Here is a 54,511-nt window from a genome sequence, read left to right on the forward strand (position 1 = left end):
TCCTCACGTGGGAGAGAGGAAGATGGAGAAGGGGAAGGAAAGAGAGTTTGAGAGAGAAAGAGAGAGAAAGGCTGACACAGACAGAGAGGTTGAGAGAGAAAGCTCTCTGGTGTCTCCTCTCATAAGGGCACTAATCCCATCATAAGGGCCTCGCCTCATGACCTCATCTAAACCTAATTACCTCCCAAAGGCCCCATCTCCAAATACCATCCCATTGTGAGTTAGGGCTTCAAAATGTGAGTTTTGGGGAGACACACAGTCCAGTCCATAGTACAGAGTTAATCCCAGATTCTTGCGGGTGCAGTTACCGATTAAAAGAGAGCCCTGTTTATAGTAGATTCAGCAGTGTCTGAATCTAGATGACCTTTAAGCTTTGCATTAGGTGAGTCAACAAATTCTCCTTTTTGCCAGTTTGAATGGAACTTTCTACCACTTGCAACTAAAAGATTCTTGAGTAATATGATCCCCAAACTCACAGAGCACTTGCTCTCCCCAGGCTGCACTTGCTGGTGAAGCAGTTGCTCTGGGTGCATATGTGACGACCGAGGAGGTTCTTGCACTTCAGCACCAGTGTCACCTGAGGACCTGGTAGGACCTGCATTGTTGGGTGTCACCCCCAGAGTTTCTCATTCTGTAGCTCTGAGGCACAACAGGAGAATTTGTATTTCTAAGTTCCCAAGTGATGCTGATGCTGTTGGTCTGGGAATCCCATTTTGAGAACCACTGGTGCCATGGAAGCCCCTGACTCCTGAAACGAAGACACCTGGAATCTTAGTAGTCCAAGCTTGATCAAGGGGTGGGGGGGTGGAACTTGAGTGGAAAGAACCATTCTGGAATGTCCCAGGAGTCTATGGGAAGTTTAATCCCCGCTCTTAGCTCCCAAAGGGAAGGTATTATAGTCCCAGAACAGACTTTCTTAGAAAACCTTAAAAATGTCTCTCTTGCCTCCCTGTGGGGCTTTTCTATTGCACTCAGAAAAAATCCCGGTGCCTTACAAGGTCCTGCATGATCTGGCTTTTCTGGGGAAAGGGAAGAGACAAGAATCTTTCACTTCTTTAACTCTCCTCTCATGTGCTACTTCTGTAGCTATGGGACTCACACATGCTAGAATTTCCCATCCTGTCCTGATAGCAAACTTTCTGTATGTTGTGCTCAGTTCTCTACATGTCTAGGAAATTCTTATTCTATGGCATCTAAACTAAACTATATCTCTCAGATGGCTTTGGAGCCCAAGAATAGTTCTTAGACTCCCACGTACGGTACTCAGATGTCTGGACTGGTTATTGTGACTACTAGATCATGGTGGCCACAAACAGTGACCCACAGATGGCTCTAGGAGGAGTCATAAAGCACTGTATACCAAGGGCCAAGATAGGTGCCTCAACTGCCCCTGGGAATCAGGGAGAAGCTCTTCACCATCTAGCAAGGCAATAGGTAGACTCAACTACAAGAAATGTAGCGAAAGGTGTTTTGCATATAGTGCAAAATAATTACATAATCTTGATCCCAACATCACTGTTACTAACCCTCTTTTATAGGAGGGAAAGGTGAGGCTTAGTGACATTAGATAATTTGCCTGTGGCTACACATGGTAGCTTGAATAATGGCCCCCCAAAGATATAAGGTCCTAACCCCTGGAGCTTGTAAATGTTACCTTCATTGAAATCAGGTCCTTTCCAGATGTGATTAAGGATCTTGAGATGGGGAGATTGTCCTGCATTTTCAGGGTCATCCCTAAATGCAATCGTGTGTACATGTGACGGAAGCAGAGGAAGATTTGTCTCCTCTCCCTGGCCTGCCCAGAAAAGAAGGTGATGTGATCCCGGAGCTAAGAGATTTGAAGATGCTGACCTTGAAGATTAGAGTGATGTGGCCACAAGACGAGGAATGATAACAGCCACTAAAAGCTGGAAGAGCCAAGACAGATTCTCCCCTAGAGCCTCTGGAGGGTGTACGGCCCTGCTGGCACCTTGGTTTTGCCCCAGTGATACTGATTTCACACTTCTGGCCTCCAGAACTGTGAGAGAATAAATTTCTGTTGTTTGAAGCCCCCATGTTTGTGGTAATTTTGTAGAACAGCCTCAGGAAACTAATAAACATAAATCCAGAAATATGCCCACGTCTGTCTGGCTCCAATGGCTCCTCTGTTTTCCTCTGCACTGTGGAGCCACAGCAGGAGAAAACAAGTGCTAATCCCCATGGTCTCCACTAACGGAGCTGGAATGGACATGAGAAGCCACATAGGATCACTATTTGGCTTGGGAACATGGTGCGCTTTTTTAAAATTATGATTACTGCCTTTGCTACATGTGGTAGCTTGAAACATGCTCCTTGGTTCAGAGCTTCTGAATAACCAAGCCTGGACCCAGTGGGCCCACAGTGGCTAGATACTGAGGTAGGGTAGTTGGCAGGGACAACCCAGGATGAGGGCTGTGCCAGCTCACGGGCGCCCTCTTCTGAGAAGCCCTCTTTGTTTTCTCTGCCCCCCTGACCTGTCCCAGCCACCCTCCTGCCTCTGCCCCTGGGCCTGCCTTTCTCACAGCAGTAGAGCCTCATGGTCCAGGGCTGTGGCTTTGTATTCAGGCAGTCAGGGATTCCAAGGTGGTTCTGCCTTTTACTCTGTGTCCCCCACCCCACGAAGCCTCAGTGTCATCTTCCTTAAAATGGGGTAATCATGGTACCTTTGGGTTATTGTCAGCCTAACTGAAGTGAGACATACACAGGGCCTGGCACAAAGTTAGTGCTAAAATATGGCAGCTTGTCATTCTCAGTAGTAGCTAAAGGCCTCATCTGGGTCTCGAGGGTCTCGGGTACTCAATATGGAGGGTAACTGGCCCTTAATAAAACTCCTAGTCTAGCTGAGGCAGTGGTGGCGGGGGGGGGGGGCGGGGGCGGGTAGGGGACATTCTGTTCATACCTGCTCCCCCACCCCAGATGCACCTGTTTTCACTGCCTTAGCACCTGTGCAGGAAGAACTTGAAGCTATAGGTGCCCTTTAGAAGGCTGCCACCCTGTGGCTGACTGAGAACTTGCTTTGGGAGGGAGGGACCGCAGTGACCAAGCACATATACATGTCCTTCCATCCATTAGATAAGGAGGTCTTACCTCTGTTTCACAGGTTCACTCAACTGGCTATTTGCTGAGGATCTGCTGTGTCAGGCACTGTGCCAACTGCTCAGGATACAAGAACGAAGAACACAAACATCCCAGCCCTCGTGGAGTTTACAATCGTGCAGAGGGACCGAGGAAACAAGCACGTACATGGAGAGTATATGATTTATCAGACGGAGTAGGCGAGAAGGGGCTCTGTGGGTCTTAGAGGTTTCCAGGGCTAATGGGAAGTTCCTGGGGGCTGTAGAGGGAGGGAGTGACGGGCAAAAGGAGCTCTCTGCCTGGGTGGGCCTAGGGCAGAAGCCGCGGGACTGATGAGGAGGTTCCTGCCGTCACAGGTGTGAGAGATGATGGGGGCTGGCCAGGAAGATTGCAGGGGAGGGATGACAAGGGGCACCTAGACGACTTGCTGATGGACTGGGCATGGCAGGAGGGAGGAGGCCACGGAAACAGAGAGGCACAGCCACACAGCACAGGAGCTGGCTCAGACTGGGACCCCAGTCAGATGCTACAAGTCAAGGATGTATTTTCTACTCTCTTCCCTGTCCTGGCCTGAGAAGAGAGTGTGGCCTGGAAGAAGGAGGGTAGGGGGCCCAGCCACAGACCCTAAGACACAGGAGCCAGACCCATTTTTTTTTTTTAAAGAAGGAAGATGTTTTATTTGGGCCTGGGAAGGAGTCTTGAGTCAGCAGTTCCCTCTGAAATGTGGGCGGTTGGGAGAGGAGGAGCAGCAGGGAACCCACGTTTCTGTACCAGCTGCTTCCCTTCAATGAGCTCCAAGTCTCCTTTAAGTTGGCAGGGAAGGGCATGCTTTATTCTGTTGGTGGGCATGAAAATGCACTGCCCCTCGGGAAGGCACTTTTTGGCAACACCATCCAAAACTACAAAGACGTGCCCAGCTCTTGCCCCACAAGCCTGCTTCCTCCCGTGGCCATCTGCTGAGGAAGCACCCAGATCCGCACAAGACTCTACCTACATGGATGAACGTGGTTAACAAGACCAAACAAAACTCATGTCACACAGTACAGACTAGTTTGAGTCAGGGTCTCACTCTGTTGCCCATGTTGGAGTACAGTGGCCTGATCCTAGCTCACTGCAGCCTCAAACTCCTGCCTCAGCCTCCTGAGTAGTTGAGACCACAGGGATGCACCACCATGCCTGGCTAATGTTTTTTATTTCTTGTAGAGATGGGGGTCTTGCTGTGTTGCCCAGGCTGGTATCAAACTGGGCTCTAGTGATTTCCATCCTCGACCTTCCAAAGCCTTGGGATTACAGGCATGAGCCACCACACCCGGCCCAGTAGAGACTAGTTTAAGCTGCACTTGTTAGAAAGGGCATCATGACAGTTAACTTGCCTTTTTTACTTAGATGAATTTCAGTTGTCTTTCCATCAGGATATATCCCATGCATTGACCCTGCCCATTTAATACCAGGAGGTTCACCTACTTGCCAACCAATTTTTGGGATGATGCAAAATGTCCCCGTTGAGAACAACTGCCCTGAATTCAGAAGCCCTAGAACCAGTGGCTATTGAGTATTTTTTTTTTTTCTTTTTTAACCTGTTAAAGCCTATGGAGCCAGATCAGTGTGATCCCTGGCTCTATGGCCACAGTCACAGCTGGCCCAAGGTCAGAGGGACTGTCTGCACTGTCATGGCTGCACCAATAGGACAGCAATTATAGTACCTGCCTCGCTCACTTCCCAGAGCTCCTATGGGCTCTTTGCAAACGGTTCCAGATGATGCAGGTTGTAAGTGGGTGTTTTTATTTCTTCTGGTGTGTACTAATTAGCATATACACAAACCCTGAGAATGGGGTGGGAGGGGGCCGGTGGTTGGGGATGGAGGGTGTGGGCACCGTTGTTCAGAGCATGGGTTTTGGAAACTGACAGGCAGCAGCTTACACTTCCCAGCTATGTGACCTGGGCTCCAGGTTTTGCACTGTAAAGTGGGGACATTGTAAAGCATTGAAATACTTCTGAGGGCTGCTGTTAAATTTCCTTCAAAGCAACCCAATAGAAAATGCAAAACTCCATTGTCCTCATTCTGGTTTTTAATGGTCAAGGTGACCGTAGTTTACAGTTTTTCCAGACCCGTCTACAGTTTCCACAGTAACCTGCACCTGCTGGCGGAAGCGCCGTGGCAGATGCTGTAGCCTTGGCAGGCCACTGCCAGTTTGGGATGGAAAGCACTAAGCCAAGTCCCTTTCTCAGGATGGGTCTTGGTTGAAACCACAAGCCCTTCTGCAGTGCTGGGCCCATGCAGTGTTGGTTCTTGGCTCGCTGCAGGGGCTGGAGCAGGAAAGAGAAAGTGACTGATGCCTACTTGGAAAGAGGACCCAGGCATGTTATGATTCCAAAGCAGGAGATCGAGTCAGTGTTGGTTCTAAGTCTGGTTCACTTAATAGGGAGGTGGTAAGGGTTCCATCCAAGAGCCCGTGGTTCTCCTCTCCCAAACTTGCACAGGAAGCAAACTTAGGGGCTGGAGGGTCTTTAGTAGGCTGGGCAGAGCACAACTAAGAAGCAGAACCCGCTAACCAAAGCCCTGTGCTGACATTACACCCACTCTCAAAATGCACTCAGCAGCAGCCCCTTGCGAACATTAACGGTGAAAGGTGTGTGTAGCACAGGAAACCTACCTCTTTTTCCACAGTGGACTGGCCACACTCCAGTGAACAGCTCAGAGGCATTCTGACTCTGTTTATCTTTTAGGCCAAGATACTCTAATTCTAAACTCATTTGGGTTGGCATGAGCAGCAACCTAGTGGAAAAAACACCCCACCTACCTCCTGGGTACAGACTTCTGCAGGTGAAGTGAATAAAGCCATGAGAGCAGCTGGGAACCCCAGCAGGAGAGCAGCCTGTACGGTGAGGGAGGAGAGGGCAGGGGCAGGCCAGCGTAACAGAACCTCAACTGGCGGAGCCCTCGCGAGATTGGATTTCCCAGGAGTTGAGTGAAGGGAGCACAGGGAAGTATTTCTTTTCACCTGGACGGGTTGTGTGCATCTAGGTCCGACCTCAAAATTCAGGGAACTCTGGCTTCTGCCCAGTTTTATTCCGGCAAGTGACATATTCCTGTGGGAGCATGTGACTGCAAAGCCTCTTTCTGCTGTCCCCCTCCTTCGGCATAAAGGGAGAAATCCTCCTTTGGGGCTGGCAGGTGGGACACACTAGTGGATGAGTGTTGTGTGCTGCAAGTGATTTTTATGGAGGATGGAAAGAAATTTCCTCCCACGGGCCAAGATAAATGATTTTAAAGCAACCAAAGCCTGCTTCGGTGGGAGAGTTTCCGTACAACATGCTGGTGATACTCCTTCAATTTTTTTGGTTGTTTTTATTTTTTTTCATTAAAGTCCATTGATCGTCACAAAAACCCAGGAAATGCAACTAAGGAGAAAACAAATGTCCAACCGAGATCTAAGAACCCAGAGCTACGAAGGAGACGTGGCACTGGACTGCTGGGTGTGCACAAGAGGGCAGGAGGGGCGAACTCCACGGGGCATGGCCGCTGACCGTGGGAGACACAGGAGGGAGGCCAGGCAGCCAGCCAGGTGGTTATGTTAATCGCTGCACGATGACAGCATTGAGCAGGTTAGCTTCCTTCAGGGTCTGGTTCTCGTCAGCCAGCTCTTTGTTCGGGAAGGTGGTTATGAGGACAAAGCTGGTGGCGGCCATGGCCGGCCGGGCATCCACGATGAAGAGTCGGATGTCGCTGATCCTGTGGGAGTAGGGAAGATGGGGAGCGGTCAGCAATGCCCTTCTCTGCTGTCCACAGCCCCTGTCCTGTGGAAGGCTCCACACCTTCCCCATAGAGCTGCCAAAGCTACCTGGAAGTATACAGGACCATGTCTCTCCCCTGCCGAAAGCCCTTCACTATTGCTCCTGTTTCACCTGGGATAAATGCTAACACCTCACTGTGGTCCCAAGGACTCTTTCCTCTTGTCTTCTCCCACCTTTTAGCTCATCAGTCCATACTCCCTTCCCACATTTGGGTCCTTCTCTACAGAGGCTCTGCCTGCTCCCCTTCCCGTGATCCTGATCATGCCTCGGCTCAAATGCCACCTCCTGAGGGCAGCCCTCCTCAGCTCCTGGCCTCTGTGCCCCGACCTTCCTCCCACAGTACTGATCAAGGTTGTGAGTAAACACTCCTGGGATGATCCGATTACTGTCGTCTCCTGTATCCCATGAATTCTGCAAGGGCAGAAAATGTGTCTCTTGTATGTCACAGGAGGCACTCAGACTATTTGTCAGAAAAATTAGTGAAGGTTCACAACTCCTCAGTGCCAGGAATCCCTTCTGCAGACACTGCTTGTCTCCTGAAGCAGGTGATTGCACGAAGATGAAATCACCTGGAAACAAAGCCCTCTTCCCCGCAGCACTCAAACAGAAGTTTCCTTCTGCCCCAAACCCCTAAAATCTATGCAAACCTACATCTAAGGGCCTGGATGTGCAAGGTGCAGCCTAAGACTTTAAGCAAATCCAGCCCTTTCACCCAGCCAAGCCCTCTGCATGGGCTGCCCACCCTCAGATTGGGCAGCAGTGTGCTGGGGTTAATAGCTCAGGTCAGTGGGATGGGTCTCACCTTTAAATACCAAGCACCTGAGTGTAACGAAGGGTCCTAATGAAAAAGGGTTGAACAAGCCTCCAGATGCTCCTGGCTCACACCTAGGGCTTGTTTCACACCTTTACCCCACAGGTGAACGCAGTTAGTACTCTAGGATCGTCAAACCATCCCTTGGCCCCACATGTAGGTTCTGGCTTAGTTGGCCCAGAGGAAATTTAGACACCTGTGTTCTAGAGAAAGACACTGCCAAATGTATTTACTGCCAACAGTCCTCCAGTGCCTCCCCTACTACTCTCTTCATTCTGCCGTGCCTCTGTTTCCCCATCTTTAAAATGAGGGAGGCAGCGTTTCCCTGATCCAGCCCAGATGATCTGAGACAGTAAAGCAGGCATTCCCAGAATTCTCGACAGCCAGACCTAGAAGAGACCTTGCTGGGCTGGTGGGTCTCAGAGGCCACTTGGGGGGAGGGAGGTGGAGGAAGCAGGTGAGTGGGATGCTGGCACTGCACCCCTAACCCCTCCATCAACCACGGCCGTTCTAATTTTCTCTCTTCTATACTTGGGCTTTAGCATGACACTTCCTTTGAATACAGTGGCATGGCTAAAGGGCCCCGAGGAATGTAATCGCCTGATTTTACAGATGAGGAATGAGGTCCACTGGAGGGAAGTGAGAGGCGCTGGCCACACTGGGGAAGAGTAGGGGCCAGAACCTAAGGCTTCAGACTTGCAGTCCGTCCCACCCCACCCCCTCCTTCAGGGAAAGCGTGGAGGGCCAGCTGGTGTTTAGGAGGAAGAACGGCTCCCTACTCCCCACACACCTGCAGCAGTCTGGGACACTCTAGAACGAACTCGGGCAGAAAGCATGAGGTACCTGTGGCTGTGGTTAAATTTCTGCACCAGCCTCCCTCCGTCAGCAAGCCGTATTTGGATATTTGTGGTAGGCTCTGACTCGTTGATTAAGATGGAAGAGCTGGCTTTGGCTTCATTCTCTGCCTGTTGGGCTGGAGAGCTGGTACTCAACACCTGGGGAGCAGTACTGAGGAGAGAGGATCACATTAGGACATGAGCAGATACAAGGCCCCTAAGCTGGAAGGGACACCCTTCTGGATTTATACTGAGCATGGTGCTGCTGATACAGTGATCCAGACAGAATTGCTGCCCTCATGGAACTTCCAGGTCCAGCAGAATTTACCTGAAACCTTGCCTGGTAAGTTATTGCTAGCTCCCTCACTCCTGGGGTAACCTTGGGCAAGTTACTTAACCTTCTTCCACCTCAGTGTCTTCACCTGAACAAGGCCTTGAGGGGAGAAAAGCAGGACAGCCTGGGCCAGGAGAGACAAAGTCATGAGGCTGGACGACCCAAGAGACCAGGGTGAGTTTCAGTCTCAATGGAGTGGCAGAGGGGAGCACTCCAAGTCTGCAGCTGAGGCAGTTTGGGGACAGCCGGGCAGGCGACTGGTGGGATGTAAGGGAAGCAATCCAGGTGCTTTCTCTGTGATGGGATTTTAAGGCCTGCATCCCCTAGTGCACCTCAAGTGTGTCTTGCACCCATGTGTCAACTCTGCGCAGGGGCAGGGGGCAGTGGGGCAACCAAGTGCCACACAACAAAGGGATCAATCATACAATGAACAGGACATGGTGTCTGCCCCCGTGCTTAGGGCTCAGATCTTTGAGACTCGGGTTTGAATTCACCCACTAGCTGTGTAGCCTTGGGCAAGTTACTCAAGTACCCTTAGTTTCAACAAAGGTGGTAACGAGATTTTTAACAAGGGTTAAGGCCACAGGCCTTGCTCAGTTTTTGTGATGATTAAAGGGGATAATTACATGAAGCATTCAGGGTGGCTGACAAAGGTAAAATGCATATAAACTCCCAGTTCTCCACAACTGTTTGGAGCCTCCTTCTCGCCTCTAAACCACCTGTCCACCTCACTGTTAGCTTTTCTCTGAGCAAATAACCTGGCCTAGACCTTTGCAAAGAATAGAGGCCATTAGATGGGATTTGCTCGCTTCCCCTCAAAGCCTCTAATTAAATCAGTTCCTATACCTTGCCCTTCCCTTCACAGCCCAAAGAACGGTACTCATAGCAAATCCAACTGAAAGTGTGTTCCACAGGACCCTAGTCCCTTGAGCTATCTCCAGGAAGGTTTAGGAAATGCCACGTATTCTACCAGCAGCATCAGAGGCCACTAGCGCATTAAAGGTCTTGAGAGATAGTGCAGTTATCTTATTTAACCACCGGCCAGCCCTTTTTCAATGTTACACTTGTTAACTTCCTGCAGAAAGAGTATCCCTGGAACTCAGTTTGTGAAATATTGCCCTGGAGCATATAATTAACCAAGAGTGACTGAAAAGTGAACTTACTCTTTTATGGGCATATGAAAAATATGGGCTTAGAGAATTACAAAGTAGAGCCCAGGGAAGAATGCTGGCCACACTTACTAGCTACTAGAGGAGCTGATTCTGTGCTTCAGCCTCACAGCACGTGCAGTTCACACATGGGCTGGGACACACAGATAAATGACACCACTACAGGCCTCAAGAGTTGCTTGGACATAGTGAAAAGTTAAATGTTACCCCTGTAAATGCCTAAGACCTACTATAGCTTGTTCTTAACTGGAGAGTTGATCTAATGCCTGTGAAACTAATGAACAGAACAAGGTAATAGCCAATTACTATCATTCTTCAAAGTCCTGCCCCGCTTATATTTGCCTGAATTCTGGTCCATAATCAACTGGAGATGCTACTGGCTACCCATGGGCTAGAAGTGGAAGGTCACCTGAGGCACTCCCAGCCTGTGCTGCTCTCAAGGAGGATGGGGAGCAGAGGAGGTCTCCCTCAATACTAGACCTCATGATTCTTCAAACAACAAGAGCAAGACACTCAGCGAGCGTCCAGAGTAGAGTTCCACGCTGCTCAATTCACCGCGTGGGACAGCCACGCACATCCGTTCAAAGGAGCTGGCCTCTGCCTGGTCTTCCTGCGAACTGTCAACACTTGGGCTACTGCTCTCAAGGTGTGGCTGGCCATCCGCAGCAGTGAGGGCATTTTACCCACAGGCAGGAAAGGCCAGAGCAGATGTCTGTAACAAAAGGTGTTTCTTTGGTTTCTCCCTGCAAACATCATAACGAGTTATGGGGAAACTAAGTCTCACGCCGATCCAGAACCTGAATCACCTGAACGTTCCTTGCCTTCATAGTGGGAACAAACTGGCATCTGGCACTTCCCTGCCACAATTACAAATCCATCTCCTTCACAAAAATGACCACTACACAAGGCAGCGGAGCAGCCACAGCTCACCTCCAGCGGCAGTGACCCCCACCCCCAAGTGCACTCTGGTGTCTACAACTCAAAATCAAATAAATGCAGTCTTTCCCAAACTCAGTTTAGCTCCCAACCCAGACAAACTAACGTAAAACCTAGAACAAAATAAACTTAATACAACTGAAAGAATTTTCTCAAAATCTTTGAATTGAGACAACCTATTCATTCACTTTAAAGTATTTCACCAGATAATCGAGAGAGAAAACCAAGACTAACTGATTTTTGAGGCAAACCTGAAAAAATTTTCTTAAATTTTTAGCACCTGATCATTCTGGTAGATAACAGGACAATGGAAAACACAACAACATTTATGGAAAAAACTGAAGCAGCTGTCCACCTGATTTAGACTGAGAAGCCAAAATCCCATTTCACTTAGCTATATAAAGCTGTGGGGGTTTTTTCCAGCTCAGTTTTCATAAAAAGCCAGAACTGAAATAAAATGCAAGTGAAACTGGCAATGAACATTTATTTTGTTGACAAACATTATGCCCGATTATCAAGCTCTATCTCAGCTTGTGCTCATCTTGTACTTATTCCCATCCTGCTAAAATAGACTTCCTTAAAAATATTTTCAGTTTTTGAGATGTGGGGTCTGGCACACATAATATAGTTAGACTATCCAATAGTAGCAGCATTTCCTGTTAGTATTATGAAATCAAAACCAAACTGCATGGTGTTGAGTTCTGAGCCCTCCCTTATAACTAGTGGTGAGGGTAAAAATTTTACAACATCTTAAAAATATGAAGCCCTTTCGCGTCAACAATTTTATTTCTAGCCCAGGATTAAGGAATATTCAAAGATTCAAATACAGAGATATTCACCACAATATTGTCCATAACACTGGCAGCTGCCTAGACATTTAACAGCAGGGACTGGTTAAATTACAGCACATCCATGGGCTAGAAAATTATGTAAGCATTAGAAACAAAAGTGCAGAAATACATTTGCTGATATACTTCACTGATTAGGACAAAAGCAGGTGAGAAAACAGCTTGTTTGCAAACACACACGTTATGTAAGTGAACAAGAGTAGAAAGAGATACTCCCCAGATACTAACTGGACACTTCTGGGTATTAGGTTTGGGATAGTTTTTAATTCTTTATCTGTGCTATTTTTTTTTTTTTAAAGATGAACATGTTTTACTTTAATAATAAAAGAAAAGAAATTATCAGATGTTCCTTAAAGTTTACCACAACTGACAGGGAAGCTCACTCTGAGAACAGCCATCCTGGGCTAGCTCACAGCCTCCAATGTAGTAAATGAAATGATAGCAGGGCTGACAGAACTGTTCTGGTCCTGGTAAATCTTATGTCTTGAGCTCTGACCCTTGCTCCTGATGAGGCATGATTGCTGACAGGGAGGTAGGGGATTCCAGGATAGAGCCAACCAGAAGCTCACAGGGCACAGCTGCTGGTAGACCAAGCTCTGACCCCTACAGATGGTGGTGAGGTGAGCAAAGGCAGTAGCTACCTTGAGAACTGCCGGATCTAGGTGACAGAGGGTGTCTTGCTGTGCAGGAGTATGGCAAGGAATGTCAATCAGAAGACCTGGGTTCCAGTCCTGGCTCTACCACACACTGGTCATGTGCTCAAGGACAAGCCACTAAAGTTCAGGAGCCTCAGCTTTCCCTCTGCAAAGTAAGGATTGTATTGGCAAGGAGGGTCACTATGGCCATGGCCAAAGCTAATGGGCTCTGAAAGAAGGCAGCCTACCTACAGGCTGGCCCTATGGGTCTGGTGGAAGAACTCTGCCTATCAGGGATAACAGTGACTATTAACCAATCAGATCCCACCAGAGGGTTTGAATGCGAGATCGAGAATGTCTATTGGCAAAGTATATGGAAGTGAGAAGACAAGGCAGTGGCAGAGGACGCAAGGTGGAAAAGTCATAGGAAGTGACAGAATGTCAGGAAAGGCCAAAGAAATACAGATAAGAGCAGGTGAGCTGCCATAATGGTGGAACACCAGCCTGCACAGCAGGCACAATGTCCTTGAGTGTCCCTGGATCCTGAGTTACGCTACTGTGAGGCCTGGCTGGGTAGGAGAGTACAAAATTCCTTATTCCCCCTGGAATCCCCATTTCAGCCTTAAGCTATCAAAGACATACATCTTCCCTGAACACCCTAGACTACTGAGTCAAAGCAGCAATTATGTTACACTTTTTATTTACACTGACTGCTCACTATGGAGCAGAGCTCTATGTGTATCAGCTCATTTACTCCTTGCAACATTAATCCTAGGAGGTATGAACTCTTATTAGTCCAAATTTATTTTTTGACTTGTTTTTAATTTTTTTTTTAGAGACAGAGTCTCACTCTTTCACCCAGGCTGGAGTATAGTGGCACAATCACAGCTGTGAACTCCTGGGCTCAAGTGATCCTCCTGCCTCAGCCTCTTGAGTAGCTGGGACTACGGGTGCATGCCACCATACCCGGCTATTTTTTTTTACTCTTTGTAGAGACAGGATCTCGCTATTGTGCCCAGGGTAGTTTCAAACTCCTGGACTCAAGTGATCCTCTTGCCTTGGCCTCCCAAAGTGCTGGGATTATAGGTGTGAGCCATTGTGCCTGGCCATTAGTCCCAATTTATAGTTGAGGCAAATAAGCCTATGCAGTCCAAGGTCACACAGCTAGAAAGCAAAGAATCAGAGATATAAACTCAGGCCTATTAACTCCAAAGCCCATGTTCTCCACACTCTTCCTCCCATAAAAATCAAATTTGAAGTACTTTGTAAACAGTAAAGACCTAACCAAAGTAAACTATACACAAGGTCTGCCAGGTCTGGCAGGTGTGACAGACATAGTCCGGCTCCCACCTGTGCCACTCCTTACCTGCCCAGTTTCTGACCCTCGCCAGTGAAGGCTTTGAAGGCTCCCTTGGGTTTCACAAAGTCCTCATCCCGATGGTCCTCCATGTCCAAATTCACCTGCCCACCATGAGCTAACCTCCGCAGCTCTGCTGGCACCTCCCTGCAGGAGAAAAGGCCATGCTGGGGTCCACAGGGAGAAGATGGAAGTGACAGTGATGGGGCCGAGGGGAGATGAAACCTCTCAGCCCCAGTGGTGGAAATCGATGGGCCTCTGCAGGGACCCGGCTACTCTAGTGGCTACTAATCTGCCTCCGCCTTCTCTCTTGCCTGCTCAGTCACAGCAGACACCTATTTCTTATTTGGCCACTTGGCTCTGTCCCAGGCCCAAAGGGGAAAAATGGACACACAAGGTTTTTAGAGCAGATTCATGAAAATATATACCTTAACTGTGCTAAATCTGCTTCAAAAAATTTGTTTCTCAAATAATAAACATCCTGCCTCTTCCTTTCCCATCTGCTATCTCGTTCACTGATTCGGGACCTGGAGGAGGGATTTTCTGCTCACCCTCTACGGATAGACTCCAGAAACTGGGCATTGGATGGGTCTTGGTAGCTTCTGAGTTCGCCATTGTCCAGGCTGAATCCACTCTTCCAGAGCTTTAATACTACATGAACCTGTGATGACAGGAGGTAAGCGTTTAATACATTGTCTGGAACCTGGCAAGCACACCACCTTGAACATGCAAATTATTGTGTTTTTATTATTTCACTGTGTTGGTATTATTAAAACACACAGACACATAAATATACATGTGCATTCAAAGGGAAATCAATCAACAAGCAAACCGAATAAGCATTAACCCGGAATAGGAAGGAGGTATAGCACAGGTTAAGAGCGTGTGCTTTGTTTTAAGGAAACCTGGGTTTGTGTCTTGACTTTGCCACTAGCTTGGTAGCTCCGAGTAGGTGACTCAGTCAAAGCTGTGGCTTCCTTATCTGTAGTGCTACTAGTGTGCTTGGTATGTAGCTAGTGTGCAACCAAACTGGCATGGCAAATCTACTCGCAGATTATTTTGCAGTCATTAAAAATGATATCTACAATTTCTTTTAACAACAGTTCCCCACACATATTCGTAGGTAAGGATTTAGAAGGGTAAAAACCAGTGTATTAGCAGCTGCTGCCTTAAGTAGATAGGATTTTTATTTTCTCCTTTATTTTATTTTATTTTAATTTTTTTCTCTTTTTTTCTTCCTTATCTTCCCAGCTCTTCCATGGAAGATTTTTATTTTCTCATTGCTTTTGTCTTAAAATAAAAACAATGATTTAAAATATATATTATAGAAATTGATGGTCTCAAGGCTACCAGAAAATGTTTGTGATATAATATGAAATAAAGATTCAAAATTGTCTATATAGCATTATTACACTTATAAGGGAGACCCTATGTACAGGAAAAAAAGTACTGGATGATAATTAGGGAAACAAAAAAAAGCTGCATTTCAGGCTTTCAGTGGTGGTGTGAAGACCAAGCTTTTCAGCCATCCCCACACCACCAGAGAGCACCAGGTGCACTGTTCCTCTACCTGAGATCCATGGAATGTTTAGAAAACTTCATTTGTCCACCCCTTTCTCCCACCCTTTCTCACCAGAACCCCTCACCCAGGCAGATGAGAGCTGCCTTTGATTTTCCCATAAGCACCATTTCTGTAGGCTTCCCTTTCAGAGGCTGCCAGTTCACACACAATATGTAATCATTCCCATCTAAAAAAATGGCAGAACAAACAGTCTGCAAGTTTCCCTCGTGGGATGGTAGATACACACTCACATCTTGGCTGGAATGCTGCCTCCTTTCTCCTGCCACATAGGCAGATTCTTCCTCTGGTGCTGCCCCAAGGCGGTAGCCACCTCCTGCAAATGGCTATAAAGGACAAATTCATAAACATTTGGGAGGTTTAGTCAATGGTCGGGGGGTTATTCAGATACAATGAGTATATCTTAGGTAAGCGAGAAGAAAGAGTTTGATAGAGTTCCTGATCAAGCTTGTTAACAACTAGACACACTTTCTCTGGGTGTCAAACTCTGTGCTAGGTAGTATGCTAAATGAATTAAGTGGCCAGGATTGGCGTGAAAGCTGGAAGGTGCAGGGGTGCGGGGGGTGTGGAGTGGTATGTGGCTTAAGGGAACAGCTACAACTAAGCTCCAGTTAACTTAACCATGGCCATGTAGGAATTTGGTACAGGATAATATCAAAGATTTTATGATTTTCCCAAAGAAAAGAAAAACCCAGATTTTATATAAAACAGGTGACTATTAATTCAATTACAACAAAATAAAGCAAAACACCAAGTACATCAAATTGGATAGGCCAAATAAAACATGTTTGTAGGACTTGATCCAGACCATAGGTCACAGGTTTAAAAACTTTTTCCCAAATCTTGATTTCATGTTTAAAGGGTAAGAGAAACTATACTAGTGTCCTGTACAGGAGGCCAAGCAAGCAAATGGAACAAAAAAATAAAATCAGTCACTACTGGGGTGAAGGCCTCCTTCCCAGCTCTAGAACTTGAGTCCTACAGGCACAGACAACGCCCCTTATGCTCACTCTCGGTTTACTGGTCTCTCCAGGGCTCTTGGTCACTCGCTCCACAGCTACAGCTCCATGCTCCTTGGCACCTTTAAAGAGATCATCCACCAGCTCGTTGGGACTTTTCTTCCTGGGAGGGCCAACAATCTGCTGTCCACTTCTCTCTGAGCCCCCAGCATAAAACCTGCATAGAAAATGTACCTCTAACACCAAATGCACTTCAAAAACATGAATAGAGCATGCAACAGGTTCTGGGCTAAATGCTCGGCACACAACGCCTGTCTTTAGAGAACTTACTGGCTAGTTGGGGACACATGTAAGGAGGCAGGCGGGTACAATGCAGTGTGAGCAGCAAGAGAAGTAAGGGGTTTCTGGGAACGCTGAACTGGGAATGCCGGCCAAGGCTTCCTAGAAGAGCGTCTTCGGGGCTGAGTCTTGAGGACAGGTTTAGCAGGTGAACAATTTGGGGAAGGGCATTCCAGGCATGCACAACAGCGTGTCAACTCAGGAGAGTCCCAGCTGGGAATTATCCATCTGGTGGCCAGCACCTCTCCAGGAGACAGTGACTACAGTCGTGGTCAGAAGCAGCTACAACTAGTAACTCTGGATTAATGGCGGCAGTGGTGTGGTTAGTACAAGCAGATGGGTTCCAGTCCTAGTTCTGCCACTGTGTGATCCTGGGCAAGTCAATGCACTGCTCTGTAACTCACTTTCCTTGTTGTTGAAATGGAAGGGAAGGACCACATGCCCTACCTACCTGCTCCTTAAGTCAGGGTCGTGAGGTTCAAATCAGCAGATGTATGCAAAAGAACAAGCACAGAGTAATGCACACATGTAAGATGGTGATACAGCACCAAGAGCTCCCCCAAGCCTCACCTCACCTTGCCATTCATGTGAGATACGCTGCAGGCCCTGAAGAGAGGGTACTGGACAGGGAAGCTCCAGTCTCAAACACAAGCCTCAAGACACCACGAAGGGCTTTGCAATGAGCCAGGCACAGCTTGAGATTAACTTAGTACTCTTTTTTACCTAGGTCTGAAAACCAACTGTCATGTAGCCTGGCCAACTGTCTTCTCCTCATTCCCATTCACAGTTAGGTATCAACAGCATGTCCTCGAGTGGGAAAAATTGAGAACCTATAGACATTAGTCTCAGCCCTCTATTTCCTGACATTTACCAGGGAATGTGAGGCAGAGCCACAGGCCCTGGCAAGAACGAGAATACCAGTGTCCTTTCAGGTCTGAAATGCCAAAGAGCCAAGGGAGTAATAGGGATGTGAAATACAAGAAGGTCACTGCCTGGAGGATGTGCTGGGCAGGAGAAGGAGGTAGTCATTTAGGAGCTAGGTATCCATAGACTTGATGGCACTGCCTGTCACTCAAGAACTGTAAAACCCGAAATTAACATACATTGCTGCATCTGAGTGTATCTAAAAGGCGGTTTCAGAGGGAGTGTGAAGGTCACAATACAGATGAAAACAGAGAACAGAACACATATAATTTCTCAGCTCACTTCCCAAAGACTGACCATGATGAAGTAACTGCATTCGCATAATGGTTATTCTACAGCGTTCCTCAGGAATGTTTGACAGACCAAGGCAGATCCCATGGAGAACCAAAACCCATGAAATGAGGCTGCAGCCAGCTCATTCTTGTTCATGCCAGGTAGATGAAGTTCTGCTCAATGGACTGTAAGGTCTTTATTAAGGGATCTCAAAGCCTTGGCCTAAGAACTAGGAGTTTGTGATCAAGAGCCTTAAAAATATTCATGCTCTTGACTTGGTATTTCTATTTCTAAAAACTATTCTAAGAAAATAATCTAAAATGTGGCCAAAGATTAATACACAAAGATGTTCACAGTACTGATATTTACAGTAGTAAAAAACTGGAAACAACATAAATGTTGGCTATCCCATATGATGGACTATTATTATAGCCATTGACTGAAAATGCTCATAAAGAATTTTAATGACATAAAGAAGTGTTTGAGATGCAGCATTGATCCAACAAGAGCAAGAAACAAAATTATCTGAACTTCACAATGTAAAAATATAAAACAAAGCATATTTGTATACTGAACAAGAACTGAATGGAAATATGCCAAAATATTAACCAGTTACCAAAGAGTAGATAAGTGTTATACTTATTACACTAGTCTGTATTTTCCACAATGGACATTTTTATTGTAACATTTCTAAAGGTTAAAAACAAACAGTAGATGTGAGTGTGTATTGAGGGAATATACATGTGTATTATTGTGTTTATTACATGATGTATTGTTTTTTAAATTAAAAAGAAAAAGCTGGAAAGAAATACACCAAAAAAATTGATACCTAGTCACATCCTGGTTGTGATATGATGAATGAACTTTTTCCTTCTTTTTAAATTTTTTAACTGCAAATTGGCAATTTATAAGTGTATATATGGGGAACAAAGTGATGTTATGATTTATGAATATGGTGTAGAGTAATTAAATCAAGCTACTTAGCCATCACCTCAAATACATTTTTTGTAGAGAGAACATCTGAAATTTACTCTTCACAATTGTGAAATGTACATACTCTATTATTAACTATATCCATCATGCTTTGCAATAGACCTCGCACACACACACACAAAACCACATTCCTCCTATTTGAGATTTTTGTACCCTTGACCATCCTCTCCCCATTACCTCCACCCCCTGCCTCTGTAACCACATTCTACTTCTATGAATTCCATTCTTTTAGATTCTACATGTAAGTGAGAACATAAGGTATTTTTTTTCCTATGCCTGGCTTAGGAATGACGTTCTTAGTATGACATTCTTCAAGTCTATCCACGTTGTTGCAAATCACAGAATTTCCTTCTTTTCAAAGGCTAAATAGTATTCCATTGTGTGTATATACCACATTTTCTTTATCCATTCATCTGTTGATAAGACACTTAGGTTGACTCCATAACTTAGCTATTGTGCATAGTGCTGCAATGAGCATGAAAGTGCAGACATTTCTTTGACAAACTGATTTCAAATCTTTTGGGTAAATGTCCAGAAGTGGGACTGTTAGATCCTTTTTTCCTTCTTAACAATGTGTTTCCTTCCTCTAGTATTCCTCAATAAATACACATTATTTTAATAATTAGAAAAAAAACAACAAACCCAGAATGTAACAAAAGAAAAAAAATAGTAACAGGGGACTGGGATCACTTCTAAACTCCAGGGAGTAAGAGACTGTTCCTAGGATATAACCCACCTAGACCAGCCTGCAGTAGTAACAGCTAGCAGTAACTGAGCATGTTCTAGGTGATTTACACTGCACATTACTGTGGACTTTCGTCTGGACTGTGCACGCTCCCCCCACCCACCTGCCCATCAAATACTCACCTCTGGCCTTCCTCCTCCTCCTCGTCCTCATCTTGATCATGAATGAGGTCTCTGAAGGATGTCACCCTATTATCACTGGAGACACAGAAAGGAGCAAAATGATCTCAGGGAGAGTTAAAGAAAGGTAACCCCCACCATCAGCTACCAAGGAGTTGAGGACGCTGAACTTTTTTTTTTTTTTTGGTAAAGCACGAGGAGGATATATGTGGAAAAAGGTTAACCCCCTATTTTACATGTAAAATAATGTCGCATTTATTTCTTCAAGGTTACACAGGGCTGAGAATAAATGAGAAAATGCTATTATGAGTTAAAATGAAATCCAATTTAAGCTGTCCTGACAGAGGTTTGGGGGGATACAGGGTCTGTAGTACTTTAAAAACTTACTACTGGATAGGTACTTTCATCATTTAACTTTTAAATACTGAAGGAATGCCTTTGTGCCAGGCACTGAATTGGATACTAGGTCTATAAAGATAATCAGACACAATTCTTACCCTTGAGTTACTTAATGGCTAATGGCACAGATGGGCCAGGAAACCATCCCCTAAATGCTGTGCAATAGGGACAGTGACAGAGGAAAGGATACGGGGCCACATAAGCACAGAGCCTCTTGTTCTGGTGGGGAGAGTAGGGAGGAATGGAGGAACATAGAGAAAAGCTTCCCAGAAAAATGCGATATTTGGACCATGTGCCAAAGAACTGGTGGACAGTCAGGTGGCTAAACGGTAATGGGGTTGGTAGGGAAAGGAGATTGGTACAGTATTAGAGGAAGGTAGCATACACAAACTGTGACACGTTAAAGGACAAACAGTCAACAAGCAGAAATGAAATGTATATGTGGGTGATAGCAACTGGGGAGAGAAAGCTCCTGTCTGCTTCTGCTATAGGTTAGTCAATTAAAAATATTTATTAATATTTAGAAAAAAAGCAGTGTTGTGTGGGGTGGGCACACCTAAAATGAGTGTGACATGGGTTAACTCCCTCCTCTGACATTATCTTCCACTGTCATTTTTTTCCTAGTTTAGATGTGTCCTCAAGGAACAAGCTAAGTTTTTCAAGGATCATGAGACACAAGTTTTATAAAGATAAAAAAAAAATTCTACATTTCTTAGGGGAAAAAAGTAGCTTCCCTATAATATGGGGGGAAGAGGGTAACACAGGTTTAGTGAAGCTAGCCAGAGAGGAGGAGCTGTTTACTGGGAAAAAAGCTCCAGCTCAGTCTTGAAGACTTATTTCAAGGAGACAATCAGGGAACAGAAGAGGCTTTGAGGTTCCATCAACTACAAATAAGAGGACAAAGACCAATCGACATAGCAAACATACCCCTGTGTGAGTTAGCAGCTGACGGCAGCCTCCTTGGACATTATCTGATGCTCAATATGACATGGTTCAAAATGAGCCCTGTAATGAGATCTGTACTAGTGCCCAGAGACACTTATTCCACTCACTCTCACCTTCCATAGATACATAGCCCAGTTTCTTCAAATAACTGGGCTAGGATGAGTGTTCACGGGGGGAAAAAAAAATCATCTATCTCTCCACTGTTAAGTACTTTCAAATATACACCGGTACACTTGCTTGAGCAAACTACTTCCACTGGTTATGGGTTTCTTTCTCCAAACATTCTTATACCCAGATTCTGATGGTATCTGACACAGATTCTGGCATCCATGTACCTGATTCCAACCTCAACTCTGCCTCCCACCCCTGGGATCTTGGGCATGCTATTTAAATTCTCTGAGCCTTCAATTTTTCCCATGTAAATGGAAACAATCATAGCACCAACCTTATGGGCTTTCTGCGTACAGATGGGTACTGAGGCATGTAAAGCCCTTTGTATGGTGTGGACACTTAAGTGCTACTCTTGAATAGTGGTTCTCCAAGTGTGGTCATGGACCAGGAGCATCAGCATCACAGTGAACCTGTGAGAAATGCAAATTCTTAGGCCTCACCTTAATCCTCTTGAATCAGAAACTATGGAAGGGGTACCCAGCAATCTGGTTTTAAGGAGGTGTCCACGTAATTTTGGTGCACATTCAAGTTTGAGAACCATTGCTCTGGAGTAACGTTTTGAGTCATATTATGGCATGGATGTTCTGGGGACATTACCAATATCAGAATACTTTGCCCTATGGTCTCCACAAATTGGCAAAATGTCTCAGAAAGTTCAATTGTTTGGTATTAAAACTCTTTATCTCCCAGGCTACCCTGGCACCCTGAAACAGCACAAAAGTCCTTTGTCAGATCACATTTTCTGCTTTTAATCTGGTCATCTTAGCTCTGTGACAGCAGCTCTCCATGATGATGGAAATGCTATATGTGCACTGTCCAACAGGGAAGCCTTTGCCAGGTGTGACTACTGAGTATTCGAAATGTGGTTAGTGCAAATAAATAACAACATTTGTTTTATTTAATTCTAATTAATTTAAGGTAGCTAGTGGCTACCTTATTGGATAGCGTAGTTTTAGAGAATCAGACAATGATGGTCCTTTCTATAATAAGAAAGTACAACTTTTGGCTGGGTATGGTGGCTCATGCCTGTAATCCTAGCACTCTCGGAGGCCAAGGTGGAAGGACTGGTTGAACTCAGGAGTTTAAGACCCCATCTCTACTAAAAATAGAAAAATTAGCCAGAGATCATGGTATATGCCTGTAGTCCCAACTACTTGGGAGAATGAGGCAAGAGGATCACTTGAGCCCAGGAGTTTGAGGCTGCAGTGAGCTATGATGACACCACCGCACTCTACCTGGATGACAGAGTGAGACTCTTTGTCAAAAAAAAGTAAAGAAAAAAAAGAAAAAGTGAACTTTTGTTAGGTGAAAGTGGGAACAAAAGTAAGAAACTAACTTTAACTTCCTGCTTGATCCTGTGTACAGGGGTGGGAGGTGTTGGGCAGGGAGGTAGCACGAGGCAGAAGCAACTTTGGATTTACACAGACTTGGCCTTGAATCTGCCAAACAGCAGCTGTAAGTTACTCAACCTTTCTAAGACTCAGGATCTGACCTGCGAAATGGTGAGCATTCTACCTACTTCTGAAGGTGTTGAGAGGTACAGCACAAGAATACCTGGCAGAGCTAGACAGAGAGAGCTCTTGAAATACTAGCCATCCCACTTTCAGGAACTTACAGTTTACTTAGGGAGGAAAATTAAGTTAAATACCAGGAAAAATGTTCAGAGCAACACAGGAGAAATGTCACCCAGTAGTACATGGCAAAAGAAGTGAATGAATTACACTGGAGTTGTGACTGGAGAGGAGCAGGGATGGAAGTGAACATGAAAGGATGCATGGGATTTGGACAGACAGAAAGCAAGGGAGCAGACACATCCAATCAAGTAAGAGGCTTAAACAAAAGCAGGAGAATAAAAAATAAGGCAGAATTGGGACACCAAAGAAATCAGTTTGGTTGGAACAAAGCATTTAAGAAATGAGTCAAAGAGAGTAAGATTAGGAAGGTAGGTTCAGGGAAAACTCTGGAGGACCTGGAATGTCCACAAGGAAAGGCAGTACATTCTTGTGGCTGAGAGCTAAGACGCTGAATGCAGAAACAGCCCTGCATTTAAATCCTGTTTTACTTGCTCTGTGATCTTGGAAAGATGCCAAGCTTTAGCGTTCTCATCTGTAAAATGAAGATAACAGCAACAGAACTCACCCCACAGGGTTGTTATGGGGACTAAAAAGATGCACATGTAAAGGCTTAACCCAGTGCCCAGCAGCTATTAAGTACTCAATAAACGGCAGCTGTTATTATTGAGGAGTTTTGACTTTCTCCAATAGAAATGGTTAATATATTTATGTCCCACAGCCCTTTGAGAAGCTCATAAAAAGTATGGACTTTCTTGCTAGAAAGATATCTGCCAACATATACATAAACTTTTGCCTGTAATTTCAGGTAATTTATAGACCTCCTCATGTCCATTCCACACATTCTTCCTAAGGTTCAGGGGCTCCATATTAAGAACCCTTGTTGTGGAGTCAAAGGAGGAACATACTGATTGTTGCTCTGAGGCAGCAGTGACCACATGAAAGGTATCTGAGATGATGGTGGGGGATGGGAGAGCCCAGCAGCAGGCTAAGTGTCCTGTGACAGCCAGGTCACAGAAGAAACTCCTCTGAGGTGCTAGCACAACTTTGGCTTCTCCTGAGAACGCAGTCAGCGTTTTCTTCCTGGACAAGGATGACGATGTAACAAACTATGCCCTTCCCATCCCTTGTTCTTTCTTTCTTTTTTTTTTTTTTGAGACATAGTCTTGCTCTGCTCCCCTGGCTAGAGTGCCATGGCATCAGCCTAGCTCACAGCAACCTCAAACTCCGGGCTCAAGCAATCCGCTTGCCTCAGCCTCCCCAAGAGCAGGGACTATAGGTGTATGCCACCATGCCCAGCTAATTTTTTCTATTTTTAGTTGCCCAGCTAATTTCTTTCTAATTTTTAATAGACACAGGGTCTGGTTCTTGCTAAGGCTGGTCTCAAATTCCTGACCTTAAGCAATCCTCCCGCCTCGGCCTCCCAGAGTGCTAGGATTACAGGCGTGAGCCACCATGCCTGGCCCCCACCCCTTTTTCTTGGCTTCACCTAAGCCCAGTACTCAGTCTGAGGCTTAACCAAAGCAACAAGGCAAGCCCTCTTGGCCTGAATGTATGTCCAGTCTTTTACTCACTTCGGTCTTAATGTTAAACTCTATTTCCTTGATTCTTTTACTTTTATGCCTGTTTTTAAAAATACACACTTGTAGAATAGGCAGTGTACACACAACAGGGAAATTAAGAATGGATGCTAAAAATGATAATAATGACAGCAGCTAACACATACTGTGTTCAAAATGCTTTGTAAATATTAACTCATTTAATCTTCCATGTGGTAGGCACTACTGTCCTTCCCATTAGACAGGTGAGGAAAAAGAGGGACTGAAATGTTAAGTTACCTGCCCAAGGTCATAAAGCTCTTAAGTGGGAGAACTGAAATTTGAATGTAGGCAGACAAGCTCCTGGGCCCATGTTAATAAACCACTACCTGGAAAGGACTTAGAGACTGCTGGAGAAGAGAGGAGTAAACATGTGGCTGGCATTGAAGGCTATGTTTCAACTTCTCCCATTCTGTATTTCTGACATGGCAAAACCCCAACATTACCCTGAGGTGGCTGTCAAAGACTCATACAGGAAATCAGCCATCTCTACTGGCTGCTGCAAGAACAGCCCCTACCCTAACAACCATGTTCCTGGCAGTGACATCCTAATGTGCCATTACTGACACCTCACAGGTTAGCACCTGCAAATAACTGAAAGATTATCCTACTACCTACTCCCATCTGGAGATGGGAGTTAGTGGAAGAAGTTAAAGCAGCAATGAGATGTGGGTTTAGTGTTCCTTCTTCAAAGGGATGAAAAGTACCTTAAACCTCAGATGCCCTTGGAGAGAAACATAATCTATTACTTCATAGCAAAGAAACACTATACCTACACTCTGGGGTTGAATTCAAACCCAAATAAAATTATCTGGCTAAAACATATACTAGAGAGAAGAAAACAGGCTAAAGCAGAGAGGGGAGTCACAGTTCAGACACCTTTGCAGGAAGTGCCCCTGCCTGTCTCCTGGAAGACCAGCATTGTCCCACTCTGCAGATCACACCAGTGATGTGCTGTGCTAGCCAGGGAGGCCAATGGGATCACAAAGGTTGGTCCTGTTTCACCCAATAAGATGAGGTCTCCCTAGTCAGTTTGGGAAAGGATAGGTTATATAGGTTTAATTTGTACAGGACTTCCTAATACGGCAATGGGCATCCTAAAATATCAAAAGAGCCTTTCTAAAGTCATCTGACTTACTCTTTTACATCTATAGCACCCCTGAAAGGAAGTCCTTTGACTTCTACTTAAAAACTTCAGAGAGGGAGCAATCATTCCTCACATTTCATAAATAAAAGAGCCTCAAAAATCTTAAAAGAAGGTTCTGTAGTTTCCCCCAGGATTAAACTACAAACTACATTCAGGTAAGAGTCATGCATATATCTACAGGAAATAACTAAGGCTTGCAGGGAATTGCTACCCATCACTCAGTCTAACTTTCTGACTCAACCCCCCTGGTCCACACACACCCAGGTCCAAACCCTTTGTCAAGTCAGAAAATAGCTCCTCATCACTGCTGGAAACACTCATGTAGCAGTAATTGAAGTTGGCCCTTACCTGGGGGCTGTGCCTCTGGACACTGAACTGGGGGTTGCCTGCGAAATGGTCACAATGTCTTCGTCCCCTCCGTCCTCATAAAAGCTCGCTAGCGCGATCTGAAACAGAGAGGTAGTACCTTGGGACCCTTACACAGGCCTTCACCTAACACACATCTCCTCTGAGCACAAAGGAATAAAGACATAGCTCACACTTACTTATATAACCAGGGGTCATAGAAAATCAGACCAACAGGTAAAAGCCCAACTATTAGCTTTCATATTACCTGAAACAAATTCTACTCACTAAGGGAAACAGAAGGAAGGCTGGGTTGGAAGACACTCCTCATTCTCATTTTATGAAGAAATGTGATCTAGTATAAGCAGCACACATTTGTTGAGCACGTATTTATATGCCAGGTTGTTCTGAGCATTGTACATGTGTTAATTCATTTAATCCTCACAGAATTTTATGCTATTAGTACTATTATCATTTCACTTTATAGTTGATACAGAAGCACTAAGTTAAAAAAAAAATTGTCTAAAGTTACACAGTTGGTAAGAAGTGGAACTAGGTTCGATCCCAGGCCGTCTGCTCAGGCCCTCACTCTTAAGCTCTTCCATTATAGCCAGGAGTCAGGAACTATGTCAGTCCAGGTTGCTACTTTTCCTTTCTTTCTGAAGCCATGTCCTAATCTGTGAAGTGGGGACACCCATCCCACCAACCCTGCACACTGGATGAGATGATCCACTAAGATTTATGAAAACTCAGGTCTACACCTACAGAAGGAATATGGGAGTGCTTTGGCCATCCGTCATTGTATATCTCTTACCAACTCAATGGATAGGCATTTACCAATCACTTACTTTGCACAAAGAAATGAAAAAGAGCACTGAGGTCATAAAGATGAAATAGACCTGGCTCCTGTCCTCAAGGTCACGAGCCTCACAGGAGGCAGTGAGCTGTCCTGGGACATAACCAATTGGCTGGGAGGCAGTGTGCTGCCCCAGGACATGCACTGAACTGGCATTCAGGGAGCCTACCTTCCAGTCCTGGCCATCATATGCATGAGTCTCAGTTTCCCCAGCTATACCTTGAGGAGAATGGGACAGATGACCTGTAGACCATTATAGTGTGATTTTAGGTCTTTCAAGCAGAAACTTTTCTGTTTATTTCTGCCCAGCACAGCGACATCACACTGTGTCTGCACAGGTGTGATGCTTTACAAATTCTCTTATGTCTGGGAAGCAATTTGCCTTTGGCACCAGACCCAGTTCAAATCCCAATTGAGATACTTACTGGCTATGTGACCTTGGGCACATCGCTTGCCCTCTGAGCTTCCAATTCCTCATCCATAAAATGGGCTAGTCTTTACCTCACGGTGTCACCAGGATGGTGGTAAGAGCTTGGGCTCTATTTGCTTAGAATTAGAGAGAACTGAGCTCTTAATCCTATCTCTTCTGCTTGGCAGTCAGTGACGCCTTGAGCAAGTTACTTAACCTCCCTAAATCTCGGCAGCAAAATGCTAAGGTTAAATAACATAAAACATGTAAAGCAGTTAGAACAGCACCTGGCTTATGGTAGGTACTCAATAAATATTAGTCATCATCATCATCATCGACCTAAGACGTAGGCTGGCCAAGAACATTTATGCAATTCTTTCTACAGTTAATTACTGAGTGCTTATTATGTGCCAGGTATTGTTCTAGGGCAGACAGTGGGGATTCATCAGTGTACAAAAATCCTTACGTCGTGAAGCTTATCTTGAGTCTTCTTAATTAACCAGCGAGTATTTCGTGAATATTTAGCACATGACAGTGGACTAGAAAGCAATTTCACGAGACTCCCCATTTTACAGATAAATTAACTGAGAAAGGTGAAGAGGCTCCAACCTCGCGCCACCACACCAGTGATAGTTTTCCCCAGCAATCCGATAGGAGGGGGCGTGGGCCAACTCCCGGGCCCGGCTCCTCCCTCCACTGGCCGCCGGGCTTCGGAAATGGAAAGGGTTGACCACCTGGTCCGGAGCGCAGCTTCACCCGAGGGCCGGTCACTCGGACCAGCCCGGCCTCCAGAAGACTCTCGGCGCGGCAGCCACGCCCCCAGACACCCTCTCTTCACGCCGGCTGCGGCAGTGCCCAAAGTCTGGCTGACGCCGTGGGCAAGCGAGACAGAGGGAGAAACTGAGGCACCGCAGAGCAGGCTGGGGCTAGTCCGCGTTCCCCCACTCCCCATCCGAGCCGGCGACGCGTGACAAGCGGACCCAGGACCATGAGGCCTGGGTCGGGCAGCGGCCGGGCGGGGATGACTGTGCGCTTCGGCCGCCGCGGGCTTAGTGCGCTGGACGCCCGCGCTGCGCGGTCCCCGGCCCACCCGATGCAGCCCCGCCTCGCGGTACTACCTGCAGGTCCCAGCCGGCCGACTCAAGGAAGAAGCGGGCCCGGTCCTCCTCGGCGTCTGTCACCGCCACGAACTCCCTCAGCGCCTCCTGTCGCTCCGCCGCCATCTTCGCCCTGTGCGCTGCCAAAACCGCTCCGGCTGCCGCGTTCGGCTGGCTGGTCAATCCGGCCCAGCCGGTGGGAACCCGCCCTCAGGCCCCGCCCCACGCGGTGCCTCACGCAAAGCCCTCCGTGCGGGAAACCCCGCCGCTCCGCGCCCCCTCTAGCGGCCGCAGCGCAGACCGCAGCCTAACCGCGCGGGTGGAAGCCGAGCGGAAGCCGAGCGGAAGCCGAGCGGAAGCCGAGCGGAGCCGAGCGGAGGGTGGGAGGCGGGGCGGGTCTTACACGTGGGATCAAAGATCCCTGAAGGAGCCAGAGTCACAATTATTCACTGACTCATCCCCTCATTTCATTAAGTTATTCATTCGTTCATTCACTTACTTGTTCAAACATTTACTGAGAGCTATCAATGGCCCCTCTTGGTAAAGATACGAACAACACAAAGTCCAACCTTCTCTCAACTGACACAGTAGTTGTTTGCCTGGAAAATTTGGTGTATATTAAAACCATGCAAAAAATTACTTTAAGTATATATGTCAAACGGGTTAGGGTCTAGGTTTGGGTTATCAGGAGCAAGTGGGCAGCTGTACTAGGTGTAGGCCCTGGCAGGTCGTGTGAAGGGAGAGGCTGTTCTTTGTGGTGTGAGACTCTCCCTTCCATTGGAAGGCCACCCATCACCCGCTCTGGTTCCCAGTCCCTGCCCCTTTCATTGCTGTGTCAACCTGAAATGCCCCCCAACTTTCCAGAAAGTTCAGACAGCTGGAGACTCACTCTGGACTGTGCTCACAGTTGCCAGCAAGGTCTTTCCACCCTGGAAACTGAAAATGATTTACCCCGGCTTAAAGATCTCGGGGTGATTGGCTCACCAAGATTCATCTCCTTGGCCAATATTGGAATTTTTGAACCTCATTGTCACCCCCTCTTCACTTTTGTGCCACTGGGGAAAGCCCTTTCTTAGGCTAAGGGATCTGTGGCTCCTCCTCCAGAGGCCTTGGGGGCAATCCTTCCTCATAACACTGCCTGGCAGCACTTACTATGCCCCAGACAGTCTAAAAAGAGCATGAAACACACTAACTCTTTCATCCTCATGAAAACCCTATGAAGTATTATCATTTCCATTTTACAGTGGGGAAATCTAGGCTCCTAAATGAGTCTGAACCTAAACATTGCACAGCCCCCGAGTCTGCACTCCTAACCACTGTCCCACCCTGTCTCTCCTGGGCCTGCAGGACTGTGCTGGCCAATTCCTATGTCTGGTTTCTGGAGCCAACAAACAACCACAAACTTAGTGGTTTAAACAACGCAAATTTATTCTCTTATAGTTCTGGAGGGCGGAAGTCCAACATCAAGGTGTTGGCAGGGCCACACTCCCTCTGGAGGCTCTGGGGGAAGAATCCATTCCTTGCTTCTTCCAGCTTCCGGCATTCCTTAACTTGTGTTCACAGCACTCTAGTCTCTGCGTTTGTGGTCACATTGCTTCCTCCTCTTCTTCTATATCAAATCTCCCTCTCTCTCTTACAGGGACACTTGTGATCTCTTTTAGGGCCCATCTGGATAATCCAGAAAAACCTCCCCATCTCAATATTCTTAATTTAATCACACCTGCAAAGTCTTTTTTTTTTTTTTTCATATAAGGTAACATCCACAGGTCCTAGAGATTAGGACGTGGATATCTTGGTGGTGGGGGGGAACACTTCTCAGCCTACCTTACCTACCTTCTCTAATGTCTGGTAATTCGGTGATTTATTCAATTCTCAGACTAAATTAACATACTCTTTGGCTTAGTTCAAGCTGTTTTCCTGTTTGTTGTAATGAAAAACATCAGACGAATCCACTTCCCACCATGGCAGGTGCTAATACATGTTTGCAGGGAAAGAGAAAAGGGACTTCACATGTATGGAGTGTACACAGTGCACACGGCACATAGCAGGCCCACAAGAAATGTGGGATTGGACTGGTTCTTATACAAGGCAGAGAAATCCTCAATGTTTTTGGAGGTGAAGTGACTGATTAGTCACTAAGGGCAGCCAGTAAGGAAGCGGAGGCTTCGGAGTTAGAAGTCCTGGGCATACAGACGTTCCCCTACATCAGAGCTTTTCAACGTCTGCACTGCTGACACTTTGGGTCACATAATTCTTTGTTGTGGGAACAACAACGTTTGGCAGCACCCCCGGCCTCTACCCACTAGATGGTGGTAGCATCCCCGAAATTGTGACAACCAAAAATGTCTCTAACATTGCCAAAAGTTCCATGGGGGCAAAATGACTCTTCTTGAGAACTGCTCCCCCACGTTAATGCTGCCCTGGTGGAGGTGGTGGTGGGAAGAGGCGCTGGGAATTAAACTCCATTGTTCTACACAGCAAGTAGGAGGCTGCCTTTATGCCACTGTGGCAGAGATTACTGGTTATCCCCTGATATCCACCCTCCAGTTCAGCAGGGCACATTGCTGCCAGAATAAAGACTACATTTCCCAGCCTTTTTTGCAGCTAGACGTGACCACGTGACCACATTCCAGCCAATTAAAAGTAAGTGAGGTGGGCCAATTCCTGACTGTGCCCTTAAAGGGGAGAATCATGCTCCCTTCCCCACCTTCTTCCCCAGTCTGGCTGCCTGGGATGTGGACCTGGTAACAACAACATCAACCAATCCCTGGTCTCAAAACCAGGGAGCCCCGGTATTGCCTGGCTTGCTTATGGCTGGATATTACTAGAGAAAGCATCTTTTTTCTGGTTTAAGCCACTGTTGTTTAAGAGCTTTGTTACAGTTGCCAGACCTGTATTCTAACTCTTACACTCACCCAGCCAGCCATGGGGTGTGGAAGAAGGCAGGAAGGTCGGAGAGAAGGGTGTAGTGAAGGCGCACAGGTGGTCTGGCTGGTTGAGCTCAGAGATGCTCAGGGACACCTTCTGGGAGGAAGACTTGGAGTTGGATATTTGAAGGACATGAAAGATGTGCCGAGGTGGAGAAAAGGGGAGGGCGCCCCAGATGGGGCTGCAGCATAGGCAAGGGCGTAGCGGAGAGACCCGAGCCAGGGCCTGAAGGACAACGAGGGCTCAAATGGGCTGAGAGCAGAGAGGGGACATATCAGGGGAGCCCAGTGCAAAGAGGGGAATTTCACTAGGTGAACCGACACCAGATGTAGGGATCTAGGAGTTTGTCATGAGGCCTAGGGGGCATCCAGAGGCTGAGAAATGGTCGAGGAGCCCTAGCTCCTCTCTGAACAGAGGATCCACGCTGGGGCTGACCCTCACCCTTGCCCCTTGCCCCATGCTAACATGTGAGACTCTGCTCGGCCCAGGGTCTTGAAGTCTTCTTGCTTAGAGCTTCTCCAGCAGGCAGCCAGGGCCAGTAGGAGTGCAGCCAAGGTCACTGCTTTCAGCCCCAGGACCACAGGTGTGAGCACAGACAGGAGGCCTGGGGGGCACAGGGGAGAACTCAGGAACGACCCCCAGTGGGTGCCCCACAGCCCACACCTCAGTACCCATGGGCAAGGGTGGGTCCAGCTGCTGTATAACCTCTGCAGCCATATCCTTTCTACCTTGGGAGAGGAGATCAAAGACCACCTCTCCCTTTGCCCTGGGCCCAAAGAAGCCTTGTCCCACGTCCTCTCTGTACCTGTGATCATCTCAACAGCATCCCTAACCTCTGATAATGACAGAAACCTGCTTTCATGTGTTGACTACTCAGCTCCTCTGTCTCAGACCCCGAGCCAAGCTATTCCTCATTGCCTCCTCCTACAATGTAGGATAATGATCCAATTTCTATAGATAAGGACACAGACTCACAGTGGGTTTGGTCCAGGGCCACACATGTCAAAGAAGTGATGGGCCCCACGTGGTCTGATTCCCACGCATGGCAGGGACAGGGCTGAGACTCAGGAAGGCTAATCTGACCCCCCTGGTCACAAGCTCCCGCCAGTTATTGGGTGCCCCCAAATGTTACCAGGTGATGTGCCAGGCACCGTTCTGGACACTTGGCATGTATGATGTCATTGGATCCATACCCAGCCCCAAGAGGGCGTCTCTCTGATTCATACCCCTACCCCCACCCCAGTTCATAGAGCCAGAGATTGAAGGAGTGACGTGTCCTGCCCATGATCACATGGCTAGAAAGGGGCTCTGTCCAGGAGGCCTGGCTACAGAGCCATGTTCTTTGGCACTGTTGTGTATGGCCTCAGTGTGTCCCTACACTCTGAATCACGGGGAGCTCACTATCTCTCAAGTAACACTACCCACGGATCAATAGGACGGTGCTAGCTGTTAGGAGGTCTTTCCTTGATTGAGCTGTTCCTGGTTCTGTAGTTGAGATGGGGTCCTGGGGACTTTCTTGGTGGCAGGTGAGCCCCAGAAGTCTGAGACTGCTTCCTTCTCATGACCAAGCCATCCATGACCCCCTCCCCTTGGCCGTGGGGGACTCATTAACTCCACTGAGGTAGGTGCACTCACCTGTTGGAGACATCCTGGCTACATGTTCACTGGAGAATTCTGCCTCTTGGGGAGAGGTGGGTTTTGCTGCAAGAGAGAGGCTTTCTCACACTGCCTTTCATCATTCTCTCCTGTCACTTCCTGAGCCCCTGTGCCAGGAGCTGGGACAACTGAGATGAGTCTGCCAGCTTCTGTGCCAGGAGCTGGGACAACTGAGATGAGTCTGCCAGCTTCTACCTGGGTGGGGACTAGAAGTTAAACCCTCCGTCTATGGTGGATGAACTTACACCTGCTGGAGCATCTCTGGGGTAGGGATAATGTCGGATTCATTGCAGTGTCTCCAGCACCTAGTACAGTGCAGGACACTCAACAAGCATGCAATAGATGTTTGTTGAATTATTAATGGTCTATTAAAAGTTCTGTAGAGCCCCAAATGGAAAGAAATTAACTCTTCCTGGGAGGAGGAGAAAGTTTTAAAGAGGAGGGGCCATTTGTGTTGGGCCTTGAAGGATGAGTAGGAGTTCTCAGAGAAAACGAGAATGCATTTCAGGTAGAGGGAACAGCTTATGTAAAGACACGGAGGGTGACAAGAGCTGGCTTATTTGAAACATGGTAAAAAGTTCCTTGGGGCCCACCTGATCCACTCCCCTGACACCACCTAGATCACCTGTCTCACCTTTCACTCTCAGCGTGGTCCCCTGTCCAGAGAGGTATTGCCTATTGGGTTTCCTCTGAAACTTTACACAGTAATAGGTCCCAGCATCCTCAGTGGAGATGCCTCCCAGAAGAATGCTGAAGTCGTTGTTGGAGGCCCGCACTGCTGTCACATTGGGCTGGGAGATGCCTTCAAAGTTGTAAATGGCCTCCCGGCTCAGACCAGCCCCCCGGAACCACCTGATGGGTCCAGGGGGACCATCTCCAAGCACTGTGCAGTTCAGGAAGGCAGTGTCTCCAGTGGCCACCGACACCAAGTCCTGGGGCTGGATGATCCAGAGGTTCAGCTTGGGGTCCCCAGCTCCTGAAGCCAAAGGGAATGTCCTTGTTGGATTCTTTCTCTTCCTCCATCGTCCACTCGTTCCCTCCCTCATACCTTCCCTCCCTTTCCCCTTTCTCAATTTCTTCACTTCGCCACTCCCTCCTGCTTTCTTTCATCACTCACTAGTTGATTCATGCAGTACAGGAGTTCTGAGCACCTACTATGTACTGATGCTCGGATTGGGGAAAATGAATCCCGCGAGACAGGAAAATACCCTGCCCTGAAACTGCTCTCAGGCTGTTGGTGCAGCTGGAAAGAAAACAGCCCGGAGGCTGGAAACGCAGAGGACCGTAGGATTCCAGGGGAGGCACAGCACAGCTTGGAAGGCACCAGGAATCCTTCCCAAAATTCCGGCATCAAATTAAAATGAACCCCCCACACAGCAGATACTCTCTGTGTCCCCAGGTTTTGGGGTGGTTCATACGCATCTGTTCTCCTATTTAGTCACCTGAATGAACCTTGTTGCCTATTTTATAAGTTAAGCACTTGTATATAGAGCCGCAGTGACTGATTAAGAACACACCGCTATTGAATGTCAGGCCCAGGATTTGGGTCTCTGGGTCGCTGACGGTGGACTTATAGATACCACGACTGATTACTTGGGGAGCGGGGTAGATCACACTATCAGCACCAGGCCTTGACTCCACTCCAGTGATGTGGTATATCCACACCCTCCCCGTGGCCTCATGGTAGAAGAGCAAACTTCCTTGTCCCTTGCCGTGGAGCTGAGCCATGTGATTTGCTTTAGCCAACGGGCTGTTAGCAAACATCATGTGCGCAGAGGCTTGAGATGTGCTTGGGGAGTTGGGACTGGCCCTCTGGGCTTCTGCCATCTCCATGAGAAAACACGCCCCATGTAGCTACTACCTCTCGGGCCTGGGCCCTGGCATGAGGCATGAGGAGTGGACCCACCCCAGCTACATGTACATGTGCATGTGAGATGTACATACATACTGTTGTGTGTCACTGAGGTTTTGTGTGATACAGCATGGCTGTGGGTGAAGGTGACTGCCGCCACAGGGAGACATACCAGAGCGAATATGTGCCCTGCAGGGCCTAATACTCACGCTTCACAAGCACCGAGGTGCCCTCATCCGCCTTCGTTTCGGAGTGTTCACTCAAACCATCAAACCTCACACAGTGGTAGGTTCCAGCATGCTCCTCGGTGACATTGTGGATATAGACGGAGTAATCGCAATTCAGTGGCTCTGATGAGCGTGGGATCATGGGCACCACCCCAGGGAAGAAGCCACGTTCGAAGTTATAAATTTCTTGCTGGCCCTGAGAGCTCACCTTGACCCATTTAATCATATCATCGATGCAGGAGCCGACCACCGTACACCTCAATAGGAGCGTCTCTCCTTCTGCCACCAGCATGGGGCCCTCAGGCTGTAGCACATGCCACTCGTTCCCATTGCTCTGCTCAGGGGCTCCTACAACAGAGGAAGAGAGGCCTTGTACTGGGCAGGAGGAGGGTTTTGTTGGAGAGGGAAGGGAAAGAGGGGATGAGGTGGCTGGCTGCAGAGAGAGAACGGAGCTATCTAACGGGAAACCTACCAATAATAAATAACATGTAAGTGCTCACCGCGTGCCGGGCACTGCGTGCATCATTACATTTATTCCTCACAATGCTCCTATAGGTAAACAGAATTATCCCCATTTCATGACAGAGGAAACTGGGAGCCCAGAAATGTTAGGTAACTTTCCCAGGATCATCTGTTAGGGGCTGAACTGTGTCCCCCAAAAGCATATGTTGAAGCCCTAGCCCCCAGGGCTGCAGAATGTGACTATATTTGGAGAGAGGGTCTTTAAAGAAGTAATTAAGTTAAAATGAAGTCGTTAGTGTAGGCCCTGATCCAATCTGACTTGTGTCCTTATAAGAATAGGAGATTCGGACATAGACGTGCACATGGGGAAGAGCACGTGAAGACACAGGGAGAAGGCGCCATCTGCAAGCTAGGGAGAGAGGCCTCAGGAGAAACCAACCCTGCTGATAACTCGATCTAGGATTTCTAGCCTCTAGAATGCTGAGAAAATACATTTATGTTGTTTAAGCCACCCGGTCTGTGGTACTTTGTGGTGGTGGCCCGAGCAGCCTCACGTTATCACCCAATAAGAATGCGACAGAACCTTGTTTCAAACTCTTGCAGCCTGTTTCTGGAACTCCCGCTTTTTACCCTCGAATGCCACCCTTCAGAGACATAGGTTTGTGTTCTGTGGTGTTCAGTGTGTATACCCTCCCCGCCTCCTGTGAATTCTTTAACAAACTACAGTTGTTACTGTGTCGTGAAGTGGGCTTATTTCAATGACAGGCTGGACTATTGAGTTTGGCCTCCACGTACGTGGGCATTGAGAAAAAGGGCAGAGGCCTCCCGTGGAAGCTCTTTGACACCTGGGTGATGAACATCACCACATTTACTCTTCCCAAGAACTCCGTAAGGTAGATGCTATTACTATCTCCATTTTTGAGATGAGAAAGAAAACGAATGCTCAGAGAGGTAAAGAAACGGGGTGAACCACGCATTCAGTAGGTGTCATGGCCAGGACTTGAACTCAGGTGAGGTGACTTAAGATTCTGCTCAAATGGGCTGGGCGCGGTGGCTCACGCCTGTAATCCTAGCACTCTGGGAGGCCGAGGCAGGTGGATCGCTCGAGGTCAGGAGTTCAAGACCAGCCTCAGCAAGAGCGAGACCCCATCTCTACTAAAAAATAGAAAGAAATTATCTGGCCAATTAAAATATATATACAGAAAAAAATTAGCCGGGCATGGTGGCACATGCCTGTAGTCCCAGCTACTCGGGAGGCTGAGGCAGTAGGATCGCTGAAGCCCAGGAGTTTGAGGTTGCTGTGAGCTAGGCTGACGCCACGGCACTCACTCTAGCCCAGGCAACACAGCAAGACTCTGTCTCAAAAAAAAAAAAAAAAAAAGATTCTGCTCAAATGAAGATCATCAGCTTTGTGCCTTGTGTTTCCCTATTGTCTGTGTTCCCATCGGCCCTTGTGACTAGCTCGGTCTGACTCCAAGATAGAAGTTTGCAGTATATCATGGTGTTTCTCAGTTGTGAGTAAGGCAGGGACAGTAAGGAGGTGAAGCAAACCTTCCCTTCTAAGAGGATCTAGCCAGGATTTGTGGAATTATAAATTCTTTTTCTGCCTGTCTTCGGCTGGGCATGTGCTATGAACCACCGAGAACTGCCCATAGTTGTCACCAAGTGACACTCCATGTTCAATCCTAGCGATTCCTTTTGTCCTTGATGTCATTCGTTCCAAGAAGTTCAGCAACATCTACCCCTAGACATCATTTGAGTTGTAGATCTATTATTACTAATCCTTTCTGTTGGTTTTTTCCACCAAAAGTGTCATCTTTTCACACACATGCACTGAACAGTGCCCATTGCTCAGCACAGGGCTGGGAATAGTGCCTGTCCCCACCAGCCAAACTGTTAAACCTCACATTGTCAGGGCACTGGGGAGAGTACACAGGGGAGAGTACACTATCCAAAAAGGAGGGTTGTGGTCTACCTAACAAATCTTAAAAACAAAGCCCCACATTGATAAAATGTAACATTTTATTGTGAGGCTTATAACACACATACATAAAAGTTATGACAAAAATAGAATAAAGACTGGGGGAGATATTAGTATACCAATTGTAAGTTCCTTCCTTCCTTTCCTTTCCTTTCTTCCTTTTCTTTCTTTCCTTCTTTCCATCACCTGAGTATTTATCATTTCTAGGTGTTGGTTGTATTTCAAGTCTTCTCTTCTAGCTGTTTCAAAAAATATATTACCTTGTTGTGAACTATAGTCACCCTACTCCGCTGTCAAACATTAGAACTTATTCCTTCTATCTAACTGTGTGTTTGCACTCATTAACCAACCTATCTTCCTCCCCTACCGCATATACCCTTCCCAGTACCTGGTGTCTATCATTCTACTCTACCTCTACGCGATCAACTGTTTTAGCTCCCACATACAATTGAGAACATGCAATATTTGCCTTTCTGTGCCCGGTAATTTCCCTTAACACAATGATCTCCAGTTTCATCCATGTTGCTGCAAATGACAGGATTGCATTCTCTTTATGGCCAAGTAGTATTCCACTGTGTATATACACCACATTTTCTTTATTTGTCTGTTGATGGACACTTAGGTTGATTCCATATCTTTCCTATTATGAATAGTGCTGTAATAAACATCAGGGCATGGGTATCCCTTTGATATACTGATTTTTTTCCTTTGGATAAATACCCTGTAGTGGGATTGCTGGATCATATGGTAGTTCTGTTTTTAGTTTTTGGAGAAATCACCACACTGTTTTTCTTAATGGCTGTGCTAATTTACATTCCCACCAACAGTGTATAAGAGTTCCCTTTTCACCACATCCTTGCCAACATCTGCTATTTTTTTGTCTTTTTGATAATAGCCATTCTAACTGGGATAAGATGATAGCTCATTGTGGGGTTTTGATTTGCATTTTCCTGATGATTAGTGTTGTTGGGCATCTTTTCATATACATGTTGGCCATTTGTATATTTTCTTTTGAGAAATGTCTATTCATGTTATTTGCCCCTTTTTAAATGGAATTATTATTATTTTCATTATTTACTGTTGAGTTCCTTCTATATTCTGGATGTTAGTTTATTGTTGGATGAATAGTTTGTGAATATTTTATCCCATTTACAGGTTGTCTTTTCACTCTATTGATTGTTTCTTTAGCTGGGCAGAAGCCTTTTTAGTTTAATATGGTCCCATTTGTCTATTTTTTATTTTGTCGTCTGCGCTTTTGTGGTCTTAGCCATAAAATCTTTGCCTAGACCAACGTCCTGAAGAGGTCCCTGTGTTTTCTTCTAGTAGTTTTATAGATTCAGGTCTTACATTTAAGTCTTTAATCCATCTTGAGATGATTTTTGTATATGGTGAGAAATAGGGGTCTAGTTTAATTCTTCTGCATATGGTATCCAGTTTTTCCAGCACCATTTATTGAATTAGAATTATTAGATCCTATTGCTGGATTGATCCCTGTATTATTATATAATGACTTTATTTGCCTTTTTTTGTACTGTTTTTGACTTAAAGTCTGTTTTATCTGTATAAGTATAGCTACTCCTGCTTGCTTTTGGTTTCTGCTTACATGGAATATCTTTTTCCATCCCTTTACTTTCAGGCTATGTGCCTTTACAGATTTAGTACATTTCTTGTAGTTGGATCATGTCTTTTTTAATCCATTCAGCCAAACTGTATCAAGTGGAGAATTTAATCCATTTGCATTCAAGGTTGTTATTGATATGTGAGGTTTTGTAGCAATTTTGAAATAGCAATAGCAATTTTGAAACAAATTGGTATTGTTTCCTGGTTGTTGTGTATATTCTTTGCTCCTTTCTCTCTTCCTCTCTTTGTCATTGTGGTTTGGTGACGTTCTGTAATGGTACCATGTAAGTCCTTTCTCTTCCTCATTTTCATGTTTCCTTTACAAATGAATTGTATACTTTCATGCATTTTGTGATGGCAAATGTTGTCCTTTTGCTTCCAGGTTTAGGACTTCCTTGAGCATTTCTTGTAGGGCTGGTCTAGTGATGATGAATTTTCTCAGCTTTTGCTTGTCTGGTAAAGAGTTTTATTTTTCCTTCATTTATGAAGAATAATTTTGCTGGGTATAGTATCTTTTATGGGCAAATTTTTCCCCTAGTTCTTTGACTATATCATCACATTCTCTCCTGGCCTATAAGGTTTCCGCTGGAAAATTTGCTGTTAGTTTGATGGGAGTTCCTTTATAGGTGATTAGACAGTTTTTTCTTGCTGTCTTTAGAATTCTCTCTTTGTCTTTAAACAGTTTGACTATAATGCACCATGGAGGAGACCTTTTTGAATGTCTGTTGGGGGGAGAACTCTCAAAACTCAATAATAAGAAACAGAATTAAAAAATGGGAATTGAATAGACACTTCACCAAAAAGGATGCACGACATGAAAGATATTCAGCATCATTACACACCAGGGAAATCCAAGTTAAAACCTCAAAGACATGTTACTACACACCTATTAGAATGATGAAAATTAAAAAGGTTGATCATAGCACATGTTGGTGAGGATGTGGAGGAACTGTCATCCTCATACATTGCTGAGGAAAATGTAAAATGGTACAACTGCTTTGGAAAACAGTTTGGCAGTGTCTTAAAATGTTAAATATACAACTACCATGTGATCCAGTCAGTTTATTCTTAGGTATTCTCCCCAAGAGAAATGAAAGTGTATGTCCACATGGGGACTTGTCCACAAATGATCATAGACACTTTATTTATAATAGCTCCAAACTGCAAACAACCCAAGTATCTGTCACCAGGTGAATGGAAAAGTGTATCCATGCAATGGATAGACACAAAAGAAATGAACTATTGGTATGTGCAAGAACACAAATGAATCTCAAAATAGTTATGCTGAGTAAAAGAAGCCAGACCAAAAGGAGTACAACTGTATGATCCTTGTTATATAAAATTCTAGAAAATGCAAACTAATCCATAGTGACAGAAAACAGATCCAGGGTTTCCTGGAGACAAGAAGTGGAAAGGATGAATCACAAGGCACTTTTTGTGGGTGTTAGATATATGTTCGTTATCCTGATTTTGGTGACGATTTCACAAATGTGAAACATATCCAACACCCACAAAACTTACCAAACTGTGTACTTTATATAGGTACAATTTATTGTATGTCAGTTGTACCTCCGTGAAGCTGTTTAAAAATGATAAAAAGTTTGCAGTGATGAAGCCTATGTGTGTGGGGACAGGGGAGCACTTCATGCAGACCAGGCAGTGGGAAGAGGGAGGACTCGGAAAGTCTTATCCCAGCTGGGGCTGGGGCAGGGAAACACCAGGGAAGAAGCTAGAGCCGGGAATCAGGCCAGGAACCCCACAGCCCTACGCCCCCTCTCCCTTCCCCAGTCCCCTACATTGTGACACGGGCTTCAGGAGGTGTCCTGGGAGCTGGACCAGCCCCTTCCCCACAGCCCTGGGATTCCTTCTCATCAATTTCCCACCTGCATCCTCTGCCTTTTATTGTCCCTGTTGAGGGGTTCCCTTTGGAACCAAAAAATATTTGAAATGTTTTTAATTCTGGGTAGTTTAGATTTCTGATTTCCTAGCCTAGTGCCTAAAACATAGTGGCACTCAAAATATTTGTGGAATGAGTGACTAGGAATTACGATTCACATTTCACAATTGAGGAAACCAGCTTGGAAAAGTGACGTCTCAAGTCACGTAGCCAGTGAGCCCTCACTCACTGAGCACCCAGGTCTGACCATACACCTGGGTCCCACCAGCGCCTCTCCTGGGGTTGACCTTGCTGGAGGATCCACGGTGGGTATGAACAGAATCCAGGTCTCAGCAGGGCCTGGGGCAGGGGCCCAGAAGGGACGAGCCCACTGAGAGCCAAGAATCCCACCTGGTGGGTTGGAGGGTTCTAGACTCAGAGGCTGAGCTCCTCAGGAGCCTCAGGACTCAGGAGCTAAACTGGCTTGACCTGGAGTTAGGGTAAACATAGATATGATAATAATAGCCAACAGTTGTCAAATCTTTACGTTATGCCAGGTACTTGTATGTATCTTACTGCATCCTCCTAACAAAGTCAAGAGGTAGATCCTATGATTAGCCCCATTTTACAGATGGGAAAAACTGAGGCTCAGAGAGAAGTAACTTAAATCAGTCAGAGGTTTGAGCCAAGCTGTGTCCCAAGCTGGGCCAGGGCTGCCTCCTGGGTGTGCGATCTGTATAGTCGCACAGGGCCCCATGCTTGGGGTAATGCTCTGCTGTGTTGCTTAATACTTTTTGAACAAGGGTACTTGCATTTTCACTTTGCCCTGGGCCTCACAAATTATGTGGCTGGTCCAGGGCTGAGCCTCACCACTTTCCTGTTTAATACTCACAGCACCCCTAGAGAAAGGTCCCATGAGTGCCCCTGTTCTGTAGAAGAGGACACTGGGGCTAACAGAGCCACGGTGTCTGACATGGGTACTCCAGCACCCACCTGGAATCCTGGGGGTGTGGGCCTGGAGCCTGACACTTAGTCACTTCACTACGCTGCGTCTCAGGACACTGGGTCTGCTGTCTGCTCTCTCCTGGAGTTGGGAAAGTTCTCGGTGTCCCCCTCCGAACTCCACTGTGATGGGGTCAAGCTTCTCCAGGCATGCCAGGGTCTTGGTGCCTCTCTTGGGGACCAGGGGTGGCCCCCATTCTCAGATCCACTCACCTGAGAGGACAAGGAACAGCGCCAGCAGCAGGGAGCAGGGAGGCGAGTGGGCCAGGCGGGTAGGGGTGGGCATCATCGGGGCACACGGCGCCTCCTGCGGTCCCCAAGACGGGCCACCGTTCTGCTCTCTGGTGGCTGTTGGAGTCTGAGGTGGGGCTCGTGCCCAGGACTGTCTTTGCTTCCCTTCGCCACGGCTACTTGAGGAAGTGTTGTCTTCACAGCCACACAAGCCTGCTGGTGCAAGAGGGAGGAGCCCGGTCAAAGGGTTTCCGGCTTTCGTGCCTGGGCTGGGGTTCCTGTAGTCACTGTGTCAAAACCTTACTGACCCCTGGCCACAGGCCCTGACCTGGGCACCCCGGGCGCCCCCTGGGGCCAGCTGGGCTTTGGGTCAAGCATTGTGTCTTCCTCTCCCTGGCTATGTGAGATTTCAAAGTCATTGCCATCTCGGAGCTTCTGTTTCCTTATTTGCAAAATGGCAGCAGCGGCAATCTCCTCTTCCGAAAGGTGTTGCGAAGATTATAGGAGATAATGTGCGTGTAGGCACAGAACGATGTAAATGCTGAACATATTAGCCATCATTATTCATGGGATGCAGGAAATAGAGGAGGCGACATTGCTTAAGAAGAAGGATTTATTATAAAGCAAGGCCCCCGGGGGGCCTCCTTCTGGCACTGAGGGGACAGCGTGGACCTAATCCCTAAATGTATAATCACGGGCAACTCTCTCAGGCTCGATTTCCTGGGGTCCAAATGCAATACTCAGGTTGTGGCATCTTCATTTCTTGTGACTGATCTAGACTCCCTCTGGAGCCCCGTTGTGCCGGCTGTCAGGCTTAAACTTGGCAGTTGAAGCAATCCCAGGCTCTTCCAGCTTCTGAAAGCCTCATTGGCTGCACTGCCTGGGTTCAAATCATGGCTCTACCCAGATCTGGCTGTGTGACGTTATGACAATCATTTGAGCACTTTGTGCCTCAGTTCCCTGATCGGTAAAGCAGGAGTGAAAATATGGTTGTGTGTACAGGATGGAGTTAGCATGGTATCGGCTGTCACCATTCTCCTGTAGGTTAACTCAGTGTTTTCCAGGAAAAAAAACAACAGCTCAGTCGTTCAGTGTTTCACTTCCTCCCTCCCACTCCAGATGGTCCTGGGGACAGAGGAGGCTGAAGTTTCTTGCTGGGGCAGGGTAGTGGGACTTGGGTCTAAGCGTATCCCTTGGGTCCCTGAGGTCTTGTGTCTACCATGGGGAGGTTGGTCTGGCCTGGTCCCTGAGGACTTTGCAATAGGTCTGCTGAGGGGTGGCTTGTCCTGTCTGGAGCTTTGGGAACTTTGCGTACCACTGCTAAAGCCCATTGCTCCCTCTACTTGTTCTCCTGTCGAGAAGACCCACATATTGGAGCCTCTTTGAACTGGCCACAGGCCTAGACAATTCTAAGAGACCCCTCAGCATCTCCATGTCTTTCTCACACAGGAACTTCTGAATTACCTGCTCACATATGCAGATTCCTTTCTCAGCTATGTATATGCTTAAGTTTTACATAAAAATAATTTTACTTATTTTAATAGGCAAGGCATTGTATCGATCAGCTATTGCTGTGTAACAAACCACCCTCAAATTTAGAGGCTTAAAACAATAACCATTTATTTAATTCATGACTCTGTGGGCTGAGCATTTAGTCTGGGCTCATCTTGGTGGTTCTTTCATCTGTGCTGATCTTGGCTGGGATGGCTCATGAGTTAAGGTCAGCTGCAGGCTGGCTAGGTGGCTTCGTTACTGGGATTGGCTGATTATTGACTGGGACACCTCAACTCTCCTCCATGTGGTCTCTTATCCTCCAAGAAGCTAGCCTAGACTTGCTTACATGAAAGCGGCAGTTTTGAGAGAGAGCAAAAGTTTCGAGGCACGAGGTCACTTCTGCTATATTTTTGGTCAGAACAAGTCACAAGACAAGACCAAAGTCAAGGATGGAAAATAGATTTTGCCTCTTGTCAGGAGGAACTGTAAAGCCATATTGCAAAAGGTGAGGACACAAAGAGGGTGTACAGAACTGGGGACATTTTTGTAATTTATCCACCATGGGCATCTACAGAGTGCAAAATATACAGCACTTAATGTCACCTTCATAGGGCTCCCAGACATTACCTTCCTTAGGGTTAACCACAGTCACGAGTTTCTGAAGACAGTCAATTCCTGCTCTATTTCTGATCCAGTGCTCAGAAGCCAGGTTGCACGGCCCTTTGTGATGGCATGGCCTGGCAACACCCTGGGAAGCCAGCCCTGGTCCCTTATGCTCTAGGAATCTCTAAACACACCTGGGGTTTCTATACTCCATTCCACCCTACCCCAGCATTTTGACCCCAGGACTGTGGGGGTGCCAGGGCTTCAGCATCTCAATTCCTGTCTTTCTCCCCTTCTTTTTCTTGCTACCTCCACCAAGTCGAAAGGTGAGGACTTCCCCTTCTTTCCATCTGGTAGGGACTTTCCTAACCTTAGCCTTCTTCCTAACAGATGGCCTTCTTGGTTCTAGCTAGAATCTCTCCTGCTTCCTCTTCAAAGCAACGAGTCTCACATTCCACCTTTAACATAGGAAAGAGCTGCCAGGGAAGGAATTGGACTGCTGCAGGAGGAAAAGTGCGCAAGGAAGTCCTTAAAAATGTTCTATCTGTCAATGTCATCTGTAAAATGCATGACAGGCGGTAATGCGCGAGGCACTGGCTCACAGTAATTGCTCAGTCACTAGGAACAATGATATTCCTCCTGGTCTGTGTGCTTGGATGTCACGTGAACTGTGGTACTTCTGTTACTAGCTTGAGTTAGGTTGTCTTCAAAAGGTGCACCCGAGGTATATATAGAACACAAGTCTACACATCAATTGGCTTTCTTTCTTCCACTACAAAAATGGAATTTTGTTAAAACAGCACCTTTTTCATTGTTTATCCTAAAATGGAAAACACAATAAGTATAGGGGAAGCATTCAACCTCATCAGCAATCAAGTGAATACTAATTAAAAAAGGAACAACGCTGGTACCTTTGCAGTCACAGCATTTCTCTCCACTTCTTTCTCTGCTCCCCTTTTTATCAGAGGGGCTAGAAGCCTGGGAACTACATTTTACAGAACTCCTTGCCAGCGCGATTCTGGATAGGTCCTATCGATGAGAGGTGCTTGCATTAGATTTGGAAGGTGAAAGAGAAGGAGAGGCATACTTGCTTCTCTAGCAATGGAGAGGGGCCGATACGTGAGCATCAGCAGATTTAAGTTAGGCACGTGTGAGATTTTACCCCCGTTCCATAAATCACCTCTAAATCACAGGCAGCTGTGATCACTGGTCGTGTTTTCTGAGGGTCTCTCAGATTTCTGATTATCCAAGAGCTAGTGAGGAATTTGGGAGATAAAGTAGTGAGGTCTGCAATCCCATGAGAACAAAGTAGAAGTGCATAGCTTTTTATGACTTATCCTTGGAAGTCACCTAGTCTCATTTCTGCCATGCTTTTTATTTAGGTGGATGCATTTGGTGTCTCATTAATATTGAAGCCTTCAAAGCCCTTGAACTTGACTTTCTGCTATTGGCAACTTGTCCTGCCTTATGGCTTCGTTTACCTTTCTTGCTCCCTTTTCCTATTTTATGTCAAATCCCATTATGTGCTTTTTGGTGTTATTTAATATTTTTATTGAGGTATGACTTATATATACAAAAGTGCACAGATATTAAATGTGTGGCTCAGGGAATATTTAGACTTGTTATGTCTGTATACACCTGTTTAGTCACCACTCCAAGATAAAGAAAGTTGCTTTCTTCTCCTTCCCATTCAATCTCTGGCCCCAGAGGCAACCACCACTCTTGTTTCTATTACTATTGATTGGCTTTGCTTGTTTTTGAATTTCATATAAATAGAGTCATATAAATAGAGTCATACAGTGACTTATGTCTGGCTTCTTTCATTCATCATTAAGTTGTTTTTTGGATATGAATTCCTTTCTTTATTGTGGTAAAAACACATAACAAATTTACCATCTTAACAAATTTGAAGTGTATAGTAATGTGAAGTATATTTACATGCTTGTACAACAGAGCTCTAGAACTTTTTCATCTTGCAATACTGAAACTCTATACTCACTAAACACTAATTAACCCCTGTCCTTATCCTTACTTTGGCAACCATCTTTCTTCTTTCTGTTTCTATGATTTTGACTACTTTAGATACTTTATATAAATGGAATTGTACTGTATTTGTCTTTTTGTGGCTAGCTTATTTCACTTAGCGTAAATGTCCTTGAGGTTCTGTCACATTGTGGTATGTGACAGAATTTCCTTCTTTTTAAAGGCTGAATAATGTTCCAATGTGTCTGTATACCACATTTTCTTTATCCATTCATCTGTTGATGGACTTCTGTATTGCTTCCACCTTTTGGCTATTGCAAATAATGGTTCCATAAACATGGGTGTGCAGATATATTTTAGAGTTCGTGCTTTGCATATGTTTGGTTATACACCTAAGGGCAAGATTGCTGGACCATATGGTCATCCTATTTTTAATTTTTTGAGGGACAGCCATACTGTTTTCCACAGCAGCTACACCATTTTACATTCCCACCCACAGTGCATGAGGGTTCCAGTTTCTCTGCATCCTTCTCAGCACTTGGTACTTTCTGTTCTTTTGATAGTGGCCAATCTGATGGATATGAGGTAATATCTCATTGCCATTTTGATTTGCATTTCTCTTATAATTAGTGATATTGATCATTTTGTCCATCTGTATGTTGTCTTTGAAGAATTGCCATATCTAGTTTTCCCGACACCAATTGTTGAAGTGACTGTCCTTTGCCCACTGTGTAGCCCTTGTTGTCCTTGTCAAAAATCATTTGACTGTATATGGAAGGATTTATTTCTGGGCTTTCTGTCATATTCCATTGGCTTATATATCTACCTTTATGCCAGTGACACACCGTACTGTTGCTTTGTTGTATGTTTTGAAATCATATGACAAAATGTGAGGCCTCCAACTTTGCTCTTCTTTTTCAAGACTTCATTATTTTGGGTCCCTTGAGATTTCATATGAATCTTAGAATTTTTTTCTATTTCTGAAAAAACGCCATTAAGATTTTGATAGGGATTGCGTTGAAACTGTGGATTGCTTTGTGTAATATTGACATCTTAACAATATTAAGTTTTCTAATCCACAAGAAGGAAATGTCTTTTACTCCTTACTTGTTATAGGTCTATTCAGATTTTTATTTCTTCACAATTCAGTCTTGATATGTTGTACATTTTAAGAAATTCATCCATTTCTTATAGGCTATCCAATTTGTTGGTGTATAATCATTTAAGTAGTCTCATATAATTGTCTTTATTTCTGTGACATTCACTGTGTAATGTGCTCTCTTTTATTTCTAATTTTAATAATTTTAGTCTATTCTCCTTTTTCTTAGTCTAGCAAAAGGTTTGTTGATTTTGTTGATGTTTTTGAACAGACAGTTTTGGTTTCATTGATTTTTTTTCTGCTATTTTTTCTATTCTCTATTTCATTTACCTCTGCTATAATCTTTATTATTTTCTTCCTTCTGCTAGTTTTGGGTTTATTAGGTTATTCTTTTTTAGTTCCTTGAGGTTAAATTAGGTTAATTAGTTTGTTGAGTCGAGATATTCTTCTTTAATACAAGCATTTACCACTGGAAACTTACCTCTTAGTATTGCTTTTGATGTATCCCATAAGTTTTGGTATGTGTGTTTTCATTTTTATTTGTCTCAAGATGTTTTCCCATTTCCCTTCTGATTTCTTCTTTGAACCATTGGTTGTTTTTAAGAGTGAATTGTTTGATTTCCACATATTTGTGAATTTTCCTGTTTTCCTCCTGCTATTAATTTCTAATTTTATTCCATTGTCATAGGTGAAGATAATTGGTATGATTTCAGTCTTCTTAAATTTATTAAGATTTGTTCTGTGGACTAACATGTAGTCTAACTTGAAGAATGACCATGTATACTTGAGAAGAATATGTGTTCTACTGTCGTTAGGTGAAGCTCTCTGTATGTTTGTTAGGTCCAATTGGTGTATAGTGTTATTCAAGTCCTCTGTTTCTTTGTTGATCTTCTATTATATCTACTTGTTCTATTTGTAACAGAAAGTGGGGTATTGATGGCTCCTACGGTTATCATGTTCCTGTCTACTTTCTCCCATCAGTTTTGTCAATGTTTGCCTCATATATTTGAAAATTCTAATGTTAATGCATATATAATTGCTGTGTCTTCTTGGTGAACTGACCCTTTTATCACTATATAATGCCCTTCTTTGTCTCTTGTGACAGCCTTTTGTCTTAAAGTCTATTTTGTCTGATATAAGTATGGCCATCCCTGCTCTCTTTAGATTCCTGTTTGTATGGAATACCTTTTTCCATCCTTTCATTTTTAGCCTATGTATGTCCTTAGATTTAAAGTGAGTATCTTGTAGACAGTATATAGTTGGATCTTGTTTGTTTATCCATTTGGTTAATGTATTTCTTTTAAATGAGGTGTTTATTTATCTTCAAAGTAATCACTGTGTTGAAGGACTTACTATTGTCATCCTCTTAATTTTTTTACATCTTGTAGTTTTTTTTATCATTTTCTTCCTTTTGTGTTTCATTGATTTTTTTTTGTGGTGACATGTTTTGATTCCCTTTTCATTTCCATTTGTGTATACAAATGGTACCTGACCTACAATGGTTCAACTTATGATTTTTAGACTTTATAATGAGTTTATATGAACATAACCTCATCATAAGTCAAAAACCTCTTTAGGACTTACAATGGGATTATGGTTTCTATTTAATATGTATCACTTGTGCATTATTGTAAATTTGAAAAATCATAAGTTGAACCATTATAAATCAGGGACCATCTGCTGTGTTGCTAGCATTAGTGCATTTTTTACTTTCAATGGGTTTATTGGGATGTAACCCCATTGTAAAATGAGGAGCATTTGTATTCTATAAATATTTTATTTGTGGTTGCCATTGCAACTATACAAAGAATATTAAGGTTATAATAGTCTACTTTAAACTGATAACTTCAATTGCTTATAAAAACTCTGACCCCCCTCTTTATGTTATTGATGACACAAATTGCCTCTTTTTATATTGTATATACATTAACAGTTTTCATTACTTATGTTTTTAAAAAATTCTATACAAAATTCAAAAGTGATTTACACATCTACAATACTACAGAATTTTGTCTCTATATTTACCTTTATCTGTGAGTTTTATATTTTTATATGGTTTTGTGTTGCTGTTCATCATCTTTTCACTTCAACTTGAAGGACTCGCTTCAGTATTTCTTGTAGGGAAGGTCTATTGGTGATGATTTCCCTCAGCTTTGTTTATCTTGGTAAGTCTAATTAATTTCTCCTTCATTTTTGAAGGACAGTTTGGTCCTATGTAGTATTCTTTTTTGGAAGTTTTTTTCTTTCATCACATCCCACTCTTTTCTAGGTTACAAGGTTTCTGCTGAGAAAACAGCTGATGAGCTAACAGAAGCTTCTGCATATGTGACAAGTTGATTTTCTCTTGCTGTTTTCAAGATCCTCTGTCACTTTTGACAGTTTAATTGTGATGTGTCTTGGTGTAGACGTTTTCACATTTATCCTAGTTGAATTCTTTGAGCTTCTTGAATTTGTATGTTTATTTCTCTCCTCAGATTTGGGAAGTTTTCAGCCATTATTGTAAAAATAGGTTCTCTAACCCTATTTCTTTTCCATCTCCTTCTCAGATTCCTGTAATGCATATGCTGTTCCACTTAATGGTGTTCCATAAGTTCTTTCTGCTTTTCACTTTTCTTAATTCTTTTTTCTTTTTCTTTTCTGCCTCAGTAATTTCAAAACTCCTGTCTATGAATTTGCTGATTCTTTCTCTCTCTGTTCACATCTGCTGTTGAGTCCCTCTAGTGAATTTTTCAATTCAGTTATTATATTCTTCAGTTCCAGAATTTCTGTTTAGTTCTTTTTCATAGCTCTATCTCTTTTTTGATATTCTCATTTTGTTCATGCATCATTTCTCTGATTTCATTTAGTTGTCTGTGTTCTTTTAATTCATTGAATATCCTATGACTGTTATTTTGAATTCTTTGGTAATTCATATATTTATATTTATTTAGGGTTGGTTTCTGCAGATGTAATTTGCTCCTTTGAATAGGTCATGTTTTCCTGTTTCTTTATATGTCTTGTTATCTTCTGTTAGGGCTTTGGCATTTGAAAACTCAGCTACCTCTCTCAGTCTTTGTGGTATTGTTTGTACAGGGAGGACGTTCTCCAGTCCGCCTGGCTAGGGAGTCCGAAGATCTCTCAAGCCCTTTCCCGAGATGCTTTCTCTTCAGGCTTGTGTGTGTAACCTAAGCGAGGTGGTGGCTGTTTTCTACTCAGGAGCTCCCCCTAGTGTCCGTTTGTGATGCCGTGGGCTCCCTGGTACCGTAGTATGCCATGGTACTGCCACCTAGTGTCTGTCTGTGGTACTGCAGGCTCCGGTGCTAGACCAAGCTACGCTGATCATTTTTGTTTTCAATAGCCCCAAATCTGGCCCTCGTTCCTGTCAGCATTCAGCTTCTGGCAAGACAGAAACCAGCACCCCAGAAAGTCAGAACACTGGACGGATGTTCCAGTTCTTTCCCTTCCCAGGGAGAAGTCCAGAGTTGAGGGCTTCCGCCCAATCATTCTGCTCTGTGCTGGGCGGAGGGGCTCTGGTGCATGCCAGGAATTTTCCTTCAGAGCTTATATTTGGCTGGCTTTGAACTCACCCCAGGTGCAGAAACCTCTTAACTGCTTTCAGGCAATTGGTCCATACATTGTTGCTAAATCTGTGTCTCCTTGGGGAAAGGAGGGTCTGGGGTTTCCTATGCCACCATTTGCTAGCATCACTCCTTCTCATCAGAAAGTTTTTGACATTCATCTTTGTTGTTGAGTGTCATATTTAGTTCATTATGTTGTTAAAAAATTGTCACATCATTGTGGTCTTTATTTGTCTTTCCATAAGTGTTAGTGAAGTTGAGCATTGTTTCCTGGCTAGAACTGTTTCCTTTTCTGGAAACTGCACGTTCAAATTTTTGCTAATTTTTCTATTGGATTATCATGCCTTTTCCTTCATTGTTGTATTTTTTATAGGTTTTTCTTTTTTTTTGAGACAGAGTCTCGCTCTGTTGCCCTGGCTAAACTCCTGGGCTCAAGCGATCCTTCTGTCTCAGCCTCCCAAGTGGCTGGGACTACAGGCATGTGCCACCATGCCTGGCTAATTTTTTCTATACATATTTTTAGCTGTCCAAATAATTTCTTTCTATTTTTAGTAGAAATGGGGTCTCGCTCTTGATCAGGCTGGCCTGGAACTCCTGACCTCGAGTGATCCACCCGCCTCGGTCTCCCAGAGTGCTAGGATTACAGGCATGAGCCACCGTGCCCTGCCTATAGGTCTTTTTTTTTTTTAAAAAAAAAAAACATTTTCTTTTCATTTTGAAATACTTACAGATACACAGGAAGCTGCAAAAATAGTACAGAGAGGTCCCACATAAGCTTTACCCAGGTTTGCCCAATGGTTATACTTTATAAAACATTTACTGATAAAACAGTTTACTCTCAGAGCCATTCTGCATACTGTCATTAAATTAGTATCTCTTTTTCACTTTATTACTCAATTAACACAAATGAACAGTTCCCGGTGTACAGCACAGTGACACAGACTTCCTTTGTCCAGAACTTGAAAATTGGAGCTAGATCCCTCTGCCTTGCTCCTTGGATCTCTTTCCCACCCCGTGTGCTATGTAGCCTGGTTCCCATTGGAGCTAGACTTCTCTCAATTACCCTGATTTTGTCCCCTAGGTCAAGGTTGGGCTCAGTCTTTAGTCTCCTATCAGCAAAGAAGCAAGTTCTCTTCTGTCTGATTTTTCTCCGTGATGCTATTGATTCGGGCAGCGCTGCTTCCTGGGCATTTAGTAGTGTCCCATCGTGCTGGGCAGCAACCCTCCCTGAAGCACCCTGAACACCTGGATTCCAGCTATTTCTTTTTGTTCATTATAGAGCTGGGCTGGCCAGATTAAGTACTTTTAGGCCTCCTTTTCACACAGTCCTGTATATAGTGTTTTTGTTCTTACTGACATCATTTTGGCAGCAGAATATCTAGAATGGACCTAAACTCTTTGTGTGTGTGTGTGTGTGTGTGTGTGTGTGTGTGTGTGTGTGTGTGTGTGAAGGAGAGAGGGAGAGAGAGAGAGAGAGAAAGATATGTGTTATGGTTGAGGCAGCTGTGGTGGGGCAGAAAGAACTCTGCTTCTGGGTCAGGTGGATCTGGGTTCAGATCCTGCCCTTGGTCCTATAGGCTGGCAAGAATGTGGGCAAGTCAGGAATATTCCCAGCTTTAGTTTCTCTTCCCTCTGCCCCAGTCTTGGGGAAGCCAGAGGCAGCAGTGAGGGGAAGGGAGAATGGAAGAGCAAGGTGGGAAATGGCCAAGAAGCCCACCTTCACCCAGCCCCAAATGGGAAAATATCGACTGAGAGATTGCAATATTCATTACCTGAATGATAGATACTATTGTTACCTCTTAGGAGGGATGATTTGGTAGATTTGAAGGGGCGGTGGTGAGGAAGAATGAAGCAGCTTTCTGCTTGAACCCTACTGACTCCAGCATGTCCAATAAACTGGTTACAGGAACAGGAACACAAAGGGAGACTCTCTGGGAGGGTTGGGTGAACTTGACCTGGAGAGAAATTGGGAAAGGTCATGTTCCTTTGTGTAGCTCTCCCTCTCTCCCTCTTGTCTTGGTCTGCAATATGAGTCGCCTCTGGGTTAAGACCCCCAGAATCCCTGTTCTGCCCCTCATCCTACTCACAGGAGGGTCCCACAGGTAGGGTCAGCTGTAGAGGTGGCCGGGGGCCATTGATGTGAGTGGGCTGGATGTGGCCAGCCTTGGTCCCTGGGGCCCCAGCCTCTGATAACCAGAAAATCTATGCTAGGAAGGGAGGGACAGAAAAGCGCTTGGGGCTAGAGAGGAGAAAAGAGGATTTCAGCCATATCCCTCGTATCCCTATACCGAGGAGGTGGAGGAGGTGAAGGAAAGGGCTGCTCCTCTCCCACCTTCCCTCCCTGGAACCTGGTGACAATGCCCCACATCAGAGAATGTGTCATTCAGGATCCAGGGAAATGACAGACATTGATAAGCCCAGAATGATCTCACAAATCCCTCCTTGCTCTTTGGTATTCAATGCCACCTTCTAAAAGAATGATTTTCTTAAATATTGTGATAACTTCTAGCCACAGATGATGGGATCCCCTGTTAGAGCTGGCAGGACCAAGGAATTTTCTCTGCAGCCCTAGACAAGGACTCTCCTTTCCTCCACTTCTGCCTCCTGCTCTCCACTCATCCTTCTCTTCATTTCTTCTCTCGCCCCAACATGAGAGATTGTAGGGTGTAGTCATTCATTCATTCAACCAATATTGAGCACCCACTATGTGCCAGAGACCGTTTTTGGTGCTTAGGGTATATTTATAAAACAGAAAACACACTGGCTTTGTTAACCAAAGTCTACGTTCTAGTGGGGGAGTCAGGCAATACACAATAAATAATAAATAAAGCAAATAAGCAAATTACATAGTATCTTAGAAAATAATTCCTATGGAGAAAACAGAGCAGGGAGAGGGGGATAGGGTAAACAGGTGGTGAGGGGCCGTGGGGGCCGTGGGAAGGACTTTGACTTTTAGTGTCAGTGAGAAGAGCAGCTGTAGCAAGGTTTTGAGCAGAGGAGGAACATGAACCTCTGCCGGTCACAGGGAGACTGGTGAGGGGCTAATTGCAGCACTCCAGGAAAGAGAGGTTGGAGGGTGAATCCCAGCAGCGGGGATGGTGAGAAGGGGTCAGATTCTGGATACAGTTTAAAATAGAGTTAACATATAATAATTTCCTGATAGAAAGGATATGGGTTGAGAGGAGTGGAGTCAAGGATGCCTCCTTGGTTTTTGGCTCCAACAGCTGGAGGAACGGAGTTCCCATCAACTGAAATGCAGAAGTCTGTGGGTGGAGTGGATTTTGGGGGGATGAACACAAGGTCAGTTTTTGAATGTTAAATTTGAAACATTATTGGGCATCCAAGAGGAGCTATTGAGTTGGCAGGTGGATATGGAATTCAAGGGGAAGGTCCCAGCTGGAGAAATGAATTTATGAGTCCTTGGGCTATCTTTCAATGATATACAAGGTCTCTGACTGGAAAAGAGCATGAGAAGAGAGTATGTGGGGGTCGGGAGCAAGGAAGTTGGAACCAGACTGTCTGGGTTCGAATCCCAGCCAGGTACTTAGCAGCTGTGCAATCTCGGGCAAGCTAGTAAAACTTTGTGTCTCAGTTCTCAGTGTTCTCATTTGCAAAATTAAGATAATTTATAGATTATACCTCATCTATTTGTTGTGA

General features: G+C 45.3%; 2 protein-coding genes across 4 annotated transcripts; both read right to left on the minus strand.

Annotated features, from left to right (window-relative positions):
• Positions 1 to 6,422: 6,422 nt before the first annotated feature.
• On the minus strand, positions 6,423 to 28,606 carry NSFL1C (NSFL1 cofactor). 2 transcript variants are annotated; one of them, XM_045529550.1, is made up of 10 exons: positions 28,305 to 28,477; positions 25,925 to 26,022; positions 19,749 to 19,823; positions 17,143 to 17,148; positions 16,404 to 16,569; positions 15,627 to 15,719; positions 14,366 to 14,475; positions 13,824 to 13,961; positions 8,543 to 8,707; positions 6,423 to 6,826 (listed from the first exon to the last, which is right to left on the minus strand). In XM_045529550.1, exons 1-10 carry the CDS (start codon positions 28,407 to 28,409, stop codon positions 6,664 to 6,666), a joined length of 1,119 nt encoding a protein of 372 aa, XP_045385506.1. In that variant the 5' UTR covers positions 28,410 to 28,477; the 3' UTR covers positions 6,423 to 6,663. The 2 variants fall into 2 exon arrangements, with proteins under 2 accessions (XP_045385506.1, XP_045385507.1); XM_045529551.1 differs by lacking the exon at positions 17,143 to 17,148 and having other exon boundaries at positions 28,305 to 28,606.
• A 47-nt stretch (positions 28,607 to 28,653) lies between these two features.
• SIRPB2 (signal regulatory protein beta 2) lies at positions 28,654 to 42,360 on the minus strand. Of its 2 annotated transcripts, XM_045529552.1 has the most exons (6): positions 42,101 to 42,360; positions 34,929 to 35,294; positions 33,502 to 33,843; positions 32,847 to 32,912; positions 31,677 to 31,815; positions 28,654 to 28,882 (listed from the first exon to the last, which is right to left on the minus strand). In XM_045529552.1, exons 1-6 carry the CDS (start codon positions 42,174 to 42,176, stop codon positions 28,795 to 28,797), a joined length of 1,077 nt encoding a protein of 358 aa, XP_045385508.1. In that variant the 5' UTR covers positions 42,177 to 42,360; the 3' UTR covers positions 28,654 to 28,794. The 2 variants fall into 2 exon arrangements, with proteins under 2 accessions (XP_045385508.1, XP_045385509.1); XM_045529553.1 differs by lacking the exon at positions 28,654 to 28,882 and having other exon boundaries at positions 29,745 to 31,815; positions 42,101 to 42,357.
• Between the last annotated feature and the right edge of the window lie 12,151 nt (positions 42,361 to 54,511).

The sequence above is a fragment of the Lemur catta genome, chromosome 17, assembly GCF_020740605.2.
Source record: "Lemur catta isolate mLemCat1 chromosome 17, mLemCat1.pri, whole genome shotgun sequence".
NCBI lineage: Eukaryota > Metazoa > Chordata > Mammalia > Primates > Lemuridae > Lemur > Lemur catta.

Excerpts from the sequence above, each read along its gene's own strand:
- SIRPB2 (XM_045529552.1), bottom strand. The coding sequence starts at position 42,176 with ATGATGCCCACCCCTACCCGCCTGGCCCACTCGCCTCCCTGCTCCCTG. Across the intron at positions 35,295-42,100 it reads GCTGTTCCTTGTCCTCTCAG|GAGCCCCTGAGCAGAGCAAT; the intron begins GTGAGTGGATCT and ends CCTCTGTTGTAG. Across the intron at positions 31,816-32,846 it reads AGCCAGGATGTCTCCAACAG|GCCTCCTGTCTGTGCTCACA; the intron begins GTGAGTGCACCT and ends TGTGCCCCCCAG.
- NSFL1C (XM_045529550.1), bottom strand. The coding sequence starts at position 28,409 with ATGGCGGCGGAGCGACAGGAGGCGCTGAGGGAGTTCGTGGCGGTGACA. Across the intron at positions 19,824-25,924 it reads TCCAGAGGCACAGCCCCCAG|TGATAATAGGGTGACATCCT; the intron begins GTAAGGGCCAAC and ends CTGTGTCTCCAG. Across the intron at positions 13,962-14,365 it reads CTGGAGTCTATCCGTAGAGG|GGAGGTGCCAGCAGAGCTGC; the intron begins GTGAGCAGAAAA and ends TTTCTCCTGCAG.